Raw genomic sequence first — 72,089 nt, forward strand, 5'->3', positions numbered from 1 at the left:
ACTTTTCACTGCCTCCCAGCTAGCTAGCAAGTCTGCTGCTGTGAAAAGTGATATTAACAAATACACAAATATCACTTTTCACATAAGCAGACTTACTAGCTAGCAAGTCTAAAGAAAAAAGCAATCAAAAAAACAAAAGAAACAACCACAAAAGATAACATGCAAAGCACCTTATTTATGTTTCTATTCTATATAGGTTCAGTAAAGAATAGAGACAACAGTACACTATTTTTATTATTGAGTCTGCAAAAAAACCCTACACAAATAAATTACAATGATTTGGACATGTATCTGTGCATATTTTTTTTTCCGAAAGTTAATTAAGTATTTTAGGAAAAATTATCAGAGTGGCCACCAAAAAACTTGTTGTGAGAACCCCCTAGCATGCCCTCTGCAAGGAATCTGACAGCCAGAGAAAAGTCCCCTCCTAGAAATCTGGTAACCAATGGGGTACAGAGAGATGGGTCCACTTCCGATAAGTAGAAAGCTGGCCTGGGAGGGAAAGGGGAGCATGACTGACCATCCCTGGTCTCTTCTAGTGGGGGGGATTTAGCATTCACACCCAAGCCCAAAAGACCAGAAGCTGGGGTAAGAAATATTCACAGGTAGATTTGCAGCTGGTGAAGAGTTCAAAGACCCTGCAAAAGAAAGGCAGAGGTGGCAGGAGGGATCTCAGCTGTCCACTCATAGCACCCCATTCTGACGGAAAGTCTCTCTGTAAGAAAATGTTGTTTTGCCACATTAAAAGTTTCTGCAGGAACATGTCACTTGGCGTGAAATTTAATAATAATTTAAAAAAAAAACACAGAAAAACCTTCAATTTTGACCTTATTCAAAGTAAAAGATTTTAATTTTTCTCTTTGAAATGACTTTTCATTTCATTTTTTATTTTGTTACATCATAATTTGTAATATAAAATAAGAAAAGTCAAAATTATAACTGTAATTTATATGAAGAAAAATGTTTTGATTAACCCAAAATGAATTTTTTCAAAGAAAATTTTGTTTTGTGGGAAATTAAAGGAAACTACTGGGGGGAGAGGGGTTTCAGCCAGCTCCAGTGCAAATTTGGTCCTGAGCTCTTTTGAAAATTTGGTCTATGGTTCCTGATCCTGCCAACATGTAAATGTGTACTTTGCTTTTGACTTAATTGGGAGCACTCATATTAAGCACGTGGAGAGATGTCGGCATGACTGAGGCTATAGAGAATCCCCAAGTCTCAAAAGTGATATAATATTTAAGAAATCCACAGTTTGGTGGTTTTTACTGATTTTTTTCTGAAAAGTGTCAGTAATTTTCAAAGTTATATCTATTTAGATTTCTTATGCCCTACCCTAATTCCACCATAGCATGTGAGCTTCACATACCAGTACCAATGAATGTACCTTGGCAACACCCCATTGAGGCATGGAAGTGTGCTGTGCCCACATTTAAGAGAGGGTGACTTGCCAAAGGTCACGCTGAAAGTCTGTGGCAGAACCAGGAACTGAACCCAGCTCTCCTGAATTCCAGACCAATATTTTGACCACAAGATCATCCTTCCTCCTTTTGGAAACCCAAAAAGCACATTTTTGCCAAATTTCCTATTTCTAAACACAATAAGCTTTAGAAATTCAGGGCAATGAGCCTCCAAATTTCAAAAAACTTCATGTCTGACACAGACCCCCCCAATCCTTATGCATTAGTTTGCTTCCCATTCCTGCCCTGTGAGTAGAGCTGTGAGAACAGAAGTTTGTTTGTGTTTTTTATTCGGTGGCTAAACCGAAAAATGGACTGTTGGGGGAGGGATTTCAAATTATCCAGTGAAACAAAAAATTAGAAAAAAAATAGTTTTGAGTCAAACAAAACATTTCATTCAATCGGAAATGAAAATTTTGTTTCGTTTTTGGGTTTTTTAACCTTTTTATATATAATATAAATTGCAGTAAAATTCAAAGCAAAAAGATGTTTTGAACTGTAAAATCAAAACAGTTTGTCCTGATAAACCTTTCAATTTTTTTGAAACTTTCTTCTTTTTTTTTTCCTTCCCCGGCTGAAACAATTGGCAGATTCAAGCTGAAGTCACAAATAGGTTTGATCAACCCAAATCTGCATTTTTGGCCCCCCAAAAAAGGTCTTGTGTGAAAAATTTCACATAGCTGTACAGGTGGGAAGCTACCAGTCTCCAGCTACGTACCTCTGATTATGTATATATACACACACCTCTCAACATCCGTATCCTTTTCCTCCCCTGCAACCTCTCCTCTTCCTGCTATTCATTTTATCTTACTCTTTTTTCCTTTCACCTACTACCCTTCCTCTTTTGCTTTCCCCTCCCATCTTAATGTTCCCCTTCCCCACCCTCCTCTCCTTTCAGCCGCTTACTTTCTATCTCTGCTCTCTCCCCTTCCCTAACTGTCTCCTTCCTGGTTATAATTCACGTCCCCTAATTCACGTGGTTCAATACACTTCCTAGTCCCTAGCAGCAATGTTGATGAACATCCCATTTTCACAAAACTCTGGGTTTTTTGTGAAGAAAATAAGTAAGATCAGACAAACTCCCTGTCACAGGGTGGCACTGGCCTTTTAAGGGTACATCTATCCAGCCCATGGCAGTGAGCCTCTCAGCCGAGGTCAACAGACTTGGGCTCACAGGCTCATGTTACCTAGCTAAAAATTGCTGTGTAGACATTGAGGTTCAGGCTGGAACTTGGGCTTTGAAGCCTAGGGAGGGGAGCTGGCCTTGCTGCAACTTAAAATGCTGTCTTCACAGCTATTTTAGTACAGTAGTGTGAGGCCCAGGCTTAGTAGCTCATTGCCGCTGACTGTGTAGATTTACATGAAGAGGAAAGAGGCTTGTGCATCTGTGACTGGTCATTTGATGCCCAATTAGGTTTAAGAGAGGGCACCTGGGCCCTAGAATGAAGCAGACCTGGTGAGACAGAGCCTTGGAGAGTCAGGGAGGGCAGATGAATGTTGCCTGAAGCAAAGAGCTGAAGGAGAGCAGTAACTGTGAACCGCCAGTGAGGAGCTTGGAGGAAGCTGTTGGTGAGCACTGACTAAATCTGTGGACCCCTGATAAGGGGAGGCTTGCGCAGTGGCCCCTAGGAAAAGGGGAAGATCCAACTTGGTCAAGGAAGCCAAGCTCAGAAGCCAGAGGGTTGTTGCAGGAGGGTAGGTCCCCTATGGAGGGATAGAACTCCAGATAGGGAAGCTTGGAGAAGTGGAGCACTGCAGGATGGGGAGCACTTGGGGTAAAAGTGAAGTGTTGTAGGAAGACTGGTCACTCTCAAGTTGGGGGACCTGAAAGGTGGAGACCTGGATCAGGAGCTATAAAGGAACTGAAAACATAGTGCTGCGATTGACTTTTTTGGTGGGTGACTTGGAAGTGATGTTCCCAGAGAGGGCAATGGAAAACCCCTAATATCTTTATATGTTTACTGTGGGAATTGGAGAGTGGTTTTATTACAAGATTTCTGGGGAACTATGAATAAATTATGACCAGAGGTAGACTTTGTATCACACACTGAGTGACTATGTTCCTTTCATGGGCAGATAAAGGGAAACTGAGGCAGATACAGCCTGCCACAGGTCACCCCAGGTGGGGGTTGCCTTATGACACACCATAGTTTTGATGTTTAGTTTTTCTTTGTTGCCATTATCAACTTGTTTCCCTAAATTTATCCACTTCATTAATGATGAGACTACACTTATTATTCAGAAAAATACCTCAAATCAGCTGATTCATTGATCCTTGTTTGCCTTGCTTTAAATAAGTCATATCCATTCCTAGGGCTCTTCACCAGTCTAGTTTATATTCCTGCTTACTCAGGGTCAGCTTTCACCTCATTAGAACATGGCTGCAATTACTATTATAATTAAAGAGCTCAATTAATTGGACTAGATTCAGTTAGTTTTCATCCAGTCTCTTACCTCCTGTTTATTTCAGTGGCAGGTAAGAAGGGGGTAGTGAAACAGCTTTTGCAGCAGTGGCATATATTTGATTTTATCATTAAGTCTTAGTTTTCAGATCTCATCTCATATTGGTGAAACTCAGGAGTAACTCCAATCAAGTAGTGGGGCCAATTTATCCCTGTGTCATAAGTGAGTTCAGTGCAGGGCTTGGAGGCCTGATGCAGATGAGCACCACTCTAACTTTTATGTGGCTGCCAACGGCTCATAGAAACTATTGCAGCAGCCAGGAAGAGCTAGTATGCAACAGCAATCTGGATAGACCTCCTGCGCCAGGGTCTCCTGTGGAGGAAGTCATAGAGTCAGCTAAACTGGCTCTACAACAGACAGGGATGTCCCCTGTGTTGGTGGAAAGAGCCAGCTTGATGGTTCCACCATATCACTAAAGCCAGCACAAATTTATACTGATGTAAAGACAGTGTGTTTTGAAGATTGAAGGTTTATTTCTGCCCCCCCCAGCAGGTACGTGCAGACAGCAGCCACCCCCCTTCCCAGAGTCTTTTTCCAGGCCTAGCAGGCGAGCGGCTGTATCCAAGGGAGAGGACATTAAATAAGAGTAACATGTCATGAGGAGTGGGCTGTACCTGTCTCTCTGTCCAGCTGTGCATACATTCCTGTCCCGGGAGGGGCCGTGCAGCGGCTGGGTGGGCTGGTTTAGTTATGACCTCACATACACAGGTGTAAATTTTGGATAATTCCATTGAAGTCATGGGTGTTGCAATGGTGTAAATCTGCAATGGGAGGTGAATTAGGCCTTTAGTCCGGCTTTGCACCAGCTCGTAGAGTTGAAACTACTCAGTTGCAAATATGCAGATATGCCCTTCCTGCCTCTGGTTACCACAGAGTTATGATGCCATTTACCTGTTCATAAACTTTTTGTAGCTTATAATGCTACTAATCAGTCCTTTCTTTTTCACCTGGGATTTTGGTCTGGTTCATCCAGCTTCGTCTATCTGTTTTCTGTTGTTGTTTGTCTCATTCCATTTATCTGGGGAATTATTATTGCAAACTACCGACTGACATTTGTGGTCCCTTTTTATTTTTCATTTACAGTCTTCCCTTGAGTAAAATCATTGTTTGCGGTGTCATTGGTATGCAGAAAATACTCAAATATACTTTCCAATCCTTACAGATCTTGTGAAGCAGTTGATGTTTTGCATAATTTTCTGTGTGATATTCAATCATAGATGTCTTCAAATTCCCTTAAACCTAGTAGGTAAAATATAATCAGGCTCTTATTGAATGCCTGGGTTTCTATTCAAAGATTTCTAGTGTTGCACCTTGGAAGCGGACCATCCAGGAAAGAAATATCAGCTTTTTGCTTTTTTGTTGTTAAAGATTTTGCTTAACTGTTTTGGCACTGTGGTTATCTTTGGTTTATTTTGGCTTTTTAGCCTTACGTTTGACCATGCAAGAATCTTTTTTTTTTTTTTTAATTGTCTGATCTTTTTGCAAAAAAAAGCTCATGGTTTTAACCTTCATCAACAAGGAAAATGGCCTTCTTGTATGATCAGTGCAGTCTCTTCTGTACCACCCAGGTTTAGCTGTGTACAGTTTGCACGTCAGGGCCGGCCCACAACATTTTGGCACCTGAGGCGGGGAGCTCAAATGACACCCCCATTTCCCCTCGCTTAGGCCAAAACTTTAAAAGGTCTCAATTCTCCCTTCTTCCTGTTTTACTCCTCTCATGATACTGCTCTGCTACCTACCCCAGTAAAGGAGAACTAACAACTTAAAATGCCTTGTTCAAAAATTTTAAGTAACACTTACATTTGCTGTTCAGGCGTTTGAAAGTTAACTTTTCTTGTCTGCATAGTAAACACTGGCATTTTTATCTCTTTGAATAATCAAAGTGGTGCTTTCCCTGCCTTCTTGGTTGCAAAGATTTGAACTGCTTCCTGAGGTCCACGGTCTGGGCCAGCTCACGCTCTATTGAGATGGTTGCAAGGCCGACCAGCCTCTCCTGGGTCATTGTGGAGCGTAGATGTGTTTTTATTAACTTCAGCTTGGAGGAGCTGCATTCTCCACTGGCAACTGTGACAAGGATTGTTAGAAGTATGCGCAGAGCAACAAAAGCATTTGGAAAGAGGGCGGTCATCTTATTTGAGCACATATATTCCAGAAAGCCTTTGGAGTTGACCCTGCTGAAATGTATCTTGAAAGGCTTTTAGTTCATCACCTAAATCACTCGCATCAATATTGCGCATGTCATCAAGTGTCAACACTGTCTCTAGTGCCCTGCATTGCTGGTGTAGGTCTTCTTCAGGTGCAGTGAGGAGTTTTGGAATATCATACAACATCCCAAATATACTGCTGTGTTTCTTGAGCGGCATGAAATGTTCTTCAACTGACTGTATTGCACAATCTAGCACCTGGTTAAAGAATTCAACTTTGAATTGTTGTTTGGGGTCTCTTATGGGATTATCCCGTGCCTTGTAATCAAAATGTCCTCTTCTTCGGTGACTCTTGTATTCTTGAGTGGGTGGGAAAATAGTTTCAGTGTGAAGTTCCTCTGCCAACTTCTGTGCGCTCTTCAGAACGTTTTGAAATCCCTCATCTGACTGGTAAGACTGTAGGTATGACTTTGTTTTGTCCAGTTGTTCCATTGCTCCAGATATATCAAGGTCAACACCTTGGAGTCTCTTGCTTACAACATTTATTTCAAACAGTATGTCATGCCACAACACTAAGTCACACAGAAATGTGAAGTTATGTATGTTTCTGGTGATTCCATTTCCCTCTGCCACTGTTCTCTCACGAACAGTTCCTGTCATAGCATTATCCTCCATAATGGCAACTATGGCGTCATCTATCTTCCCAATCTTGTGTTTCATAGGCTTTATCGCCTCCGTTTGACTTTCCCATCGTGTGGCACTCGGTGGTCTCAGTGTCAGAGAGGATGTTCCCAAATGTTGCTTCAAAATTTGCCATCGATGAGTTGATGCAGAGAAAAATACATAGATGCTTTGAATTACATTTTGAATTTACATTACATTACATAAAAAAAATTCAGCAGCCTTACTAGAAGCTGATACTGCATCACTGACCACCAAGTTCAATGAATGAGAGCTGCATGGGACAAAAAAAGCTCAAGGGTTTACCTCTCGGATCCGTGTCTGCACTCCTCTGTTCTTTCCTCTCATGTTGGCACCATTATCGTAGCCCTGACCTCTTGTGTCAACTATCGCAATTCCCGTATCTTCCAGCTTTTTAAGAAGCACATTTGTCATACCAGCTCCTGTAGTATCTTCAATGTCAATAAATTCTAGAAAATGCTCTCCGACAGTCACCATTGCAGGGACATTTTCACTAGGTTCTGTTGTTGTTGTTACAAAACGCACCATTAAAGTCACTTGTTCCGTGTGGCTGATGTCAGGTGTGCAATCCAGAATAACAGAGTAATATCTTGTTGACTTCAGATCTGCCACAATCTTCTGTTTTGACTTTTGTTGCCAGTAACTGTATGGTCTCATTTTGAATTGTTTTTCCAAGGTAGTGGTGTGTGTACATTTCTTGGGTGGCGACTCTTCTTAGATGCTCCTGGAGTACTGCATCAAACTCAGCCATCAGGTCCACAATTTTAAGGAAGTTTCCATTGTTTGGAACATACAGCTGATCTGAAGTGCCACGCAGTGCTAGGTTTTGGGTAGTAAGCATTCTCACAATGGCAATGAGCCTTTTCAGAACATTTTTCCAGTAAAGGGACTCTGATGCAATCTTCTCTTGATGCTGATCATCTATGGTGGCCGTTAACCTTAGTGTTATCTCAAGCTCTTTCCGCCTGTGGAATGCTCTCTGGTGATTTGCTGCCTTCTCATGGCATGCCAGATTTCTAGCCAGATTTTTCCAGTCCTTTGTTTCTGTGGAACCCAATGTGGCTGGAACATTCGACTGGAAGAGTTTGCAACAAAAACAATATGCAGCATTCTGGATTTTTGAGTACATAAGCCATGGCCTCTCCACTCTGTCACCATTGGGAATTTCACGCCAGTAATGTGTTGGATGGAAACTTCTGTTTTCATTGTCTTTGGGGAACATGAAGTTTTTCACTTGCTGTGGCCCATGCAGTACAAGGAAGTCCCTCAGGCTACTGCTCAAGTGGGTCCACAGTCCTGGATCATCTAGATTTAAGGAACTGAGGTCAGCAGCAGCTGTTTCTTGTGCCTCCACCACACTCTTCTCTGATCTACACTTTTTTCTTCAGGAATATGCATGATTACATCCGTTTGAGATGGAGATATGGATGCTGCAGTAGCTGCCAGCTCACCTGCACTCTAACTAACTGGAAGATCAGGCATCTCCTCACCACTCACATCCTCGCTGGGGCCGGAAGGCTCACTATGAACATTTGTGTCTATGTATCTCAGGAGAGCTCCTTCCTGCTTAGATAGAAAAGCTTCCTTTGCTTTCTTTCTTTTTCTGAATGCTGCCCCAGAGGAGCGTTTTCTTCTTTCACTCATGACTGCTGTTCTGTGCCAGCTGTAGTGACTCTCAACACTCAGTTGAAGGGAACAAATAAGCAGGCTGGTAGCTGGGCCTGAGTGAGGGAAGATATCAGCGTCTTAAAGGCCTAACTGGCTCCAACTACTTCAGTTGACTGCCTGTTCTCCTCAAGTGGGTTCCGGGAAGCAGCAGGAAACAGGAAGCTCCCTGAGAAGCTGGTGTTAATCAATCCAGGTTCCTGGGGGTGCTAGAGAGGTACATAAGAGGCTCCTCCTCCTCTCTCTCCCTGCAGCTCCTGTTGCTTTCTGTTATTCCCTCTCACCTTTTCTCCTGCCTGCCTGTGTCTCTTGTGCCCTCCTTCCTCCAGCACAGCACTCCACCATCTCTGTGCACCTAGAACAGAGAGAATACGTATGCATCAGCAGTAGACACAATTTTCTACACTTTGGGTCCTAGTGGCACACCCCCACAATCTGGCACCTGAGGCGGCCACCTCAGGTTTGCCTCATGGCAAAGGCCTGTTGCAGGTTATGTACAGATCATCTCAAAATTTTTGTTAATGCATGATTCTCGTCCCACTTGAACTGCTTGTATACCAGGATTCCACTGACTAATCAGGGTTACTCCAGTTACACTAGTGTAAGAGGAGAATCAAGCCCTATATGTTCCTAACTTTATAAGGATGAAGACAGCCTCGTTTATATTGTTATAAGCAGCAAAGTTGGGGTGGTGGAGATGGGGGGAGGGGGAGATCCTCGGAGATTCAACTACTTTCCCCTGTTCCTGTTGCACCCCATTTCTAGCCCTTCTCAAACACTCCACTCTCCATCGATCACCCGGAGCCAGATGCACAGAATGAGAATGATCTGGTGTCAAGGGTCATTGCCAATATATTTTAGCACGCATATTAACTGACCTATCTTAGTAGTCACCTCCTTGCTGGTCTTTTTGTGGGGACCTTCACAGCTGGGATCTGATCTCCCAATAGTTTTGGGGTAAACTAATGCAGAGCTGGAATATGACTCTTGTAATGCAAGTATGAAATGTGTGCTCAGTAAAATATGTAACTGACTTTAACACTTTCAGAAGCAAAGATTCTTCCTAACAGCTCGAAATACTGTAATTACATGTAAGGAGGTACCTCTTAATCCAAAATCTATAGGTACATTGCCAGGTATCTTGTAAAATCTGCTTTTGTGCGTGTGTGCTCATACATTGTAAGAGGTTTTTCAGGCTATGCAGGGAGCCATATGGGAGTATCTCAAATTAGCCAAGCCCTTACATTTTAATTATTTTTAGAAAGCTGCTAGATAATTGCATTCATGGTTGAAGTATGTGTAAGGACAGTGAATGATTTACGCTGGTCAGAGTAATAGCACTGAAACATTAGCAAGGATAACGTATGATGCCATAGTTAATTTACTACTTATTTTAAATCTTTTTTTAAAGAAAATCTGCTGCCTATCTCACCACCCCTTCTCCATAATGTCTGTTTCTTCCCTCCTCCCCCCAGTTATTTGATGCTACACCCAGGTCCTTATTTTTATATATTTCATTTAATATTAATATGAGTGTTATTAAAAACCTTGTGTAACAACCCACCATTGTTAACCTTATCACCATCCTATCTGCTGCTTGCTTCTGTTGTTCATGTTATATCCAAAGGAGCAATCTCTGTTTTGGTCAAGTACTGAACAATTACTTCATTTTGCTTTACAAAACGATTTTCTCTATAAATTGTCATCTCCAAGTTGGAACTGAGCAGCTGGGGGAGGGAAGGATGGAGTTAAAAATGGCATGGGCTTAACCTTCAATAAAATACATCTAATGAGAACAGAAAGAAGAACGAACAAAATAAGTGTACATCAGAAAGCTGTGATATTGGCCGAAACCAAACTTATTATCTGAAAGTACCCCTGCCTGGTGTTCCTGATTTTAAAAATACTGAGACATAACTGGGAGCTAGGAGATCTGGATTTTATTTCTGACATAAGGTCTTTATGTGCCTCAGTTTCCTCATCCGTGAAATGGGGATAATATTTCACTTCCACTCAGTGTACTGCAAGTCTTATTTAATATGCTTTGATGGCCTCAAATGTAAAGGGCTGTATGAACCAAATTTGGCTTTGTTCCACTGGTGTAAATCCAGAATCAGAGACTTACTTTTGAAAAGGAGAGCAGGCTCTCTACATACCAAGTATTATTATTATTTATTATTAGCCATAATAATCATAAATCAGTTTAATGTATAGGTTTTAATTTACAAAAATTGAGATTTCTGTGAGATAGTCTCAGAGGGCATGAAACTACAAATATGCAAATATGTAGGAGTGCAAAAATGTAAAACTGTGCGGTTACTGAGCCATTGTCAACTTACAAGTGGAAACTTTCCTTAATAACAAAACATTTGAATGATCTAGAAACCTTAGAAGATAAACTTCAGAATGTTTGTCAGTTACGAAAACACAGGCCTTTGTGGGGTAAAACTGTAGAGTCTTATGCTTGCATTTATAAGAGAAACAAACATTTTATTGAATCCATAAGGACCATGAATTTATTGATATTAAGTCTGCAGTTTCGAGTGCTGCTATGAATCTATTACAGTAAACTGTGGGGATTTTTTTGTATTCATGGCACGTATCCAGTCTTTTTTGCGGGGGAGGGGGGGAAATGCCCTAATTTGGTCTAAGTTGCTATTATTTGACTGAAATATGTCCTATAAACCAGAACACATTGGATATTAAATATTGACTTTTCCCTTGGAAAGACTGGTTCATTATCTAGCAGGAATTACACTATAGTAAACGTTCACACAAAAATAGAATCTTTAGTCCTGTATAATTCCTGTTGAAAACTGAAGTTTACAATAGCAGTTATGCCTTTCAGATCCTGCCTTCTGTTCACTCTGATACCTTCCATTACCTGGTGCTAGATGCTCCCTCTCAGGCATTGTTGTTTAAATAATGTTTGTAATCTAATTTAAACTAGCTGTGAGTGTTAAACTGTTTGAACAATCACTGCTACTAGTTTGCTAAAAGTGGCATCACATTTTCTAATTTTCTGATACCAAGTGCAGCCATCAAACAAGTGCTGGAAATTGGCCTTGGAAACTTTGTTGGGGGTGCTAACAAAAATATACGGAATTGCACAATTTCAAGAATGAAAATGTTGCAGTCTTTTACTTAATCGCCTATATATAGGGCTTTTTTTTTCTTTGCTTTTTTTTTTTTTAATAAAAACTAATGGGATTGGATCCTCATCTGTGCTCGGTTCACAGTTGGTGTAATGGAGCATGACGGGAAAGATGGCTCTAAATAATTTGTATGCCTCCCCAGATCCTGGGCTTCCTGGGGTCTGAATTAGCCCCTGGCATAAGCTAGAGCAACTCTGTGTTTACTCCAATTTATGGCAACAGAAATAATCCAGTAGCCCAGACTGCTGGAGGGCAGGACTCTCTGGCCCTCACCACAACCCAGTCTTCCAAGTATACCGCTGAGCAAAGAGCAGAGGGATCAGGTGACATAAATCAAGTTAAAAGCCACCAGGTGATTTCCTTACATCAGAGCAATTCCATGCGGTACAGTGCAAAGGAGATTTAACAAGGGCCAAGAATCTGGCTCATTACATACATATGTATTTTTATATATATAAAATAAATGGTATATAATGCTAATCATGCAATGTCTAGGTTTGGGCACAAAAATTAAAACAAACAAGACAGCCATAAAATCAACCAAATTATTGGGAGGCAATTTTGGAGACAACCTCTAAAGCTCAGGAACATTCTATCATCAGCATCCAGAACCACATCCAGGAGAAAATAGGAAGGTAATACAATGATGATTATATCAGCCTGTTCCACTTTACGGCTGGGCAGCCACCACATTCAACACGGCTTGTGGCCTCAGAAAGATCTTCGGGGTAGCCCCAAGTACAGTGCACAGCAGTGGTCCAGCCTAGAAGTGACAAAAGCATGGTTAATCATAGAATCTTAGGACAGGAAGGGACCTCGAGAGGCCTTCTACTACAGTCCCCTGCATTCAAAAACAGGGCTAAGTATTCTCTAGATCAGTGGTTCCCAAACTTGTTCCGCCGCTTATGCAGGGAAAGCCCCTGGCGGGCTGGGCCGGTTTGTTTACCTGCCGCTTCTGCAGGTTCGGCCGATCACGGCTCCCAGTGGCCGCGGTTTGCTGCTCCAGGCCAATGGGAGCTGCTGGAAGTGGCGGCCAATACATCCCTCAGCCCGCCCCACTTCCAGCAGTTCCCATTGGCCTGGACCAGTGAACCCCGGCCACTGGGAGCCTCGATCGGCCAAACCTACGGACACGGCAGGTAAACAAACCGGCCCGGCCCGCCCTGCCAGGGGCTTTCACTGCACAAGCGATGGAACAAGTTTGGGAACCACTGGTCTAGACCATCCCTGACAGGTAAAAATCTCCAGTGACAGGGATTCCACAACCTCCATAGGCAATTTATTCCAGTGCTTAACTATCCTGACAAATAGGATTTTTTTTCCTAAAGTCCATCCTAAACCACCCATGCTGCATTTAAATCCATTGCTTCTTGTCCTGTCCTCAGAGGTTAAAGAAAACAATTTTTCTCCTTCCTCCTTGTTAACACCTTTTATGTACTTGAAAACTGTTATCGTTTCCCCCTTCCATCTAGTTCTACTTCAGCTCTACTCTAGACCTACCAGCCCTATCAATGCATGAGAAAAGGCATGAGAAAGGGTGATTTTAAAGCATAGGATCCCATTATTTACATTACTGCAGAAACATATTTGTGGCACTGAACCATATGTGGCATTCTATGTCTTCTGCAGTTTATTAACCACCAAAGAGAGAAACAGATTTGGTGAACCACAAAAAATACTTATTCCAATTTTCCTCCAGTTACATTAATATTATCTCTCATATGACAGAATTAAAAAAAAAATTCTACAGCAAACCTAAAACTGTGAATTAGAGTACCAGCGTTTTCTTGAAATAGCAATGATATTGATCAACATTTCAATAGCATTCTTCTTGAGTGTGGGTCTCAATAAACTGACATTATGAGGACAATAAATAGAGGCTTTTCTAACATGCAAAATCCTTATCAAATGTGCCTCTAAAGACAATACAGCATCCAGAGGTTTTAAATTTGAGGGGGGGGTAATCATTTTATAAAGAAGCACGAGTGCAGATCCAACCAATCTCCCATGTCAATCAATAAACAATATTGCTATGAGTTATCTTAAAACTCCATTCAGTCCAAGCCTCATGCAAACAGATCAATCATAGCTGTAACAGCTCTATCTAAGGTAGAAGGAAGCATGAAATCTTTGTATTATCCATATAAACTTGAAATCTTAAATGCACAGACAGCAGCCTGCACTTTATTGTATATGCTAAAGATCAAGGGCCAAAAATTTCAAACGTGATTAGTCATTGTGGGTGCCTTTTTTTTGTTTGTTTGGTCCAACTTGACACATTAAAGAGACCTGAATTTTAGAGGCTGGGTTTTCAGCACTTTAAAAAAAAAAAAAGAAAAATCAGACCCTTTTAAGTCTTTCAAGTAGGGCACCAAAGAATCACTACTTACTTTTGGCCCAAAATCCTAATATTAAAACATGTGGTACACCCTAAGGAGACTCAGAAGTAAAGGCCTCTAATGATGTCACTATTGATCACTAAGAGGAAGTGAGCCTGTCCTTATTCCAGACAGTACCATAATAGACAGGAAGTAAACTAAAATAACATTGTAATCAGCAGTATCAAAGGCTGCCAAAAGTCTAAAAGGGATATCATGTCTGGTGCAACTCAAAAGAAATCTTTATAAACTTAAATACCATCTTTTAAAGAGACCATTCTCTTTCCCTACATATGTTATTCTGGGCCAAAAATATTATGTTCTGAACTGGAAAATCATCCAGATGTGTGTTTAAATTTATATCCACCTGCTTGTCATCAAGAAATTAAAACAATATTTGACACACACAAATTTGGCTTCCTTTTTAGAGACTCACAACAAGGATTACTTGAAGAGCTGGTTAGAAAATGTTTGGGGTTTTTTGGTTTTTGGTGTGTTTGTTCCCCTGCAAACCTTCAACAAAAACAAAAATGATCATTTTGCATTGATGTTTTTCTTCAAAAGTTAAGGTTTTTGTCATAAAATTGAAAAAACCAAAAAATTCTGTCTGGGGGATCAGTCATTGAAAATAGTTGTAATAAAAAAAAATCATTTTAGGGGGTGGGGTTCAGTTTCTTAACAACCCTCCCAAAACATTTTTGTTGACGCTTCCTGCAGAAATTTCCATTCTGACAAAAAGACCATCATTTTTTAAAAAAAAAATTCGAACAAATTTTAGCCAGTTGCTTTTATATTGTGCTCTCGCTGCTGATTCTGCAACATCACTTACCAGGTTTGCAATAGCCTCTGGGTTGGGTTTACATCAGTAATACTGGTGCATAAAGCAAAGGTGAAAACGAAAAATAGCCATTTTAATATCACTTCCCTTTTAAACACAGGAACAAAATCAGGGCCAAATCTACAACTGGCCTCCAGTAGATGGCTTGCAACATTTTTGTTTGCCCATGTTTCTTCATGCACACACTCAAACTAGTACATGAACGTCCGATAGCTGTATGCCTCGCTACCTAATTTATGCAAGCAAATGTGAGTTCTGCAGAATGCACACAAGTCAGTTGAAAAAGTGATTATCTGATGGAAATGCATTTCCCTACCAACTATGCTTTCTATTTTGAAACTTCTAAAAGGCAATTAAGCCCTGTATTTTTAAAAAAACAGAGAATTTTATATATATTCTTCACTTCATCTTAACTTGACTGCTTCTGTTTTTTTATTTGTGAGTATTCCAGCAACTTCCCTTGAATGTTGCTTTTAAGTACAGAAGTCATCAGGTGCTGAAAATAGCTTCCCAGACTAGGTGAGTCTTTCCATTGTATTACCCCTATTTGAAAAGAACCTAATTGGTCTACAGTAATAATACGTTAGATTTTAAAATCCTGATACCAACTTACAAGGCTTTGCATGTCTTGTTTCTGTCTTTTGGAGACTTAATCAAGGGGCTTTGTTCCGCTTCTTAAATAGCTTTTATCTATTCTATTTGTACAGACAATCTAATGGATCATATCCATTTACTCACTGTACTCCACAGCAATGAAATGTGATTCCTTTATGTTTTATAACTCCAAAATGCTGTCTATTTTTAGGTCAAAATGAAAAATCCATTGTCTTATTTAGCTTTTTAAATATTTATTTTATTGTATTTTACATCTTTGTGCATTTGCCCTAGGGCATTTGTACAAAACGTGCTATTGAAATGTGCATATGGTTGATTTGATTTTTAAGGTTGACACAACAGGACTCAGGTTTCACTCTCTGCAAAACTACAGGAAAATGATCCGGACATAGTAGAGAAAAGAGAATATTGCATTTGCAGTGCAGGAAGAATTAGCATTCCATTAAAAAGGAGAACACAATGAAACATTAAAAGAAAAAAATGGGCCAGATTCTCAGCTGGAGCTATGCTAATTTATGCCAACTGAAAATCTGTCCCAGTATTTTTACTGCGGTATGTAACCTGGGAAGTGAGCGGTATAAAGACAAACCAACAACTGTTTGTTTCCTTTTCAGCTGAATGCCTACATGGCTAAAAATGATGATGATTATAACTGAGATGCAACAACAGACTCCCAAGCTGAAGTCTTCCTAAGACATCCCTCCATAGGCCAGTAGTAAAAACTAACATAGTATTAGGGATGGAAAATTTGGTCTCCAGGACCATGCTAATTGAACACTGTAATCCTGATTCTGCAGTCCTTATTTAGGTGGAATAATACTTACTCACATAAATAGTCCCATTGATGCCTTTATAACCTTTGTATGCCTTTGTAGTGGGCCAGATCTTAGTCATGACACAGTTTTTACTCCGTCAAAATTCCCACTGTAACCTACCTTGTCTCTCTCCTAGTCTGGGACCAACACTGCAAACATTGCAATCAAGGGAGTTTTGTGTGAGTAAGGATTTAGTAAAAACTGAGGGCTGCAGGATTTGAGCCAGTGCAGTTGCTTTGGAGAAGGCTATGCTTCCTGCCCTCTCAGCTAGAACTTGGGTATTGTGAAGGAGCCAGTTATTCCAAGGAAGTTGGCAAGCAAGCATGACAAAAATAATAGAATTAGAAGGGGGGAAGGACTTTTTGCAATTAAAATGGCAAGTACTGGCATTTCTAGTATGTGGCAGAGATCCTGCACATTTTACTCCGGAGTAACAAAGAAAAGAGCTGTGTATGTCACCATGGAAATGTGAATGGAGCTCCTTTTACAAACAGAAATGTATGCCATCCCTTTCTACTCAGAATGTTTTGTAGTGGGGTAGAACAGAAGAGTGGTATGTCTGTAATAGAAAAGATATGAAAATGTTGTTGTATTACTTTGAAGCCATAATATTTTTATTATGTTATATATTAATATTCAGTTTGAGTAATACAAGACAAAAATTCTAATGTGTGTGGACCTTTTAAACTATTCAGTGAAAAAATCCAGTATTAGTAACCAACAACATACAATGGCAGAGATCTAAGTTGAAGCAAACAGCATAGAATGAAACACAAAAAAGGTCAAATGTGTTATCAGTAGGATGTTTCCCCCCTTACCCAAAAACTGCATTTCAGATTTCCAAAGCCTTTTATTTGATATAATCTCCTATTTATTTTCTGTCACATTTTAAAGGGTTTAATTAACTACAGTAAGTATAGAAATGTAATATTTATACAATGCACTATTACAGTAGGAAATTGAATAGATAAGAGTTCATAAATGCAGCTTCCCATACATTATTATCAGCCATTTCATAATAGTGATCCTAAGGAAATGGAAAAATTACCTTATTTTTCCTCTGTCTTCTCCATTGAAAAAGAGGAAGGGTTATTTACTTGTTTCTGCTGTCTCTGGAGAGGAAGTCAAATGGTGTGCAAAGAAGGGATGGAGAGAATTTCCTGTTCTTCTTTATAGCAGTTCTGTGATGTAGTTGCAGGGAGAGACTAGCTAGGAAGCTGCAAAGGCCGTGAAACTCCTGTGCAGTTGGAATTAGGAGGTAATCAAGTGTGGAAATGGGTCCAGAAAGAGAACCGGTATTTTGGGGAGTGGGGAAGAGACTGCTAGAACAGCATATTTTTATCCTGTCCCCCACATCCCCACTCTCAAACCTCAGGAAATCAGTCAACATTTTAATAAGTAGAATAATGTGCTGAGGAGACCCTGCCAAAAGGAGCAGATTCTGATTTCATTACTTGCTTACATGTCTAAGTTCTGGTGAAATGCTATGATGTTTTACAATTGTTCAGGTAATTTAATAGGACTGTTGTCATCAGATTTAGTGGACATCATGGATTTGTAGGCTAGGCTACCTGCCTTGGACAGACTATAGGGAAAAGGCAAGACTGGTAAAGAGACTTCTGTACAGCATGTAGGCAAATTTAACTCTGAAACTTTTCACTGTTTCTCCCTGAACTGGCTTCTCTCTCTACTTGAAAGACAGCAAAATCTTCACTGTGGTTGTACATGGTCTTCCCAGAGAAGGTACCAAACAGCAATATTAATCAAAAGCTCTTAGCTAACGTTACACTTTTAGAATAGATATGTAGGTTTTGTAGTCCTCCTTTCTGGACTGCAGAGCCAGATGAATATCATAAAATATTTTCCATAAGCAGTTGCTTGAATTTAAAAAAGAATTTACATTGGATATTCTTACACAAATGATGTGGGAAGTTCATTTCTAGCTCATAAGCTTGACTATTTGAATCAAAAGTATATAGTAGATGAGCAAAAGGGATGGGGTTCACAAAACCCCTTGCTAGACTCATAGTAGATTTATTTGCTTGGGGTACAATTTAAACTTAATTTTCTCATATCACAGTCACAAAATTTAAGTCTGTGTAAATATGGTCATAGTTGTGACGTTTGTGGTCAGATCCTTTTTTGGTTTAATTGCCCATTTCCACCCCCCCACCCCCAGGAATAAGATTTAGAGACAGTACTGTGGCTCAGAATGGAAAAAGTTTTAATATTCCCTAATCCTGCTTATTTTCTACCTTTCCCAAACACATACAGAGCCCAGTAGCTTCTTCAAAGCATGCTCCTGATTTATTTTCATACACTCAGAGAACAGAAACAGTACAAGGTGACTTACAGATCAACAACACCTAACACACACCACTCAAATTTTGAATATGAAGTTTAAAACATTTTTGGGGAACAGTTTGTGATCAATGCACAGTGTAATTTATTTTAAAAGTTGCAAAAACAATTGAGTAATTTTGATTAACAAAGAAATTAATAGAAATCGTGAGCTGCTTGAGGAACTTCCATTATCAGAAAAAAATCACTAAACGAGTAATTACCTCTCAAGGATAATTATTACGATTGCCTAGCACCTATACTGGCTTATTAAAACTTGTCAGGTGTGACCATTACCGTATTTATTATGCATGTTCATAAGTCTCAAATTTTTGATTTAGGCAAAATTCGGATTAGGAAAAAGGCAGAGTACTAAAAGACAATAATAACCACTTATATTTTATATAATTATTTTTGCCACAATGGTGACAAGGTAATGTTCTATGTTTTAACCCATTATTGAAATGCAGCCAGCTTTGAAATGAAACAGGGCAGCTCTTCAATACCATGTAACAATACTACACAATAGTAAATAGAAAGCATTTACTTTATCTAGCTAAAAATATAGGATCAATTTAGGTAGGCAGAATGTTGGAATTTGGCTAGGACACAACAACTCTTATGAAAAATTCCATGGGAGCTTTAATGATCATGTTATCAGAGACATAAAAATAGATGTCTCTGCTAAAAGTTGGAACTTAAAGTATTGTATTGACCCTTTAGCATTATAATAGGGTATTTGTTCAATCAGTACCTACTCAAAGAGTGCAGTGCTACCTCCTGCATTTGGAACAATATACTTTCTACCTACCGAACCTAGATTTTCATTGACTTCTCCTAGTCAAATAATAAGACTGGTATTGCTTAGCTTATGAGATTGTTATAAGTACATGGACATTCTGTAGTGTCTTGAAGTTACACTGATACACAGATGGGCCAAATATTTGATAGCAACTTTGCAGTGAATAATGTGCCCGATATCTTTATGTGACACCAAAAATCCTAGAATTTTGCTAGGATACAAAAATGACTCTTGGATGAAATATTATTTTGAATTTACAAAATAGGATGTGTCATAAAAACTGGTGGCTGTTATCCATACATAAAGGTCTGGAAGCCAGTTGATTCACAAGTAATTTTCCAATGAATCTGTTCTCTTAGTGGGAGTTACCCACATAAATCATTTGCTCATCAGTGGGAGGATAGACCACATATGGCACATGGCTCATTTCTTAAACTTATTATTGTTTTCTAGTGTAATAAATGGTATGGGTGGAAATGCAGGTGTGGGCACATCTGTGAATGGCAACTGCAGCTACTTTGGCAATGCTAGAAAATTTTCAATGAACTATATAGCTAGAGAGTTTGTCACCAGAATAATTGTATCAAGCGGTTCCAACTCATTGAATCTCTTCTCTCCATATGCTTAAACATCTGGAATATGAAGAAGCTCTATATATCTGTACATATGTTGATAGGAAAAACAGTTGTACTGACTTCTACCTACTACAAACTAGTATCCCATTTACTTACCATTTTCTTTGTTTAAATACCCATGGGATACAGTGGAGCCAAAAAAACTGACAAATCAGTGGTCTACAAAGATTTATGGAGGAAACTAAAATGAAGTCTTTGGAAAATAATGTAAAAAAGAGCATGAAGTTTTTATAAGGACTGATTTTCAACCGTTCAATTGTTCAGTTGAAGTGATGTTGAAAGATGTTGAATATTCATATTTGTAACATTTCTTTCAGCCAAGTAGAGACAATCATTGACACCAATGTAAGTGTGAAGTAAGTCTATTACAGTCAGTGAAATCACTCCAAATTTATGTAGGTGTAACTGAGATCAGAATCTGCCACACTTACCAAAATGAAAGTCCCAAACCGTTCTTACTTCCACTTATTAAAAAAAAAAAAATCTATAGGATTTTGTAGTAGTATTCACATATAAAAGAAGCTAAGCTCCGTATTCATTCACACAACTCATTGCTGATTAAAATCTACAAAGATTAGCACAGTGATTTATAATAAATTAATAGAAAACATAGTGTCATTGCACCATATTGTCAGAAAAGTCTCCATTCATTTTATCGGCACCAGAAATGCTCACAGCACACTTCACAAGAAGGTATTCTCATTTTATGAGATATTGCATAACTAAATTCATTCATAAAGTGAACATGAAACAGTCCCCTTACATCTCTCCTTCTTTCTCTAAGGAGGATGGTGACAGCACTAAGAAAGGATAAGTAGACTGAAGCAGGCTTTGTAGCATAACTGTTGGAGATCTCAGATACATGTAATTCACAGGAGAAAACATTGTAGCATCTACCACATCATGTGTCATGTCAACTGAGAAAAAAATCCATCGCCAGTTCTCAAATGTGATTACAATTAGGGATTACAATTAAGGAAGAAAAAAGAATCCTATTAGGTTTGAAGACTTGATTTGTAACTATCTTTTTCTCTTCTTCTAGTTTATTTATTTTTGGCTTTATTTCCTACACCACTTTTTAAAATAAAATTATATTGATTTCTATATTGAGGTAATTATTGAAATTGAGGCTACAAGTACATGTGGCAGATTCACAAACTAGCCTTTGGTGCTGCATGGCTATGCATGGGGAGAAGGTGCAAGGAGCTTCCCTTTGCTGTGCACAGGATCCAGGTTTAGAGAGGGGGGCCATCTCCAGAGATGGGCAGTAGATGTTAAGGAGAATAAGACTGAGACACAGGAATTTGGGGGAGTCTGAAGAAGTTAGGCTTGCTTAATTACCATTGGAATACTTTAGGTAAAATACACATGTAAACCATTGTTTTAAAAACTTTTTTCTCTTATGGTTTATTCCTACTGCTAAAGGCTTTGGCTTAAGAAGCTACCTGATCAGTGTAGACCACTGGTCACAGACTCCCAAAGGGAAGAACAGCAGGTGGGTAAGCAGGGTGGATACTCAAGGTACTGTAGCCCAGGGACTGATCTCAGAGTGGAAGAATTGTGAAATTCTACCCTAAGATAGGTAAATTCATGAGGTTTGACACCTAAAGAAGTGTGCTCAGTGATCCCAGAAAGGAGACTGAAGTGTAGTTAGCCCTATAACCATGATACAGATGCCTGTACCGTGTGAGCTATCCCTGGGGTGAAGGCCCATCCATGCAGGCCATCCTCAAGCACCTCCCACCCAAAGTGGGCAGTGGCGTAACTAGTTAAGTTCCACTTCACTCTTAAGATTAAAGACCAATATTCTTCCTATCCGTTTTCTGATAAGCAGTAATCCTAGAAGCAGTGAATCCACCCATGGGAGGTGCTGGCTGCTCTCTACCCCCATTCACTAATGGAAGCACAGGGTTCTCACCATCTCACGGGATTAAGTCCATTATCATCACCCTATAGCAAGGATGATATGATATAGATAAAGTGCTCCAGGAAGTGTAGAGATGCCACACTTCCTCTATACTCTAGATATAGCTTTTGGTAGCCTGTTATACTTCCTTTCTGGAGCGAAAACGAAGTTCAGGACAAGGCCATCACCAGCTGCAGCTACACAGAGTAATGGGGAGTTTAGTTGCCTCATTTCTGTACATAGCTCCTGTTCATAATAAAGGGTTTAATCTTGACAGCAGTCATCAGTAAGATACTCTGTGGTACCGGGGTGGAAGGCACAGTGTTCTGAGAGACCCAGTGGGAGGGGTAACAATTGAAATGGCTGCTACAGCCCCTGTGCTACTGCAAGTAAATCCTCCCACTAGCCCTGAGATTCAGGGGAAATGCTGACTATGCCTGGCTCAGACAGAGGTTCAGACAGCAATTTGAACTGTATCTAAAAGCCACTATGGCTGTTATGCAGCTGTGTATGGAACATGAAGAGAACACTCCCACTTGTCCACAAGAAGTGAACTATTGCCTGAAATGGCAGGAGTGAAATTCTTCAGCAAATTAGATGCAGCAGCAGGATTTTGGCAGATCCCCTTAGACACTGGGAGCTACAAGATCAACACCCTCAATACACCATTTGGCAGATACTGCTTCCTAAGACAGCATTTAGGAGTATGTTTGGCTCCAGAAGTATTTCACTGTACAGTAATCCAGATGCTAGAGGGATGAGCAGGCATGACCTTGTACATTGATGATATAATTTGGGGCAGCACTGCCATTGAGGAGCATACTGGAATTTGAGAGAGCTAATAACCGTAAACTGAATAAGGCCAATTTCAAACCACGGAAATAACACATTTGAGAGAGAGAGACTGACCTCAAAAGGTATCTTGCCTGATGAATCAAAGATTCAGGCAATACTGAATACTAGGGAGTAGAGGGAACCCACAACTGGGCATCTTTATTTTTGAAAAAAGAAGATTGAGAGTGGTGCAACCTGATACATCTTCTAATATATTAAGGGCTCTTGTAAAGAGAATGGTGATTGACTGTTCTGCATGTCCACTGAAGGTAGAACAAGAAGTAATTGGCTAACTCTCCAGCAAGGGATATAGAAAAAGCTTTTGAACAATAAGGATAGTTAAATACTGGAACAGGCTTCCAAAGGAGGTTGTAGAATCCCTGTCACTGGAGGTTTTTAAGAACCGGTTAGACAAATATCTATCTGATAAGGTCTAGGTGCACTTGGTCCTGCCTCTGTGCAGAGGGATGAACTAGATGCCCTCTGGAGGTATCTTCCAGCCCTACATTTCTATGAACATGCCAAGACCTGAAGATAAAAAACAAATTCAAAGGCTGGTAGGCATGTTGAATTATATCAGCAAATTCATACTTAACTATACCGCTCATGCAACTCACCTAAGACATCTCCTCCACAAGGTCACAATGGGGAATGGATACCAGAGCATGAAAAGGAGTTCAGTGATTTAAAGCACAGTCTGACATCCGCTTCAGTGCTGCAATTTTTTGACCTCTTTAAAAACACCAAACTCTCCACAGACATCTCGAAAGGAGGGTTGGGAGCAATACTATTAGTGTCATGGAGCTGATTGGTTCCCAGCCTCACATAAATCTAGGGCTATAGTAGACGCAGAGAAGATGTAACTATGAACTGAATAAGAGACATGTACATCATTACACCAGATGTAAATATTTCATGACTTTCTATATGGTCATAGCTTCAAAACAGAGTACAAACCACTGACTGCAGGACACACAAAGGGATAGAGTACCCAAGAATGCAGTGACTACTTTTGAAAATACAGAATTATGTTGTGACCTGAGAGTTCCTGCTGGTACACCACTTAGCAAAGACAGACACATTCCCAAAAGCATATGCTCCATCGGACAGTATTCAGCCTGGTAATGTGGAACAAGCAGTAAACGTACATATGAACATGTAAGTGTCATGTGCTGTATCTCCAGCAGGGCCGGCTCTAGGTTTTTTGCCACCCCAAGCAAAAACAAATTTTGGCCTGCCCCCCCACCCCACCCCCTTTTGTTTTTTTGGCTTTTACACATGTTTGCACTTTGCAATTTTTTTGTTGTTGTTTTGGGTTTTTTTGACTGTTTAAAATTTTTTAAAAAATGAAAACAGAGAATTTGTAGTTAGTGAAATAAAACAGTTTCCTACTAGTGTACTCGTTTAATTTTAACAAAATCACAATTACAAACAATTTGGGTTCAACTATACACTGTAATGAAAAAGTTAGTGTCTTCCAGTGCGCCCAGTTTCTCATAAATTAAAAGAATTTATATTAACTGAATGTTTCTGGTTTTTATACTTGCATAGTCTCTTAATAATTCAGTGAAATCTAAATTTTGTGCAATGGTACTTTCAACTGAAATTAATGCAAGTCCTGACAAACGATTTTGAGACATGATGGACCTCAAATAATTTTTTAGTAATTTTCAGTTTTGAGAAACTGAGCTCACCAGAAGCCACTGATACTGGTAATGTTAAAAGAATGCATAATGCTATAGCAGTGTTTGTAGTGAGGTGCTCGGGGCTGTACATCCTGCCCGTGGGCCCCCAGCCCGATCTCAGACCTGGCTCCACCCCTGCAGAGGGGACAATAACCGACAGAGCAGCTGGGGGGGCGGGTCAGCCGTGGGGAGGGGGACAGACCAGGGTCGCCTGCCCAGCGCCAAGCTGCCCAGGGCAGCAGGTCCCTTACCGGCCGCGGGTCCTGCCCCAATCCTGGGCTCGGCTCTGGCTCCTCCACCACTTGTGACACACGCGGCAGGGGCGGGCAGGTGGGGAGGAGCTGCATCGCCCCACTCCCGAGGTGGCAGGGGGCCAGGGCCGGGACCCCCACGCTGAGCCCACCGCCCCGCCCCACACAGGGGCTCATTGGTTGACTGAGCAGGGCCGGGGGAAAAAAAGGATGGCCGGAATACCACCCCTGGAAATGTGCCACCCCAAGCACGTGTTTGCTTTGCTGGTGCCTAGAGCTGGTCCTGATCTCCAGATATATGGGATAATGGAAGCAGAAACAGCTAAAGATGGAATTCTTTAAGCAGTGATACAAGCAATGTGTAAAGCAGGAGAAAAAAAATCAAGATTTCCCACCTTCTTAGTCCCACTATAAAATGAGCTGTCAGTGATCTCAAGCATGCTCTTCAAGGAGACAGACTGTGATTACCACGGTGATGGGAGGAACTATTGGAATGAATACACACAGGGCACCTGGGAATGACCAAAGCAAAAAGGAGTGTTCAGAGTTATATTTTGGCCACAGATGAACAGTGACATCAAAGAAATGGTGAAAACATATCAGAAGTACAGCAACTCCCAGCAGAAGGAACCAATGATACTGTGCAGTTCCGTGAGACCGAATTAGAATGACATATTCAGCCTGGGGAGATATCACCACCTGGTTACAATGATCTACTTTACCCCTCTCCCAGAAGCAGTCACACTTGAAGATACCACAGCAGCAACAGTTGTCAGGTACATTAAATCTGTATTTGCATGTCATGAAATTCCAACAGGAATATCTGACAGGGGACTATAGTTCAAGAATAGGGAATTCCTGGACTTTTTCTAAAATGTATGATTTTTACCACGAGACATTCGGTCCCAAATATCCTCAAACCAATGAATTTGTGGAATGTGGACTACGTACGGTGACGAATTTGCTCAAAAAAGCCATGGATGCAAGAGAAGATCCATATTTAGTATTACTGAACTACAGAGCTACACCGCTGCAATGTGGAATATCACCTGCTGAATTCCTCTACAAGAAATACCTATAAATACTTGATGACGACAACAATAACAGGATGACTAAGGAGTCTGTAATAGTGAGGAAAAGTCTAGGAAAGCAAAGTCAGTCAAAATATTACACTGAAGGAGCAAGACCTCTTCCACAGGTTAAAAAAATATGAATAAGGCAAAAATATGAAAAAAACTGAGGATATGGCAGGGTGGGCACTGCCCAGGGAAAGCTACAGTGATTAGAAAAGTCACCTCGCTCAAACTCAGTGTTCACAGATGAAGGCAAAATCTTACAAAACAATAGTAGGCATCTGCTCAAGATACCTGAGCAATTGGCTGAGACAAATGAAATGAGAGTAGGCACACAAGGTGAAACAAGTCACAATCTGACCCTGTTATTGATCATGAGACAGAACGGTCTGTTGCAGACAAGGACTTGCCTTGGGGGTTTGCAATACAGCAGATCAGGAAGATTGCTGAATAGGCTGATCGAAATATGTTGTGTTTAGGCAGCCTGAAGGGCTGTTAAGTCAACTATTGTATCTGGTATAGTTTGTTTAATTTAATAGTGTTTTAGTTCAGTAAAGGGATCTTTAAAAAGGGGAAGCTGTGCTATCGGGTAAGTCATCCAGGTAGTGCAGAGATGCCAAACTTCCTGTAGACTCTTTATGTAGACTTTGCTAGCTCACGACACTTTCTGCTGGAGCAGAAACGAAGAAGCCCGCAGAAAGTCAGTTGCAGGCTGCAGCTACACAGAGTATTAGGCAGTTTTGATCCCTCATTTCTGTACACAGTTCCTGTTCCTAATGAAGGGTTTAGCTTCACACTGGTCTGCACACAGTAAGATACTACAGATGATGTCTTTGAAACCAAACTGTGTGTCCTTGATTTTAGGTTTGCTAATCAGGGTATTATTTAAAAAGAAAAACCCTAGCATACTCTTGGGCAAATTATACCATTATTAAAAGTGACCAAATGTGGTCCAAAATAGTGGGCGAGTGTTTATATTAATTGAAGAACCAGTGTATTAGAATGGAGTCTTTTGCCAAGGCTTTGAAGTCTCTGACACACACAGCCACTCAAACAAATCTAATAAAGACTACATTATTTGCATAATTACTTTCTATAGAGACCATGGCTATTGCAGAGCAGTAGGTGTTTTCATAGTTTACAGGAGAAGAGCAGAAAAAGGTCAAAAATTCGCTGTATACTATGAGCTCGTGGCTGTGCTTGCGTGCGCGCTCTCACTCTCTCACACACACACTCACTCACACGTATTGTGAAATGACACTCCTGCTTCCAACGCTGAAGGGACCTTGCACCCTGGTGATCTGTTTCAAAGTCCAGTGTTCCTAATATGAACCCTAGTCCCTTACACCTCACTTTCTCTTGCACTGATTGAAAACCGTGGAACAGCAGAGCCATGGTTCTGCTGCATGGGGAAAGAGAAATTGCAGAGACTGTAAACCCTCTCCAAGCTGCAAACCACTGCTGTTAAGTGGCTTTCTTCACAGCAGTGCAGCCGCTTTCGTGAGGCTGGTTGGGCCAGTATTGAAGTAGGAGCAAGATTGTAGTCTGCAGGTCTGTGAACTGTATGTAGAAGCCACGGAGCAGCTACGGGGTTGTTTTCTTCCTGGTCCCAGGTTGGAAGGAGAGGGCAGGATTTGTAAGTTCAGTATGAAACCTGGTGACTTATACTTTGCACAAAGGATTTGTGGTCTATATGTACAGATGTCCTCAAAGTTCATCCTAATAATTATTTACATAAATCTCATGTACACCGTCTTAAACTGTAGGCATATTACACACAAACCCTAAAGATAATTCCTACAAGTCATAGATCTTTTTCCTTGTGATAAGCAACAAAATCTCCCTAATGGCCTCCTTTGTACTTATTATTTCCCTCTCTTTCCAGGAAAAGGTTGGTAGTACTAGTGAATGGAGCTGCCTGGAGGATGACAATTCCATTCTTACAACTTTTATGGGTTTGAAATTGGTTTTCATTTGGCATTGGAAAAAAGCAGAGCCTTTCAAATATTTTTGTGAAACAAAATTGTATCAAAACATCCATTTTTGGATCCAAAAGGTCATGGTTTTTAATTCAACTCAAATGGCCGTAGAGCCTTGGACCTCAGAAAACATCCCCCCCGTACTTTGGTGAAATCAGGATAATTCTGTGAAATGTTTAGCTTCCAAAAGACAGCATATTTCAACAGAAACATATTTTGTCAAAAAAGTTCCAATCAGCTCTAGTAGTGAGTCCGAGTGAGTAAAATTTTCAAAAGCATCTAAGTGACATCAGAAATTAAGTCCCATTTTCAAAACAAATTTAGACATTTTGGAGCCCAAGTCCCCTTGATTGTCAATGGGATATTGGGACCTAAGCATTCTTGAAAATCCTACTAAGCACCTATTTGGATCTTTAGGGCCCTAAATACCTTTTAAAAATCTGGCCCTAAATGGCTTAAGATTTATTCCCATTTTCAAAAGTTCTTTTTATAAAATTGCTTCTCATTTCTTCTCTTTAGTTGCACTTTTAATTGCATAAAACCCAAGAAATAAATCTTTCTAAGAAAATGCATGGAAACAGTTCACTGTGTATTAATTTTGCTTATATCACTGTTTATATAATCAGTTATTGTAGGGACAAATCCTGAAGCCGTCACTCAGTCAAAACTCTCACTGAAGTCATTAGGCGTTTGCCTGTGTATGAAATTAGTAATGCCTTCATTATTTGGCCCATTGTGTGGTTAATTCTGAGGGTCATATGACACTGCAGTGGAGAAGTCCTGCCAAATATAATCACTGTTCAAGTGATACTACTGTTTCATCGTTATGTACAAGTGGCCTTAAATTCGTCTCTTACTTCTGAAATATCTCCTTGCCATCTCATGTGTTGAGTTGTTTTGGTATGTTTGCTAAGTGATGAGTGTGTTTCTGTTCCTATCATCCATGTGTGCAGCACTACTGGGCAGGAATGCTTCGGGTCTTTATGTACATGTGCTCCACAGAATTCAGGGCTTGACATATGCTGCCCTAGCACCACTCATGGAATGCCCTCTATTTCTGCCTCTGCAGATATCCGTGGAATAATTTGTACTGTAGTTGAAGGCCTGTGGATAATTTTTCAAACCTTGGAGTGTTTATTCTTCTCCTTCCCAGTGGGGCACAAAATGTCAAAGAAGAAACTTGCCTCTCCCTTCCTCCCCCAGCCCCCAAATGTTACAATCACTTTGTGCAATGTTTCAAGGAATGATTTATGGTTGTGAGAGCAGCCTGCAGATATGTAAGTGACCTGTGCCACAGACACCATTTTTACTGCTCTGATTCTTCCCCATATGAGTGTCAAGATAAATGCATTCCTAGTGTTGCTCCATTAAGTTGAATAGAACAACAAGAGGGATGGATTTTGCCCCAAGTATGTTTTAAAAAAAATCCTACAATCAAACATATATATATATATATATATATATATATATATATATATATATATATTCCAATAGAAAATCATAAGTCACTCGAAAAATGTCAAGGAACATAGGCTGCATTAGTTGGCAAAGAATATGTGCAAGAATTAAATTGAGATTGTGGGAACCTTAAGTAAGACATCTGATGGACTTGTGAATGCTGAACAGAGGGAGCTGCAGTAAAACATTGCCAGACATTCTAAAGTCAGCTTTGAATGTAGTTAGACAGATCCTCCAAATGGTGTAAATTATCATAGGACCATTGAAGTAAAGGGAGCTGTGACAATTTGCACCAGCTGAGGTTCTTCCCTAGCATTTTGAGCAATCTTAGATCTATATCCTTCCATCAGATGGATAGGATTGTAACAAATCTATTATGCTCAATGCAGAGGAAGATCAGCTAAATTTGCATAGTGCTTCTAGGACTCAATCCAGCACTTTGCAAGATTGAGCCTTCAGTATATTTATTTTAGTTCATTACAATGACATTTACAAATTTCAGACCTTTTTCTCATCTATGTTAGATGATGGGTTTTGCCTTTCAGTCTTTCTTTCAGTGCTTCATCAGGTGCATTATGTTGCCCAGTATAGTGCCATTTATGCTAATAAAATGCACAGTCATGAATCTGCCTTGAGGAGGTTTTAAATAAACCCTTGCACATTTACAAATTCAGATGAATATATCATTCTTAACGTCCTGTTTAGTTACATGTTAAATATTTGTCATTTAATGCAGTCATTTCAATTTCAAGAAGAAAAAACTTGTAGCTAAAATAATAGAATTGTAAAGGCACTGTAGAATAGAGGTGACTTTCTCTTTTAAAAAAAATCTTTATTAGATGTGGAATATACTTTTTACATTTTGTATAACAGCAGTTCCTCCTGGAATATTCAAGGCTAGAATAAATTATTATTGTATAGCGCATGGAGCACAACTGTACCTCTCCTGAGGGAGTAGCGTGCTGGGGATGTGGACTAGGTATACTGGCCAAACAGCATTGACTGAAGAAACATCCTGAAAAGCAAGATATTATTGTACAGCTGTAGGCACAATCTCCCAGAAGCAGCCCTGCTTGGGTTCAGAAGGCACAAAGCTATGGATTGCCCAGAAAAACCTCAGCAGTTTCTAATACTGCCAGCAGTGCAAGCAAAATGATGATGAGAGGGGAGAGCCATTTGCACCCTCTCTCACAGTGGCGGATTTAGAGTTACTGAGGCCCTGTGCGCAGCTTCATTTTTGGGGGCCCCCTCTCGGGAGCCAGCCAAGAAAAAGAACATTATCTCCCCCCCTCCACCCCGTTTTTCATTCTTTTTTTTCTTCATCCTCCTATATTATAAGTAATAGGAAGTAAATGAAAATAAAGTGAGGTACTTTGATTGGGGCAGGGGGTTGGGGTGCAGGCTCTGGGTGGAAGTTTGGGTGTGGGGTGGGGCAGGGGGTTGGTGTATCAGAGGAGTCAGGGGGGCGGTGCTAACCTTGGGCAGTGCGGCTCCCAAAGCGACCAGCACACCCCTCTGGCAGTGGCTCCTAGGCGGAGGGAGGGCCAGGCGGGTCAATGGGAGCTGCAGAGTCGGCACTCGGGGCGGGGGCAAAGCGCGGAGACACCACCCCGCAGGGACATGCCAGCTGCTTCCAGAAGTGGCACGGCACGGAGTGAGAGTGGCAGCATGGGCAGGGAGCCAGCTTAGCCCTGCTGCGCTGCTGCTGGCATGTCTCTGTGCACCCCTTGGGGTGGGGGCAGCGCGCAGATCCACCTCCCCCTACACAGAGACATGCCAGCAGCCGGCCGCTTTCGGGAGCCATGTGGGGCCACCGGCCACGGAATGCAGGCAGCCTGCCTGCCTGAACCCTGCTGCGCTGCCAGCCAGGACTTGGGGGCAGGTTGTCAGATGAGATTTGTCCTACATTTTGGGGCCCCACCCTGTCATTGGGGACCCCGTGCTACCGCACTGTTTGTTTCATGGTAAATCCGCCTCTGCTTTCTCGCCTAGGGCCTGATACTGCAAGGTACTGAGAATCTCCTGAACAGTGCTGACTGCTTTCAGCTTCTGTTGACTTCCATATAAACTGAGGTGCTCCACACCTTCCAGGGCTAAACCCTTAGGACCGTTTGCACTGGAATGTCCATAATTTGGCCCACAATTAGTATGTTACAGAAAAAATGGGAGGAAGGAGATTATGTAAAGTCACTTTTATGTTTTAAGGCTAAGCATACATTTATTCACTATTTTGTATTATTGGCTGTGTACTGGCTGTAGGCCTTATCCAAAGCCAGTGGGAATCTTTCCATTGATTATAATGGACTTTGGATGAGGCCCTGTGTGACTGCTAGAACTGGCTGGAAAAAAAAATTCTACAGAAAATTTTGACCTTTTTGTTGAGAAAGAGAGAACTGAATTTATTTGTTTATTTATTTATTTAACCAAAACCTGCCAAACACTTAAATATTCTCAGATTTAAAATTGCAGAAACCTGGAAAGTTTCAAGGTGGTTTTTGTTGGTTGGTTGGTTGGTTTTTTGTTTTTGTCCCCCCCACCCCCCACAAAAAAAATTAAAAACTCCAAGAGAGCTGATATCTTCTGCAAAAATTATCGTGTGGTCAAACACAATTTTCTGTTGAAAGAGTTCAATTTAAAAAAATTAATTCGCCCTAGTGACTGTCTATAATGTAATTATTCTGATGATTCTTTTTATTTCAAGTTTTGAGGTATTAAGTTGTGATTGAAGGGTAGGTGAAAACTACTGAGTCTAATGGCTGCTTTGCAAGGAGGAAATAAGGACAGCTTGCTTACAGTGGCAATTTTCTTCTGTTTTCATTCATCTTTACCTATTCAAATGACTTGTAATTTTTCAGTTTGAACCCCAATGGCCCAGTTGTGTGAGGATTCAGCTAATCTCCTCTGAGATGCCAAGTGCGTTCAGCATCCATGGGAGTGAATGAATGAATGGTTTTTTTGTTTTTTTTAATGCAATGGTAGCCCTATGGGCCCCAGCTAAGAATAGGGCCTTATTTGATAGACACAGAAAATCCTTGCCCCAGATAGCTTACAGTCTAAATAAACAAGCCAAATGAAGGGTGGGAGGGGAAACTAAGGCACAGAGCAATTAAGTGACTGGTCTAAAGTCACACAGCAGGTTAGCAGTAGAGTCACCACAAGAACTGCAGTTTCCTGAGTCTCAGTCCAGTATCCTAACCACTAAACCATACTGTCTCCCTTCTAGAATTGATAAGTGGGAACTGAAAAGGACCTTGAACAATTGATGCCCCAATTTCCCAACAAGTGGATGCCAAGTATTCTATCTGAGAGTTATGTGATATGGAACTCCCCTAAAGTAATTCCAATAGGGTAACTGGTTAATTATGTATTTCTAACTAAATACTCATGTAATTGTAAAGGTGTAGTTTTCCCTAGGTGGACATAAATTTGAATGATAGATTGCATTAGGCAATTACCATTTTGAAGAATAGATGTTGTCACCATTCAAAGTGGGTAGTTAGGACATATAATAGCAGTGTCACATTTGTCACAGCATCTAAGAGACAGGATGCTTAAATGCACCGGAAAGGCTATTAATGCAGAAAGGTTTTAAAACTGCCATCAGATCTCTTATAGTCAATACGAGTACTTTACATAAAAATTGGCTGCACGGATGATAAGGTAAGTTGTCTGAGCTCAAATCATTGAAGAACAATCAGATATGATAAATGATTGCCAGGTGCTACCACTTTCAAAGCCCAGACACAAATCTATAATAATGGAGGTAAGACAAATCAGACAGAAACTTTAACTTGAAGTATTGTGTGATTCCTGGCAATTAGGCAATGTAAAAGGGAACCTCATCTTTAGGGATAAAACCGGGTATGTTCTCAGCTATGGATCTCAACAGTATAGTCAGAATCTATCTACCTACAGTGGGCACAATCTACACAGAAAAGCAATACAATTCCCCTACTTTAGCTCTGCTGGTTATTTGAATTCACTGCATTGTCTTTACTGAGGTTCACCAAAAGTTATCAAACCATGTTAGAAGATTTTCACATGTGCTGAGCACCTCCATTTCTCACTGACTTCACTTGGAATTATGGATATATCTAAAAATCAGGCCTAAATGGACCTTGAAGTCAACATGTCAGCATGTTGAGCGAGTTTTAGGCTTTATAACATAAAATTGTTATAAATACTGTATCCTCATTTGTGTTTTATGCTTAGCAGAATTCTTTAGAATCTCATACTTTAAGCACAGGCTGAAAATGTATATAATTTGCGGGGGAGGGAGGAGAGAGAAAAGTAAACACCTGTTTTGGACCAATTATGAACTGCAGAGAATTATTAGTCCTAATTACAAAATAGCTACAGGATTCTCATTTAAGCAAAATCAACTATACTTGAAAACTAAACTTAGAATGTAAATGATGCAATCATTCTTAATTCATTCTGCTACAGTGGAGTCCTAGTCAAAGCTGAACAAGTGGTAGGATTTGCACTTTTTAAGTTTCAGAGTGTGCTTTAACAACTTACCCTAGATTTCAAAAGATGTTAAGGAGAAACCTAACTTTTATGGGCATTATTTCTTACCCATATTTTGAAAACTGAACAACTGATTAAGATCATTCTTTTACCTCTGCTGCTCTTCAAAAAGAAAGGGGTATCTCTAAATTCTCTCTCAGAAAGGAAATACAAATAGTCTATCTTTAAGGAAAAAGATCAATTTCTGCTGCTTAACACAAATACAAGCTGCTCATTAAGGAATTTCTGTTTTACTACTATTTGCATGACAGGTGCCTACTTGTAACTGATAAGTCAGTTCTTATATCCTACAGCAGATATTATGTACTACACATATATTAGTAGAATCAATGATCCAAGGATAATTTCTCAGGCAAAATAACTGAGGGCAAGACCTTAAGATCTGAAATGCAGCTACAGTTCTCTTGGGAAAAGCAAAAGACTCTCCACATTAAATCTTGATTTGCAGGTCTCAGCCTGTTTGCAGCCTAGAACTACTGTACCAGGCTCATGCTGGGTTGATTGCTATTATCCTTACCAATGGCAACTCATTATAGCAACTGGATATTAATTTGTTAAACTTCATTTTTATGTCTTTTGTTTTTTGTTTTTAGTCCAAAAGTATCACCCTCCACACACACACGAACACAATCCCGTGGACAGTTGATTGCTAGTACAATGAATTCAAAAGCAAGTAACTAACTAATCCAGGGTCTGTAGTGATACTCATTTATCAATTGCAAAGTTTTAGCTTTGAGTTCAACGGCTTTATCTATACAGCATTTCTGCGCACTTTTAGGAAAAACTAAGTAGGCCATTGTTAATCCTGTGAACAGCTGGGGAAAGTATTTGAAGTGAACAACTTGTTCAGCAAATTTAGGCCTTTTTTCTATTTGCAAATTGCTTGAACAGATTGTGAGATCTATTTATTTGCTTGCTATTAGCATTTGTTCGCCAAATATTTTGGTGAACAAATTTCAGCCTATTGAATGATCATAAATTGTTTGCTGCTACTGTAACTATTCCTTTAAATATTCTTGATTCAGTATTCAAGCTCTGTGATTGGTCACTGTGAAAGAGTGTACTACTACCTCTTCAAAGGACAGGCTGGAGCCTGAAGATAATCAAGAAGGCCTTGGCCCTGCCTGGAGTTGAGCTATTTAAACAAGAACGGAAAACTGAACATAGAGATCCAGTATGGATACGGTAGAGGGGGATACAGTAAATGAGGTGCTAGAAAATCATTATATAGCTTCTGGAGCTATCCTTTAAAGAGTATACAATAGACAAAAGGTACTTCTGTACTGCAGCTGGAAGCGTGCTTCCCAGCTTGGGTAGATAGACGCAACATGCCTGCTCTATTTAAGCTAGCATGCTAAAAATAGCAGAATAGTCAGAGGTAGAATGGGTGGCAGTTCAGGCTAGCCACTTGATGAGAAACCCACCTGGATCCCCTGGGTATGTGCTGGGGTAGGTAGCCCAAGCAGCCACCTGTGCTACGCTGTGATTTTTAGCACACTAACTCAAACAAAGTTTGTGTGTCTGTCTACCCAGGCTGGGAAGCTTGCTTCCAGCTGCAATGTAGATATACTCAAAGAAAGAAGGATGGCTGATTTTGCCCAATGGAACTACTGCAAAACTGTGTCCTTAAATGGGCTACACATAACTCTATATAGTAAGTAAAATTAGTTAAAACCTACTACTTTTAACATATCAAGAATAAAAATAACCTAATAGGATAAATCACTTACTGTCATCCATTAATGTGTTAGTGAACCCTACAGTGATTACTGTGTATATGCAAAAGGTTTTGCAACGTGTTGCTTGTGGTTTCTCATCGAAACTCAGTATTCTGTGGATGCCAGTTACTTCCATTTAGTATCCGAGTGTATTCAATTTTTTGCTTTGAACCTGTAAAGTCCTATAGGGTTTGAGTCCTGATTGTTAGACACTGCCTTATCTTCTTGCTCTACTCCAGAAGCTGAGCTCATCTGGGGTATTCTTGCACACTGTCCCTATATTAGTACCTCTAGGGATGGAGATAGGGAGTTGAGAGTGGAGGTCCTTTGACTCTGAGATTTGCTTCCATAACTGGTCTGACAGACCCTGAGTTCCTGACCTTAAGGACATGTTATGGGATCTATTTATTCACTCAAGCCTTAGCCTCAATTGGTGTTTGGGATGAGTTGAATTTCTGCGATGGTTTGGCAAGTTTTTTGAGTTTGACGTTGGGTTATTCTAGGTAAAATTAAAGTATGCATATTTATACTTTACATGGACAGAGAGGTGCAGAATTTGACTCTAACAAAATTTCACATCTTGAAAATCTGTAAATGATTTGAATTCTGCTGTTAATCACTTTACATTTCAATGGGAAAGAAGGGTGAGAAAATAATAAAGTCATAACATTGTTTTAGAGTTTGAAAACATAGCCTTACATATAAGCCAATATAACTGTCCACAAGTGATCGAGTATTATTATTACACAATAATTCATGTAACCAAAGTGAAAACCTTACTGTCCACTTAGTGGGGTTAAAGGTGTGAAGTGGGAATATAAAGCAGGCTAAGCAATATAACTCTTGGCATAATTGCATTTGCTATTGTGGATCCCATTCTTAAGAGCAAAAGGGACATAATGAGTGTGTCGTAGGTTTTACTTTAAATCAATCTTTCTACTCCATGTATTAGAAAATGTAAAAAGGAAACATAAAGTTCCACCGTTCAATACATTTAACCATTTATGAGTTATTTTATTAATATTTTATTAACTAACACTTAAGAGAACAGGAAAAATGCTCTTCACCAGTTCAGAGGAAGCAAATGATCATTAGCTTAATGATTAACATATAGGTATTATGAAATGTGCCTGTTGCTATTGTTTACACACATTTTTCTAACAGAGAACATAGAGAACTAGCACACATTCAAATCCCTGCAAGTAGGTTACTGCTATCCGTGGGGCTGCATGCTTTTTTTCCCAAAAACTTTATTTTCCATCTTTATTCTTACTTATTATATACACATTTTTGTTTGAAATCAGAATGCGCCACTTTGATTGACTTTGCCTCCTTTTTGAAAGTGCACATCCTCGTGATGCACATATTAAAAGTAGTTGAAGCACATACAGTACTCAAACTTAAGTTTTGAATGATTCTGTCAGTTTTAAAGATATATCCTATACTTGAAATGAGGCATATTGCTGTTATAGCTCTTAGAAAAGAAAAAACTTTACAAGTCTAAACACTGTACTCAAAAGGAAACAGGGTTCAAATTGGGGTGGTACATGTTAATAAGACACACTGTACTGCTCCTATGGTGCTATCCTGTGCTCCAGAGTCTAACTTTCATTTTTTAAGTGTTTCTCACTATTGTGGTTGTGAAGAAAATTCTGAAAATGTGAAGCAAGTGTAACTGATGTAGTGATGTTAGCCTGAGTTTGCAGAGAGCCTGAAATAGTAACTCAGAAAGGAATGAACAGTGCCATTCATCTAAGAGGTGAAAACTCAGATGCCCAATGATGATACGTTTGTCAGTGTTACTAACTACTCACTGCTGATCAAAGCATATAAGAGAGAAGAGGGAGGATCATATTATGAACATCTATATAATCTACCGTGTCTCTCATAAACCAGTCTCTTATAACTGGCCCAATCATGCAAGTACTCAGCTTTGATTTGCTATGGCACTCATGGGCCCTTCTGAACTAATTCAAACAGGCCAGGATCAATTTGCCTTCACAACTAGGGCCAACAAGAGGATCCCACATGTGGTTGTGGCCAAAGACCGACAAAGTCACACAACTACCCTCTGGCCAGATTTGATGGTGGTCTGAAGGCTCTGCACTTCACTGTTGAGGCTGTTGCAAATTGGCTTGGCAGGTGCTTCACCTGATAAGAAGAAGAAGAAGAAGAATGTGGGTCTTATTTTGTTGCTTCAAGTGCATGGAGGTTGGACAAGTATCAATTAGAGCTGGAAGGGAATTTTTTAATGGGAAATGCTGATTTGTCAAACCCAAAAGGTTTTTTTGGAAACCCATCCAGTCCAATGAACATCTGATGAACCATAGGCAGGGTTCCAACAGAAACCTTCCTGCCAGGTAAGATTCTGCCCAGTTTCCTGTCAGCTCCTCTGGTGGGCTGCTGTGGACTCTAGGCTTCTAAGGTGCATAGTATCAAGGCAGTTCCCCCTCTCCCCCCAACTAAGGATCCCAGGGCTTCCAGACTCCCAGGCAGCCTAGCTCCCTGGGCTGCCAGATACCTGTAGCCTGGTGAGGCAGATACTTTGAAAGTCAGGCAGCACAGTGAGCCAGCTGGCCTGGGAGTCTGGAAGCCCTGGGGCAGTCCACATGCCCCAGAGCTGTAAATGCTGGAAGACCCATCAGCTGCTGCCTGAAATTGATATGATTCTTGTCAGTTTCATGGCTGCCAACCACTGAATAGCAATGGTGAAAGGGCTAGTCAGTGGTGAGGAGCTGTAAAAATGACAAAAATCTTGTCAATTTCAGGCTGCCAGGTCCTCCTGAGCATACTTTGTTTCAGAAACACCATGCAACAGTGTTTTTGAAATGAAAGCTCTCCAGAGTTTCTGGTTTGCAGGTGCCTGTTTTAAAAAAGGGTAGGGTTCACAGAGAGGTGGCAGCTCTCTTGGGACTGGAAGACAAATGACACAGAGTGGGGATGCCTGTCTCCCACCAACATTAACTCTGTCCTAAGTCTGCATCTTTCATGCTAACCCAAAGACTTTCAGATGCTGTGCTCCTGGTGATTAATACTTTTTTTACTGGTTTCAGAGTAGCAGCCGTGTTAGTCTGTATTCGCAAAAAGAAAAGGAGTACTAGTGGCACCTCTGTTATGAAAAGGCTGCCTGGTGTCGTTGCAGATACTTAATCAGAACATTGAGTCCTGAAGTGAGGAGGACGGGAAAGTCTAGCTCGGCTGAACTCACTGCAGTGAGCCACTGCAAGAGACAGGGATTGCTGGAACCTGAAGGCCCAGTTTTGGAGTTGTGGAGGCCATGGGCCTGCCTCTGAGAAACAGTGAGGATTCCTAGAGTCCAGCACACTAGAGGGATACTCACAAGACACTGGTTAATGGCTGGGGCATAGACCAGACCCTGTGAATCTGTGACACAAACATTTTTGGTGTAACTGAGTCATCTCAATGAAAAATGTGAATGATTTTTAAATGACCTAATTAAACTTTTATATATTTGAAGGGCTTACATTTTATTTTGCCTGCCACTTCTCCCATGTGTGTAAGACTGCCTACCAATTCCTCCAAAACATTTCTAAAGCATCTTTAGAGGTCTTACTCTTGCTTCCATCTCTTTTCTCCAATTACTCTACATTCTCTCTAAGGCTACACTCTGATTTTTGTTTTGTTTTGTCAAATATATAGTTGCAGCATTGTGAATCCCAGTTCATTCAAAAATTGTGAATCATGCACCCAGAATCATAAGATTGGCTTAATCATGAGATTTTAATTTGTTTTTTGGTTTTTGAGCATGGAGTGTTCATGTTGTCAAACTCTTTTCAAATATGGGCTAAATGACAGTTGAGATCCTCCGTAATCACATGACTCTAGGAGCTAGGGCTTTAACACCAAATATGAGACTTGTGATAAAGTTATAAGAGTTAGCAACACTGTAGTTGCTCATCTTCTTCTTCATACATGTAAATATAAATATATTGTTTCCATCCTCAGAAATCTTCAGTAGCTTTCTGCCCATTTCAGAATTTAGTACAAAATTATCCCTCTAAATAGTCTAGGTTCTCTGTGTATTTACTGTCCCTTTCTCTGTGTCCTCATCTTTGTTAAACATATAAACCTTGACTCTAATGGCACTCTGTCCAGGCCCAGGGGCACTGATTAAAGTAACTTGTAGAATTGTGGCCTAAATCATTTATTATGATTTCTGAACCTTATGTCCCAATCTCTGAAACTCAGGGTAATATTATTCTTTAGGAATATATTGAGAGTATAATAACTAAAGGCATTAATTTAAAGTTTTAACACCTAAATGGTACATTTATTGAGTCACTAATTTAGAGCTTGATTCATCTAACTTTACTTGTCAAAATACAGCTCCTGCATCTAATATTGAGAATATCTTTGCTTCTGAGATCATAGCTCCCACTTCTTTAATGGTTTTCATAAGAGAATGTTAATGTTTTATGGCTTTATTTAAATCACATGGATCAATGCATATCTATACTTTATTTGGCTTTTCAATTATAACCCTAGAGTAAAGTATTCTGTAAGCTGTTCTACCTTTTAAATATATCCTAGGTTTCCATATTATCAAATTCATTTTTTACTTTATCTGTTAAGGAAAATTGAATTTTTCTTGGTGTCTGCTTCACTAGAGTTACTGATTTGCCTAACTTATTGTAGTGTTCTCTTTTTCAGACATCCTAAGCTTTGGAAAACATCTGAAAAATGTCACATTATATCTGTTTTTTGTGCTATCTGGTGGTATTTGCAGCAAACATCTTTTTTTAACTAACTTCATGTCTAGGCAGTTTTTTTAATCTTAAAACAAGTGCTACATCAGCATTTACTATGTGGAAAGTTATCAAGTGATACTGAATTTTAAAATAAGATAATAGTTTCTTGCCCTTTTACTGCTATTTTCTGTCTTGAATATGAAGCAAGTTCTGCTTTGCACCTCTGTCTTCTCTTATCTGAAGTCATATATATTCTTGGAATGACATTTCATTTTATGCCATTATCCATGTTAAAGGATACAGTTTTGCTACTGATGTTTAGCTGTATTTACCAATCTGCAGTCATTGGACCTGATCCTTGCAGCTTGTGTAATCATTTACCCCATGTGTATGTACACACTACCAAAGCAGAATAGTAGCATTTTACATCTCCTTTGCACAGGGGGCAAATGGAAAAAACAAGATGAAGGTCAGTAAAAAATCAGGCCTATTGAGCCTACAGGTATCTTTGCAAGGAATTTTTAAAGCTTTTTACAAACTCAACTGGGCATCATTTTACAATTTCTTCACATGTTAAAGGTTATCTTTGCAATCATAGGAACTAGAAACTTGATTTTAAAAAAAAAAGAATGTTGAGATTCTGAAGCATGATTCTGCAATGATGGGTGAATTCTGCAGCAAATTTCAGAACTGTAGATTACGCTGGTTTCCCGACGACTTGGTGTTCACTCTGAACTGAGACACTTAGGACACAGATTCTGCAAATGGCTATGTCTCAGGCTGAAGTTAAATCACTTCTCCACAGTGGTCTGTGCCCCTCTTGGTTATTCTGTATTCCACAAAGGAATGGGTTTTTTTGTTTGTTTTTAAAATGGAGTCACATAATTCCCTAAATCATGTTCCAGCTTTAGTGTTTATTTTAGTCACATATTCATCAACTGGCTCATAGTGCAAGGATAAAACAAATGTCTCATAAGTACCATTTTTATGGCGTTACAGTACCTAACAAATATATCTATAATCCCTGACTAATAGTCATTGTTTTCTTTCTTCTCCCATGTCAAAATCACAAGTACCTGTAACATTGCCAAACACAATGTGAAAAAAGTCTGTCTCTTCTGCATCAATGAGATATAGAAAAACGTCAAACTGTTGTTTAAGCAGGTGCAATTTTTCTACTAACTTCCTTTGCAAACCCAGTACATTTGAAGGAAGTAACTGGTTCATTATTTGTTTGAGATGATGTAAGATTTAATATAAAGAGCTGCACATTAGAAACCATTTGCAGTACACAACAAATTTTTATTGTTGTGGCCTAGAGGACAGAGCACTGAACATGAACTCAGGTTGTATTCCTGGCCCTGCCTGCTCAGTGACTTTAAGCAAGTTACTTAGCCTCTCTGTGCTTCAGTTTCTCCATCTGTAAAACAGGGATAAATGATACATGCCATTGCAAATCGCTTTGAGATCTACTGATGAAAAGTGCTATCTACGAGCTAGACGATATTATAAAATTCAGGAACTATATTATGTATTTTAGAGTGCCATCCTCTGGTGCTTATCTATATATAGGTATAAGACATTAACTCCAGATACAATATAATGAGCATGCAGGAGACAAGCTGATTAGAAAGAAAGACTTTTACTAAGTGAACCAGCAACCAGCTCAGACTGACGTTGCTTATTCTTCTGGAAAACATTTAGTTTATACTGGACATGCTCAATGGCTTAACACAGAATGATTTTGACATTACAACATTAGTATTACTTCTCCTTGGCATAACCACTCCTATCTTTATAATGATAAAAATAACTGGGCATGTTTAGTTTTGAGAAAAGAAGACTAAAGTTGGACCCCATAATGGTCTTCAGATGTTAAGGGCTTTTATAAAAGAATGGCGATCAATTATTCTCCATATCTGCTGGAGGTAGGACAAGAAATAATGGATTTAACCTGCAGCAAGAGAGATGTAGGTTAGATATTAGAAATTTTTCCCTAACTATAAAGCACTGGAATAGGCTTCCAACGGAGGTTGCGGATTCCCCATCATTAGAGGTTTTTAAGAACAGGCTGGACAAACACCTGTCACAGATGGTCTAGGTATACTTAGTCCTTCCTCAGATTGGAAGGCTGGTCTTGATGTCTTCTCAAGGTCCCTACCACCTCTAAATTTCTATTGTACCTATCCTTAAGAAGCATTCTGTAATTTGTTTAAATTTAAATAAATAAATAAATAAATAAATGCTGCTATACAAAATAATTTATCTAGTAATATACTTCTGCCTCCATTTATTCACAAAAGCAATCGATCTGAACTCAAATACATATCATACATATACATATCTTTCTAAAAAAAATTCTGAAATAACATTAAAACAAAGAAATTCAGACCAGACATTAATTATACAGTAACTGCAGCCACGTAACTATATTTTAATAATTTTTATAAAGAATTAAAAGGGTCCAAGAACAAGCTCATGTTGCTTTAGCCAGTTACCCTATCTCTGAAATATAACTTGAGTTATTTACTGTGCAAAACTGCCTACACACAAAACATTACTACAAAACTGGTAATGGTGCAAAACCTGTCCTCTTCTCTCTGGCCAAAAATTCAGAACTCAGCCAATGTTTGTGAAGCCTCAATGACTTATGTGCGTGTGAAAACCCTGAGAAAATACATTTTCAATGTGCAACTATTCACCAGTTTGCTCAAACCCTGACCTCTATTGCATAGATAGAAAAGAAAACATCCACACAAACTGGAATCAATTATTTGCCCCCAATTAGAAAACTAGTATTCTTTACTGTTTAGGGTAAACTAAGAGAAGCACTTTGTGTTTAAATTTAAACAGGAAACTTTGCTAGGAAGTAAAGTGAGAAAAGTAAAACAGTGCATTTTGAAGAGAAAAATCTCTGTTTGATATCTTTCCTCACAGCTAAACCAACTCAGTGCTTTATTGATTACCGAAGAGCATTTGTGTGTCAGCAGAGGATGGGGGTGGGGAGCTGGTTCAGTCAGCCAGGCTGTTGAATTCCCTGAGATGTAGGCAATGCAGGCAGTTAATGCACCTTCATTATGGATGTCCCCAACCCTCAGAAGAATTTTTAAAAAAAAGCCCCCTGAATTGGATTGCATTTATGGGAGGGCAGTAGAGATACAGGAGACTAAGAAAGACAAGGAAGGGGAAGAAACTCGGGAACGGGGGCCGGGGGGGGGAGGGGAGAGCACAGAAAATAAACAACTGGAAGGGGAGAGGCAGAGTAAATGGAGAGGCCAAAACCAAGAAAGAGTGGCAGACAGGAAGGAGAGGTAGAAGGACAAGGAAGAGAGTGGGATGAAGGAAGGACAAGCACTGAGAGGAGGCCCTTGATGTACAGAAAAGGAAAGAGCTAAGGAAGAGGTGAAACTGGGCACAGCCTGCCATTGTGGAGCACCCTGAAGAGTGAATAGTTGAAATAGAACTAGGGAGCGGTTGTCGAGGCACTACCTGGGAGACTGCAACTCAGGTGTATTGGCGGGCTCTGTGTGTAGGAGGCAAAACACAGGGGTGGGATCTACATGAGTGGAGGAGACATTTGGTATGAGAAGCTGCAAGACAGGGGTGTGGGTGTGTGAGATGGGGGCTGCTTTGGGGATAAGGGAGAGGGTGTAAAAGTGATGCATGGCTGATGGAGAAGCTGGTGTGGGACTGGGCTGTAAGGTCTTCAGGAAATACTGGGATGAGGGGGAGAAGGCCATACTGAGCCACCCAGTGAAGAGAGGAGGATGGAAGCAGGCAGAGGCGCTGGGGTGGAGGAAGTAAAGGCTCTGTGGTGGGGCGCGGGGTCGGAGGAGGCACAGGCTCGAGGATGGGGTGACCCTGGGCGAAGGGGACACTGAGCATGGCGTCGGGTGGAAGAAGGAGAGGAGGGGCGGTAGGAGGCTCTGGGGTTCACTCCAGAGTAGAGGCTGCGGCCGGAACCCATGTGAGGTGCGGGGGCCGCTCAACGGCAGGGAGGTCGGTACTAGGCGCGCGTGGGGCGCTGAGGCAATGGCCGCGGAGGGGCGTTAGGCGCGGGGAGTGGCGGGAGGCGGGGGGTGGGCGTGGGGTTTGAGGTGGAGTCACCCGGGGCTGGGAGGGAGCCGGCCCGGGAGCTTGCCGTGCCGGGAGCTGAGTCTGCACCGCCTCCCTATAATCGCTGTCAGAGCCCTGCGGAGCCCGGAGCAGGTGGTTTCCTGAGCGAGCCGCAGCCACAAGTAAGTCATCCGCCTCGCTAGCAGACTGCCATGCCGGGGACAGCGCTGCCTGCTCGGCTGCAGCGCTCCTGGGCTCCCCGGGCGCCCTGACCTAGGCAGGGGAAACAGGAGCGCTTCCCAGCGGGGGGCTGCGAGCTGCTGCCCGGAGGCGGCATCCCCTGGAGCCCCCTGGGTGGGTGGGTGGAGGTGAGCATCGCTCGCACGCGGAGCTGCTGCCCCTCAGGATTTGGGGGAGAGGGAAGGAAATCGAGTGAGTTGGCCCGTGTCTTATTTTTGTGCCTGTTGTTTTTTTTAATCTTTATTTTCAAAGAGTAGCTATATGCAGAATGTCTGGAGGTGAGACACACACACACACAGTCCTTCTGGGGTTACATGGGTTCTGGATCATAATGTCAGTGAGTAGAAAGATTTGCTTCATTTGCAAAAAAAAAAAAAAAAAAGTGGGGGGGGGGGGAATCGGTGCGTGGAAAAAGTCCTCTGTGTGTGAGAGAGAAGGAGTGCGTGGCTTTTGTTTTGGTGGGGGGGGGGGGTTCCTTTCTTTCTCTGGGTTTGGTCGGTTTCGTTGCATTTCTCTGGGTGGGTCTCTTTTCTCTTGGCTCATTGTTTTGCAGTGTTATTTCCATCCGTGCCAGTGGCCGAGAGACAGGAACGCTGCTGATGGTCTCTAAGCGTGAGGAGATGGCAGGGTTCTGTATTTTGCTGAGAAGGATTGGTCTGGGGGTAAAACTGACTTCCTCACAACAATCTCAGGATAGATAAGGGATTATGATCATAGTTGTCTGCTTTATTCAGACAGCTACTGACTCTGAGCGTAAAACTTAGAGCCTGTTCCCACCGTACAAAGGAAGCACACGCTTGGAGATGAATGAAAGCCTCTCTGTATAGCCAGTGAAAGCATTTTAGGGGGAGGCAGTTTAATAATGGATTTTTTAAATTTTAAAATATTGCTATACAAGATTCAGTGTATATAGTCTCAGCACAAATATGTACAATACAGTCTATGTGCTTTTCTTTCTATGCATTGTGTATGTGTTTGCACCTATATTACCTTTGGTTTCTCTCGTGGTTTAATTCGTTCAGGATGTTTCCACTTTCCAATTATTCTCTCAGCTGGAGTGCTCAGCAGTTTCTACTTGATGGGCTGAGAAATTCTAATTTTTTTAATGATGTTATCCACTTCTCAGATGTTACCATATATCATAGACATGCTATTAAAAGTCTTCTCTCCCCAAGGTGTCCATATGAACTACTCCTAACACTAATGCATGTGCACCCAGAGCAGAATAGATCGATACAATATTGATGCACATATATCACATATATATGCCTTTCAAATAATGTGTAAGTGTATTCACACATACAGTTTCCCCTTCCTGTTTATAATTCCAACTCCTGGTCACTTTGTTTACTTCCCCCACAGAGGGGGTTTGATTTATCTAAACAAGATGCTAGTGATAAAAAATTGGTAACAACTGGTACAACTCTTAACACTAAATTGTTCATGTGCATCAAGTGATGCTGGGTGTAAATCCCAATGGACTCTAACATATCTAATGCCCTGAATGTATTTTGGTTTGACAGTACTTGACGGACTTGCTAAGTGCTCCAGTCTGCTGAAGCTGAGTTTCTAGCCCCCAGGAGAAACACGTTAGTTATATGAAAACCTCTAACTCAGAGCTTGATTTCAAAGGGAAAATCCATGACATAGAACTGGTGTTATGATTATGGAAAGTGATGACAGCTAAAACAGACATCTAGCTCCTGTAAAATATTTATATTTCATTTTCTAAGTCACTTCTGAATTTCCTCTTTCTTCAAATAAATTACATACCAATGTACCCATTTATTTCTCTTCTTAGTAGCAATCTGTTTTCATTTTTTAGTTTTATTGTCCTTGTCACATTGATTTTTATTGATTAAATGTTTTTGTTTGCCTGTCATCATAGCTTTTTGTCCCTAGTTCAACCTTTAACCGTATTTCTAACTACTGATCAGTTTGTCTCCATCTTTCTATCGTATCTGCATTGTCCTCTTCAGTTTAGAGCACTGAATGTATATTCTTGCACACAGCACTGATCTTTCTATTGTACATTTGTTGTTGTTCTTTTAGAATAACATGGACCATTTCAAGCAGATTTTGATTGAGATAAAGTGAAATATAAATTTGACTACCCTTAATGGCCCTTTTAGATCCTTGCATACTACTTGCATTCTCTGTTCCCCAGACTCCAAATTATAATGCAATGTGAATAGTAAGTCAGTACCTCTATCTTTTTTAATGAATTTATTCATTAATAGTCTTGATCATACTTTTTGTCAACAAAATGTGTGTCTAGCAATCAGCAGATTCATGTTTTGCAAAATTCATATTTGATTAAATGCGGCATTAAAATATGTACAACTTGCATGAATGATTTAAAAATCACGTAGAAGTTCAGAAGTAAATAAGAAAAGGTTTAATAGATTGTTAGAAAACCAGGGTTTTCTTTCTTTTGTAAAAGAACCTTTACCAATGTTTATTGAATTTGCTTGTCTGCATGAAGAAAAGAACTGTTGTTTTGTTATGTAGCAGCTGTAAGAAGATTGACAGCTACAAACTGAATCTATGAAGGGTCTGTCCATGACAATTTTGAGTTTATTTAGATTTTATCATTTGCAAAATTATGTAAACAAAGATACATTTGTGGGGAAGATATATATAGATAGTATACTGTTAAGATTCTGAAGCTTATTGGGATAATTTTCAGAGCGTGGTCTTGTCTGGGATGTGACAATTAATTTAAATCTTATTAAAATATGAATACACAATTTAAAATTAGAATATATACAAGAAATACTTATTTTAACCATGCTGGCTTAACTGGAAGTATATTAAGTGTAATAGCCTATTTGTTGAGATAAAGAGAACATCATTGATGTCATGGCGTGCTTTGCATGTTTAAACAGAATCTAATGAATTACAAACATTCATTACACTACAAGCAATTGCTGAAACTTCTCAGGACCCCAAAATAGAGAGTTATTTGTACACTGATGCTCACATGTTTTCTGATTTTGGATTCACTGTAAAAACAGAAATAAATAAAAAAGCCATTGTTTTGAAATGAATTCTCTGCTAGCTCTAAATCTTTTGTTTGTCTACTCCTGTCTCATAAATTTATGTTTAAATACCTCCAACGTCTTCAGGTTATAGAACTTTCTGTTGAGAAGTGTGGGAAAGCTGCATGGACGGAGCAGCCTTTATTAAATCTTGTAAGAGTAGAGGACATATAACACACTAGGGAAGGTCAGGTTTTACTAACTATCTGAGAATAGAATGAAGATTGTTCCTTTGACCTTTCTAAATTCAAGCTATGTACTAATTTTAAAGGGCATCTTATATAAATATTGGTAATCCATTGCCTAGTGGCACATATCAAGATGCAAAAGAAAGATTAGGTCAGTACTTCTTGGACTGTTATACATAAATATTTATTTTTCGTTTACAATTCACTTCTACTTAAGCTTGAGTATTATTAAAACAGTTATAGTCATACTGTGATTTTTGTTCTCTATGGGCTCGATTGAAAGCCCACTGTAGTCAATGGAAGCGGTCCATATTTTTAGGCCAACATTTTCAACAATGACTTGTGATTTTTTGGGTGCCTCAATCTGTAGATACTAAGGGGTCTGAAGAAGAATTGTCTACAGAGCGAGTTAGTGCGTAGCAAGGCAGGGTGTGAATCTTCAGCACACTAAGTTGCCAAGCACTAATTTGCTGTAGAGAGAAGTCTAGAGTATGGGTTATCAGTACTTTCCAAAAATCAGGCCCCCTTAAAGTCTCAAGTTTGGCACCCAAAAATAGAGCCCCCCCCCCCCCCCCCCCCCCAAGTAACAAGTCACTTTTGAAGATCTTGGCCTGCAGAAATTGGAGGAGAGAGTAAGAGTAAGTAGTATAAGAAGAACCTGCTAGAACTGTTCATTATAAGGATTTTTATTTTGATATTGTGAACAGTAAAGATTTTGTAATGTCAGTTCAGATTTTGGCCAGCAACGCTATATACCTACTTTTGTGTATATATGAGAAAGACTGCATGATGGTGTTCTGTAGTTACAGGATTTTATTGGCATCAATTTATAATGGCCACATTAATCATAAGTAATAAGCCATGTGTGACGTATGCAGGTGATCCAGAAGAAGTGCCAATAAAAACCTCATACCATGCTATCATCCAAAGTATTCTGCATATGCCTTGTATTTTAAACAAAATCTATTTTCAAAATGTCTTAGACAGATATACAAAAATGTCTGTTTTTCATATCCCCTCTTGTAAAGCTGGACAGACTTCATTGCTACTAGTTCACTGCACAGTGCTCAGAAGGCAAAAAAAAGTTATAACTAATCAAACATGTCCTCTGGATGATAAAGGGTAGTAAGGAAGTACGGGGTCCATTGCTGGTGGGAATTGTCAATGTTTCCCTTCAGGTGGTCTCTTAAGGAGGCAACTGTGAAACATTTGCTTCACAACCAACCCTTGATGCTATCAGTCTGATTAATTATTGACCAGTATGACATCTTCTATTATGAGTTAAGAGAAGTTTCTGGTGGTGAGACAACTATTTAAGTACTTAGATTCCTCAGACTTCCTTGATGTTTTGGCTACAGATCTTGGTATATGGGTAGAAATTGTGCTGATGGGATTAGTAAATGATCTGGGGATGAACAAAGACTGGATGTCTATGCTGATATTGTCAGGTGTATCGGCAGCCATTAACACTGATGACCAAAGGGGGGTATTGATTTGTTTGTAGACTGCAGTAGGAGTAGATGGAGCCGCTCTTGAGTGACTCCATTATTTTCTTAAGTGCTCCCAGAAGGTGGGACAATTGCTCTTACTCCATAGGGTGCTATGGCATGGAATTCCACCAGATTGCATCTTGTTTCCTATCTTGTTCAATCTGTATATGGTGCTGATTGAAGAACTAGCATGACAGCCTATAATTACTCACTTTCAATATGCTGACAACACCTCAACTCAGTAGTACTGTCTCACCTGACTGCACCATAACTGTGGAAAGACTACCCTAGTGTTTCGAAGTGGCTGGATCTTGGATGAGAGTTGGTTGAAGCTCAATCCAGATAAAACCAAAGTGATGTTTCCTGCAGGAAACAGCCAAATGCTGTGACAAGGATGATCTATTGAGTGAGTGCATTGGCCATTTGTTACTCAAGTTTGCAGTCTGTGAGTACCTGCAACCGTTTCTCTTGGGTGTGGGTCTGACTGCAGGGGAGTATGTTTTTTTATCTTGAGGCTAGATTCTTGCAATGGAGCTACACTTCAGGTTAACTTGGAAACTTGAGTTGATTCGGAATACAGCAGCCCACTTAGTAAATGGTATACTTTAATTATGGCACAGAACACAAGTATTCCATGATGTGCACTGCCTGCCTATTAGTTTCTGGGTGGATTTTAAGATGTTGGCTTTAATCTGTGAAGCCCCAATTGGTGTGGGGCCTTCCTATGTGAGAGACTGCTGCCCTACTTTGATCAGAGAGACACATGAGCTGTATTCTCTTTTATTTGACATAGAGGGGATTGGTGATAGAGCTTCTTCCATGAGGAGCCTTCAGTTGTGGTAGAAGCACTATCTTTGGTCTGAAGTAGTCTGGGATTCTTGATTGGCAGGCCACTATGCAAGGCCCATCCTTTCCCCTCATGTCTTACTAGGGTGAGTTTGACAGCGGAAATGTGGTTTATGGGTGGTTGAGTTCTAGCGGGGAAAGCCCTACCTTTAGAGGTGTCATGGAAGGGGTTTTGCTGGAGTTTTTGCTGCTGTTTTTCGGCTTTGGTTTATTGTTCAAATAATGTAAACTGCCCTTAGAGAAGCAGAAGGAATGAGAACCTTTTTATTACATTTATAAATTAAAAAATAGCTAGGGAGGGAAGAAATATGTCATAACTTTGAAGTCTGATATCTTGGGATGTTCCACGTTGATATGTCCCATATCATTGGGATGATATCACATTGGAACATTAGGAATCTCCCCTTTTTGGTGGTGTAAAGCTCCTGTTTGTTACCTTGTGGGGTGGAAAGATACTAGATTTCAAAAACAGACTTTAGTTGCTAAGGACAAGCTTCCCTCGAAGGGAAGAGTGTTATTGCTTTCTCAGTATGTTGTATTCCACTTAAGTGAGTGGTCAACATAAAGGATAAATGCCTACTAATGTTATTAATTAGTGCAGTTACTCCTTTAGCTCAAGTAGCAAAGGAGTTTTTCTTGAAGCTGAAGATTCTAAGTTTTATCCACAAAGACAAATTGGCACAGATGTTGTTACCATCAGTTTTGTGGTACCAGTTAATAATCTGCTTCAATCTTAGTCCCTCTCCTCTATTTTATTTATTCTGTCTTTACTCCCAGTCTATTGAGTTTGCATCACCTTTCACTCAATCAAATGTTCACTGTCATTTCCCAGTCTATTATATTCTTAGCTCCCCTTCCCCAATTCAGTTCCAGCCTCACCCAGTTTATCAGTTCCATTCTCAGTTTTCCTCATCCTATGTAGTTCTCAGACCCATTCTAAATTTATCAATTCTCAGCCTCATCAGCTAATAGGTCCTTTCCCCAGTGCATCCAATATAATTCCAATACCCTTTCCTTTAATTCAACAGTTCACCTACCTATTGTTCCTCCCCCCTACTCACTCACTAACCCCAGAGAGTGTTACTATGAGACGACTAACACTTTCTTTCCCCAACTTTACAGCATTAAAGATTTTTAATTTAATATTCTATGAAGACAAGGTTTTGCATTTTAAATTCCATTGGCCAGATTGTGACATCTAATCCTACATGTGGATGGGTCTCTTCAGGGATAGATCTCACTTCTTATACAGAATATTTGGGGAGGAGTTGGGTGCCTCTACAGCACTATTCTCAAAACCCAACAGATGGTGCTCCAAGGTGTTAGATTCTGTATAGGGGAGAAGGAGGAGATTGGGCCTCCAGCCACGCAGATTATCTGGGAAGTGTAATACAATACCAGGCTTTTAGGCTTGTGAAGTTTATTTACAACCTTCAGGAGCTCCACGGAAGCATAGGGATTTCAGTAGAGAATCCTCCTGCTTTCTGATTTTCCTACAGAGAAAGATGTTGAAAACTTACAACCGTGGTTGTTAACTACAGTGCTAATTCAGCAGTGCAGATGATGTTGTAGCTACCATGCATGCACAAAACCAATTTTTAAAAAATGTTTATATCTGTTGTTTGGATGCTCTTTTTTTCCCCTTGGCAAGAAATGACAGTACCCAGTACTGAGTCAGAGCTAGCCAACCTGAAAATGTCAGATCGTACAGATCAGCCATTTTCAAATTGTGTATGTTTTTTTTTTTAAAAAATCACTTTTTTTTTCACCTTTCCATAATTCAAAAACAGGTAAATGGATTTCTCTCAAACTTGGGGAAAAAATAAAAATCATCTCTGGGTGAGGGGAAGTCAAGTATGGAACAAAGCAGAAGATTGATATGGAACATCTCAGCTAGAAATGAGAAAAATCCCAGAATGGTAAGCTTTAGCTTTTGATATTGTAATATATACTACATACAAAAACTGTTAAAAGAACATTAAGGTTGCAAAATCAAGCACTCTAAAGTTAGGAAATGCCGGAATGAAGGTTTCCTGTGCAACCTTAATTTAACCTCTTGTGCATATGCATCACAACACAGTCTTATATTACATTATCACATACTATTTTTCCCCCTGCCTTATTCAGTACACAGGATGGATGGTGCTCACTTAATTAATAGCTATTCAGTATTTTGTTTTATCCCCATTGTTCAGTGTGTTGCCCCATGCCCGCCCCCCCCCCCTCAAACCTCGTCATGGGCTTTTCTCTGGTGCTTCACAAATATTAATTTATTTTATTTTCAAATAATTTGAAATGCCTATGACCTGATTTTTAGAGCACTTAACATTATATGTTCAAATCATTAACTTCACTTGCAGCTATGAGTGCCCAGCAGCTCTGGAAATTCTAGAGTCTTATGTTGATCACCCCAAAAATGAACATACAAATAGTGACCAATTGTGAAAAATTTGGTTTAAATGTCTTGCCTGGCATCGCATAGGAGCTCTGTGGCAGTGGAAGGTACTTCAGGGCAACATTCTACTGCTTTGACCAACCTTTCTTTTCCTGCAGTCTGTCTTTTTCACTACACACCTTTCAACTGCTGCGACAAATGAAGCACAGATACTACAGACAATAACTTCTTTCATTACACAACTCAGATTCATCCCCAGCGCATTGTCTGTCCTTTTGCACTGAAAGAGGCAAGGATCTTGTTTGGAAAAAACAGTATGTGTTCATGTAATTAAAAACTGTATCATAACTCATAATTCCGCCTTTTGAGTTCTTTTTAGCGTTCTTTTAATGTTGATTTTTGTGTGTAATTCACTATGGTTTTAGAAAAACAAAGTGAAAAAAATAGAAATTCCACCATATGGGTCATCAGCAGGGTTGGAACCTTTACATCTGGTTCATAGACCTCTGCCATTTGTTCTAATGGTATAACTGTTAACAGTAGTCGATTATCTACTATGGGGACCAGTACTAGAGGGGAATGAGACATACGCTTTGTCAATGGGATTCACAGATATTTGCTGACGGCAGAGGAATGATCAGTCTTAGAAATCTTGGGTTACATTTGGGCTCTGGAAGGGAATGTTCTATAGTGGGCACAGACTCTTCTACCCCTGTGTCTGCCCACTGCTCTCCCTGGTTTCTCATCCCAGTCTTTCTCCCACATCCTGGCAACTAGTCTCAGCCTCTCTCCCCAGGCTCCTCCTCCCAGACCCAGTCTCATTTCCCAAACAATCCTAGTCTTTTTCTATTCCCCACCTCCTCCCACACCATTTCAAGTTCTCCCCTGCCTCTTTGTATGACTTTCCCCTCCGTGATCATGCTGACTTTAGTACCAGTCTCCTCTTCTTCCAACCCACTTCCCAATGCCTTGTCTCAATTTACTCCCTCTGCTGACACCCCTTCCAGTTTCAGCTTCTTTCCTCTCTGTATATGAATCAGGCTGCCGCCGCCTCCTCCATGTTGTCTGGCCCCAGAAGGGGGACGCTAAGGATATGTCTACACTGCAGTTAGACACCTATGGCTGGCCTGTGCCAGCTGATGCAGGCTCAGGATAGGGGGCTGTTTAATTGCAGTGTAGACATTGAGGCTTGGGTTGCAACCTGGGCTTTAGGACCCTGTGATGTAGCGGGTCCTAGAGCTTGGACTACAGCCTGAGCCCAAACATCTGCACCACAATTAAACAGCCCTTTAGCCCAATCGCGGTGAGCCTCTGTCAACTGGCATGGGCCAACCATGGGTGTCTAATTGCAGTGTAAGCATACCCTAAGAGTACAGAAGAGACAATGTTCTTGCTCTTTGTTCTGGTACCTGGTGACATAGTGGCAGCAGCAACTGAAGAGAAAGCCTGCTCAGCCACTGGGATGGGGTCCTTGCAGACATATTCTGTGAAGATTCTATCTACCAAACACTAACAAGTCTCTACTAAGCATGTGCAATTTCACAGGAATTGCAAAAGGCACATTGTCGACACCAGGGCAATACCCTCCCTGTACTAAATTTCAAGGCCATGCTTCTAGCATGGGAGTACTACAGCTTCTCAATGAAACTGTAATTTTCAATAATTTTTAATATAGGTATAAGTATACTTTCCCTAATCTTGTTCTCCAAAACATCTAAACTGTTTTAGTTGAAACTTTTCTGAAAAGATTTAGTCTGGGGCACACACCCAGCATAGGAAATTTCATACCAAACAGTTAAAGTTTGATAAAGCAACTGGAAACAGCATCTTTATAATGAGAAGTGTTGGGGAACCTTAACTATAGGCATCACTGCCAGTTCTGCCTACAATACTTAGCTACAGTGCTGCAAGTTACTCTGTGCCTGCAGACTCCTGAGCCCATCCAGAGTGTCTTGGAGGTTTGGTGTCATACATTGAAAAGCAGTTTTTTATGTGTGCATCTGTGTGTGTGTATGTATAGATATAGACAGTATGTGAGAGAGAATATATTAAATAAATAAAATGAGACTACGAGATAGGATGGTGGCATGAAGATTTCAGTAGCAATCCAACAAGAGTTTGAGTTGACTGCTTTACTCGCAATTGGGAGATGTACATATGTTGATAGATAGATATGGGAAGAGAAAGAGATTGGTTTGTATGTAGGTATTCATCAGCTTAAGAGAGAGTAAAATGCAGTTGAATTCTATAAACCAGTACAGTTTGGAAAATAACATTGTTATGGAGTTATAATCAATTTACCACATCTAACTTCACATACATGGTTCGTCACTTTTAACAGACAATGAGGAGTTTCTAAAGATTGCAGTTCATTACTAAATTAGGATTTACCTTGCTGGTGTTTAGAATTTTAAAAATTTCTTTCCAGTTAGACTCTTTAGTTTTGTATGTGACAGGAGAAAATACACATTTAATGTTTTTGTTTTATTTTAATTGAAATGGTGGATTTCTTTTTATCCTATGCATTAATTTAATGTGCTGCAAGTCTTTTTAACAGATGTGTATTCACTAGGAGATTGAATGTGTTGTCACTGCTTTACAGGCTGGCAGACGGTTCAACTCTCTAAGCCTGTTTCTGTCAAATGAATTTTCTTGGATTGTCTGTGCATGTGCAAAGCTTCAAAATGTCGTAATTACCTCTTTAAAGGGGAAAAAAAAGAAAAGAAACCAAAGCTAAAATTCAGCCTCCGATTCTCATTTAATATACAAAGAAAATTGTATGGTTTAAAGGAACCACAGAAGACAGAGAGAAATGTTATAACATGAGCAATCAAGATTTTGAAAATGCTGAATAGGAGTTGTCGCTGAAAAATCAGCCTGCAATTTAAGACTTTAAATATGTACAAATAAATGTAAGAAAAACTAACATTAAACTTTCACACAAACTTGCTATATCAATTATCAACATACTCTGAATGTTTGATGGACCAATTTGCAGGAGCTTTGGCCATGGCGTTCTCATTAAAGTCAATGGGCATCTCTCTCCTCATGGTACATCTGCAGGATGAAGCCCACAGTACGTTTTAGTATTAGAAATAGTTAATTTCATTTCAGCACTGTTTTGTTTATCTAAATGGTATCCCTAATCTGTCCACTTAATCTACCTAAAAGTGTTTGTTCTGTATACCAGAGCATTAGCACGTTATACAGAACTCGTCAGTTTTTATAAAGGGGGGGGGGAAGGTTTTGATATCTTGTGCCTTCTGAGACACATTCAGTTTTACAATATTGTTATCTATGTGAATTCCTATTATAATTTAATCCCTCCCAAAAATAGTTGCCAGCTCTATTAGTCAGGAATCCATAGAGGGTACAAATGTAAGATCTTGGTAAATAGACAATATTTCACAGAGAATTGTGAAAAACACTTTGCAAGATTCATGGCATGAATTAAGGTGCTAGCTGATTAAATTTTGCAGCTATCTTTTCAAACACCCAAAGAAAGCAAATCCTTCGTAAAATAAATCTAGAGACCTTCTTAAAGAATGATACTGGAGTATTTTAAACTTAACTCCTGAGATTCTGAAGTGCCAATACTACTTATAAATCAGAACTTTCTTCCTAGTATTCAAGACAATGTGCCTTTGATGCCAAGGTTGGGGACTTCATGGTTGCCTTTTCGCCAAAAAATGCATGAATACCAAAGAAAGTTCTCTAGCACAAGCTGCAAAAGTCTCTTACCAGGAGGTGTCACTGCAGTTCAATATGAACTATTGAAGTATATCTCTCGGGACAAAATAGATTCAAGGTCTCATCAGACATGAATGCTCATGTCATCAGATACAGCGATGTGCTGCCAGTGTTTAAGAAAAGGAGTCCCATAATTTCCTCCTCTGCCTCTTTTAAACCTTGTGTACCATGTGCCTTCAGAAGGGAGAGTGAGTGACTATAGAATTTTTTCCCATTTAAAGAAAAGTGCTTTCTGCTAACCAAGAAAAAAGACATCACTTCGTGAAGAAATGTATATTAAGTGCACTTGCTAGATTGACACTTTGTTCCTCAAAAATATACTTAGTGCAGTGATTGTATAGTGCAACTTTCGAGGTAATATGAAGTGTGTGTGAGAGAGAGAGAAGACCTTGTAGAGATAGTATCTTGGTGTATCCTCTCCTGGGGATTTTTTTTTATATACACCTGACACTTGATGTAATCTGATCCATTCCCTTGACCCTATTCATTCTTTCAGAATAGTGACAGACTTTAATACAGGGCTGCTATGAATCCCCGAAGCAATTCCCAAAGGTTATGTTAGGAGTTACTTTATAGAAAAATCATTGTAGACCTTGGGTGAAATCCCCATGTGCAAAGGGAGTGGAGCTAGGGCCAAGTTCTAGCACTGATTCATCTTATTTCTCAGAACAGTTCTCACAAGCAGTTTTACTCTGAGCTTAATGTATATTTCATGTAGCCTGCTAATGAGGTGAAAATTTCTTAATTATACCAGTCTGTGGAGTTATGTTTATGGCTCTTATTTGTCTATTCTCTGTTTATGGCACACAATAGTTCAGGCTCCTCTGTAGCTGTAATATTTTAGTGTAATCAGGTTATTGGGTTTAGTACAGGAGCAGCTGGGTGGGATGAAGTGGCCTGTGATGTGCAGGAAGTTAGACTACGTGATATGGTGGTCTCTTCTGTCCTTAAACTCTGTGTGTGCAAAAAATAATAATCAGCCTGGCTGGGTTCAAGCAGGTGATCTACAGGTAAAAGGCAAGATTTTTTCCTCTGTCAGTTTAATATGTGATTAAAATGTCTATCAACTCTTTTCATAATTATTGTTTGTATAAAGTCCTGTGTTCCAGATAACCAGTTGTGGGTTTTTTAACCTAGTTTTTTCATAAAGAGCTGAATCCTCCCTTGCTGAGTCAGTGCACAGGGCAGACTAAATGGACCAAGTTGGCTGTCCCTTGGCTGCCTCCACTTGGCTGCCATGTCTGGAAAAGGGAGAGGAAAGTGGCCTATTGTGGGAAAAGAGAGGATGAGCAAGTCTCCCATGCTATCTCCCCAGTGCACCTGAGTGCACCTCAGATAACTCTAATTTTTAATAAAATACATCTTAGGTTCCCTGGATGAAGATTCTCTCCTCTCCCTAAAAAGAAAAGGAGTACTTGTGGCACCTTAGAGACTAACAAATTTCCTCTCCCTGTTGCTGCTCCACAAGATTTTCTTTTGCCCTGGGGCTACACTAACAATGCTGGGAGAGAGGGGCTGCCCAAGATTTATGGATGACTGGGGAAGGGGGGCTTAATTTACATGAAATCCTTGTCCAACCACTTCCAAACAGCTCTGTGTCTTGCTGCAGTGGAGGAGGGTTAGCATGTATCTGTGCCTCTTCTTCACAGTCTTATTGTCCTTACAGCTAGTCAAGCTAATGCAGACACAATGGGAAGTAGGAACTAATTAGCCGCAAACATCTGTGCAACTCAGCTTGATGATTTGGCCCAAAGTAAAGGGAACTGCTGGACCCATGGGAGTTGCACCTGTGAAACAGAGTAGAGTTTGTCTCTCTCATGTTAATTGCATGACATTTCAGCTTGTTTCTTGGAAACAAATTACTTGTATTCAATGGCCATTTGTAGCACTCAGTGTATATGTGAAGGGTCTCAATAGATTCCTGGAGCTATCTATAGAATATTCTCATAGGTGTTAATCTGCAAACTATTAAAAAACTAACAAAGAAAATTGAAAGTGAACATTATGTAATTACTCTTAAGATTCAAGAGGTTTCAATTAACAATTGTTTTGGTGATCAATATTTCATTACACTACTGAACTAGTCTATAATGTTTTTGGAAACAATTAGTATTAATTTCTCATGAAGAACTTTCATTAATTAACTGATCATACTTATTTACTGACTTAATAAAAATTCATGTGACAGGAATTGTCCAGCATATTCAGCAATCATTTTTATTAACATAAGTGTTAAAATACCTTCTTTTACAGCCTTCCTTTGATTGTTTGCAAGTACAAATATAAAGCAGTGTGATAGAATCAGTCTCTTCGCAGGTATCCTTATTAAAATCATATATATGGCTAACCAGGAATTTCTTAATTTTTTTTTTTTTTAAACTTAGATCCAGCTTAGAAAATGACATACATGTTCCTGGCCTTGCAAATTCAGGAGCACAAATAGGCACTGCATTAAATAAATTCTTGCTAGAATTAGCCATATTTGTGTGTTGTGGGGGGAACCCTATAAAGCAGGGGTGGCCAAACTTACTGACCCGCTGAGCCACATACAATAATCTTCAGAAGTTCGAGAGCCACACCTGATGGTGCTCGGGGCTTCAGCCCCACTCCTGCTGAAGCCCCGAGATCCTCCTTCCTGCTGGGCAGAAGCCCCTACTCCACCACCCCACTGCAAAGCAGAGGTCCTGAGCTCTCCCCCCAGTCTGGCAGGTGAAGAATGGGGCGGGAGTGGGGGGTCCGCAAGCCACAGTTTAACAGTAAAAGAGCCGCATCTGGCTTGCGAGCCACAGTTAGGCCTCCCCTGCTATAAACTGATGTAAAATCTGTACTTAAAGTGGACTCCACCTATGTGCAGCTAAAAGAATTCCTGTCTTGCTCGTCTGTTTGGTGGAAAAGTTATGTGACTTTGCATTTCATGAATGCTCGTTTGTTCTAATTTACATCCAGACAGTTTGTTTCTACATTGTAGCTTTGTTTGTTTAGAAGAATATTTCAAGAACCAGAATTAAAAACAAGTATACTCTATAAAGTAAATTTCAAAGTAAGAACCAATAAGGATGTATGACATGGATTGCATAAATCTCCACTATATGCCTGAAGTGTGTATGTTGCAGTGAGGTTATTTATTTTATTCTTATAGACTAATTTGTCTAGTAAAAAGGGTTATAACATTTGCCAGGCTGAGAGGGGGGAAAAAACAGAATGAGAATGTACATCCCGGGCCAGTATGTTTGCAGACTTCACTATGACCTTGGTTTCAGTGCTTCCTCATGGATTATCCAGGCAAAGGTGTCACTCATGAGTTTTATCACAGAGACAGCCAATATTTAAGAAACACAGGAGAAATTTCCTTTGTTTTTCATGCTGTGCCACAGATACACTGCAAGCAGAATGAACAGGAGAACGATTCCTTTAGACTCATACAGACGGTGGGGAAGGGGGGGAGGAGAGTCATATCCCCTTGCTACCCACAATGGAAGAAATGCTTCTGCAACCAAGTTACTGTTTACCCCTGTAGGAGGCCTGAACAAACTGTTCATGTTGTAGTGGGTTTAACTGGCACGAATATTTGCCCAGTACACTATACACTTTGTCAGAGATTGATCTGTTGGAAATAGAGTGGAGGTGTACATTGGCAAGATCGTGTAGGCAACGTGCACTGCCACTGCTTCTGCAGTGCCTGTGTTGTACATAAATGCAGATTTCAGGGCCTGAGTATCCTCTCACTTGGACCTTATCTGCACACAGAAGCACTGATTTAATTAAACATGTTTTAAAAAAAAATTAAACTGGTGCAAACCCCTGTGTGGATTCTCTTATATGGGTTTGAAATTTGTCTTATTGGTTTAGCTTGTACCATTAAATTTACTCATAAAGCTGGGTTTAACCCAATAACAGTGGTCAAACAGGATTTTGTTAAATACATCAGTTTAAAAATGCACATTTTAGCCTGGCCTATACACAGAGTTGTGTGCGCTTGTTCATTTTTGTTACTGGTGCAGAACCCTGTGTGGTTACTCATATTGGTTTAAACCTGGCTTCTATGGGTTTAGCTTGCACCAGTAAACTTACAGGTGCAAGCAAAACTGATGTAGCCTCTCTCAACCCAATATAACTTTGTCCAGTTTGGCTAAATTGGTTTGCACTGATTTTGGTTAAACCAGTGCAGCTTTTGAGTAGAGACAAACTCTGTTCATATCGATACCATTTTGTGTATAGGCAAGACTTTATATTGGTTTTATATCAGAGTAATTCCATTGACTGCAATGGGATTACTCCTGCTTTACAGTGGGAAGACCTTCACATATCCATGCTGTCAATCTCTCAACTTTCACAATCACTCAGTTTACTTCTGCCATCCCCCTCAAAAATGCATTTACAATTCCTGAAGGAGAATTATTGCTGCATTTTCTCCTTTTGCATATGCAGATGCTTTGCTACTCATCTGTCCTGGACACAAATTTAGGACTGCTGCTGGAGTTTCTTATTTTGAGTCAGTCAGTAGTCAAACAATAAAGATACTTAAATAGATTTTAATAAATGCTAAATAAGGGTGTTTCAGAAGTAGTAGTTATCCACTGGGTACCATGATCAGAAAAACAAAAACAAAAACAAAAAACTTTGGGCACTTTAATATTATTATGTATTTGTTTTCTATAGCCAATGTATATTTAAACAATAAAGCATGACAGGGAGTATATTTCAGAGGCATGAATATACACTTCAGGCATATTATGGCTGAAGGGAGAGCTAATTTAACTCCCTGAGTAGTGCAATAATCTTTTTAGAAATGCATTACCTGATATCTTATTGCAATTACTAAATAGTAATTTTAAAAAAATCCTAAAAGAGCTATACTCTGGGATTTACTTGGGATTTTGATACGTTTGGTATCAATGGCAGCTCGTAAGAAAAGATACATTTACATGCTGCATTCTAAAGCTATTTGCTTCATTCATATTGACACTAGCATGCAGTGAGGTAATAGCTAACAGAAGCATCAAACCACAAAATGCATATGCAACCATAGTCAGTAGTCCCAGTGCATTTTTCCTATATACAGTATCCATAAATTACTTCTTCGTTTAGCTTTGCTTAGAGTAAATTATATGTTTGAAGTTGAAAGCCGGCAGAAACCATAATGCACTACAAGCCCAATTTGTTTTTAGCATGACTGAAAAAAGCTTTACTAACAATGTACAAAGAATTTTTTTAAATGTACCTGATTTTTTTTTTCAGTATAAAACATCACATCAAACAATACATTAATATGATATTTAGTGAAATTTTTGGGTATACAAAAAGTGCAGGATCAGTCTGATTGCATCAGGAAAAAAAGTAATAAACCATGTTTTATAGGAGAGTGTTTGTTTTTTAACTAAAAAAACCCCAAAACGATCTATAATCAGAGGTTTTAACATCTGTTCTTCTCCAATTGTTTTCTTACAGACTACTGTAAAATATTACAGAAGAAATCAAAGGCTTATTAAAATTCTAGTAAGAAGGTTTTTGTTTTGTTTCGTTTTCTGGGAATACAAAAAGCTGCCTTAAATAAATGTTAACAAATTACATTATAATATCTTATAATTAATTTGTGTCTTAAAGGAAACCTGCTTGAGATTATTGAGTCTTCTCAACTTTCTTTGGATAAAGTCTAACCTTCCTCTCGAAAATAGACAAATGGGAAAGAACAGTGAACATTAGTCATACTGTTTTTTGTGTGAAATAGAAGTTTGTTTACTTGATATAATGTTTTAGTTGTTCTCTCTTTGGTGACAACCATAGCGGAGACAGAAAACCTTGACAGAAGGGTTAAAGACTGTACTATATGTACAAAATTGGTGGCTACTGTATGTAAACAATTCTCAGTTACACTTCATGCAAGCATACTTTAGCGCTCTAACAAACTGATACAGTAGTAATAGAAGCAATTAGTGGCTGGTACTCGGGCTGTCGTGTGTGTATGTATAAAAAAGTATATGTATGTGTATGTAAGTGTGTGTGTGTGTATGTGTGTGTGTGTGTGTGTATATATATATAATACATGTATAAAAAGGTTTGTGTGTGTGTGTGTTTATATATATATACACATCTGTGATCATACAAATTGCTATAGATCAGACTAGTATCCAGTCTCTGATTGTGGCCATTACCAGAGGCTTCTGGGTAAGTTTCAAGGAAACCCATAGTGGGCAATAATAGAATAACCTGTTCTAAGGGAAAGTTTCATCCTAATCCACATCACTTAGTGGTTAGTTTAGGTCCTGGACCTTGAGGGAATACATACTTTCATATATTAAATATATATATATTTTAAACCAGACCTGGGTATCTGTGGGTACACTCCTTTATTTATTTAAATGTCTAATGCTTTTCTGAATCTGTGACCATAGGCACCCTGGTATTCACACACTACACACTATTGCAATAATATTTGTACAAAATATGTCTTATGAATTATTGTATGTAAGCTAATAACATGCTGGTTATTAATATTGCAAAATGTGTGTGTGTTAATGGTATATGTAAAGTCATGAATTCCCTCTAGATGTTACTAGAACATGTTTGACTAGACAGCTTTGCCTAAGTAAAGGTGATAAATAAGTCTGTCCTAGATTAAGGAATGTGGGTTTACCTCAATTTACGTATTGGCAGAAAACAAAGCTATCAAGCTAAACCAGTAGGGGTAATCCTGCTCCTGAACTCGGGATGTTAGATGGGGCGGGATCTGAGTTACTACAGAGAATTCTTTCCTGGGTATCTGGCTGGTGAATCTTGCCCACATGGTCAGGGTTCAGCTGATTGCCACATTTGGGGTCGGGAAGGCATTTTCCTCCATGGGAGATTGGAAGAGGCCCTGGGGGTTTTTCGCCTTCCTCTGCAGCATGGGCCACTGGTCACTTGCTGGAGGATTCTCTGCACCTTGAAGTCTTTAAACCATGATTTGAGGACTTCACTAGCTCAGACACAGGTGAGAGCTTTATTGCAGGAGTGGGTGGGTGAGATTCTGTGGCCTGCATTGTGCAGGAGGTCAGACTAGATAATCATAATGGTCCCTTCTGACCTTAATATCTATGAGTCTATGAGACGCCGAGAATTAACATGACTCCTGCATCCCAAAGAGATGCAGGAGACTGAGTCCCCAGGAGGTCTTCCTGACTTGTAAGACAAAGACATCCTTTTGGGAATATACAGAACAGAGGGAGAAATCTTATGAGACAAAGATACCAAACAATTTGATCTTCGTGATTTGATCTTTTACAGACTGGCCAGTAAAAAAGCTGGAAAGGAGACTAGGGTAAAGAAACTATCTTGAACAAAGACTGTATCTTGCTAGATTAAGTTTTAGACTTTTAGATGCTTCTTTTCAGTTTTATTTGCTTGTAACAATCTCTACCTTTTATCTCTTTCACATGGTATCACTAATGCTCTCATTAATAAACTTGTTTTATGTTTACTATAAACCAATTCAGTGCTGTGTTTGAAGGGAAGGGTGGAAAGTGAAATTAATAACCTGTGATGTACTGAATCTTTAATGAGTGGCAAACTTAATATCTTCTGAGAATGCACAGTAGGGTAGGGGCTGTGCATTGCAGAGAAACATCTCAGAGGCTGGAGTTGAGTGACTTTTACCTGCTAGGTGAGGTTTGGATGGGGAGAGTCTTGAGGAGTTTGCTGGTGAGGAAGACAGATTGCTATGGTAAGGAATTGACACACAATCCAGTTGTCGGCAAAACTCACGCTTGCTGAGGCAGAGTGGTAAGAGAGTCGGTCACAGCTCTGGATATCTTGGCCTCAGTTATGTCTTGTGATGATACGTTCCACAAGTTAGTTGTGCACTATGCAAAAAATACATTTCCTTATGTCTGTTTTAACTTTTTTGCCTTCCAATTTAGTTGAATCTCCCCTTTTTCTTGTATTATAAATAGGAATACCTGATTTGCCTTATATGAATTCATTATTCTGTATAATTTGATCATGTTCCCTCAAACTCTTCATCTCCTCATAAATATTCCCAGTCTTTTAAATACTTCTTCCATGCCTCTGATCACTTTTATCACCTATCTCTAGAACTTGTTTCTACTTTTTTATATTGTTGACTTGTGGAATGACATTATAGTATGTTAAATATTGATTTAATCTCATTCATTTTACATCCTAATATTTTATTTGCTTAAAAAATGTTTTCCCTAAACATTGAGCGAAGGCTTTCATTGAGCTGTCGAAAATGATACTCAGGGTCTTTTTCCTGTGTGGCTGCAGTTCAATTAGAACACCAGAAATATGTAATAGTCGTCCATGTTATTCTTCCAGAGTGAATTACCTTGCATTTATCTACTCTGAAGTATTTATTTTCCATATTATCTTGTGCTCTGATTCCATCATATCTTCTAATCTAAGCAGGGCTACATCAGCATTTGGATAGGAGACTTCTGAAGAACATATACATGCTGCAAAAGTGGTACAGATGATTCAACAGAGACAGTGAAGACTGAATCATATCTTGAATCAATGCCTCAGCATAAAGTTAAGGAGCACTGTGCTGCCAAAGGTGCTCTGTTTTGGATATGTAAAAATAAGGTCCTGACCACCTGTAGCCATTAAAGATCTTGTGGCACCTTTAGCAAGTAGTGGGATATTAAGACCAGTGACCAGGCCAAATATTAGTTTGGGTTATCTGTCTACATTCCCCTACAGTTTCAATTGGATTCAATATTCTTTATCCCTTTTCCAAACAGCTGTATAATGTGTGTCCTGCCTCCTTTATGTAATTTGGGCCTTTCATCTCTCTGTTGCATATGCACCGGGGAGTATATAGTTCTGTGTTTGTAAAATATTTCAGGATCTTTGGGGATGAAAGACAGCATATAAATGGAGGAATATTATTATATACTCTGAGACCCGATTAAAGCCAGCAGAAATTGGTGGCTGCAGAAATTCTTATTCAAAGAGGGTTAAACAATCAAATCAGCTCCATCTAAATCCTATAAACTATATTTTGGTAAAAATATTAAATCAGAAGGCTTTTTTTGTACTCTATGTGAAGTCTGAGCAGAATTTAATTACTAAAAATGAGGCTACTATAGCAAATATACGGATGCATATCAAATTCATTCTCTAAACTGGGTGAGGACTATTAAAATTGTTCTACAATTTCAAAATCAGATCTTTCTTTTGGGAAAAAAAATCATAAAGGGTTGAAATTTATCAAATGTAATTAGCTATAGCCTGGAGTGTTGATTATTTCCTTTTCTTTGGCCAGCTGTAATTCATTTACTGAATACCTGATGATATTACAGTTGCTGAAGGAGCTTATGAGGAACTCGCATATTGCTAAACGCTTGAGTGCTAAGAGATTTTTTGGAGCATTTAAAATAAAAGGAGTGGAAGAGAAAAATAAGTCCCTGGGAATTATGAAAAAATTGTGGGCACAGGCATCCCACATAATCCATCCTAAAATGCTTCTATATTGTACTTTTAACTATGGAATGAATATTGTGGCAATTTTCCCAAAGGCTATTAGTTTGTCTGTAAGAGGTAATTCTTCTTCTGGCATGATGCTGCCCGTCCTAAAATTAGTTTTAATGTTTTCAATACTTTACACACACATTAATTATTCTGTGTCTACACATATATGCATAATTAATTGTTTACGTTTCTCTCATATATACACGCGCACGCATAATTATATACAAAAGAAAAATACAAATTTGGGTAATAATTCTCAATGTGGATCCAGAGATTCCAAAGCCAGAAGAGACCATTGTGATCATCTAGTCCAGGGATCCCCAACCTTTGGCACACGGCCCGCCAGGGAATGCTCCTGGTGGGCCAGACCAGTTTGTTTACCTGCTGCCTCTGCAGGTTCGGCTGATCGCAGCTCCCACTGGCTGCGGTTCGCCGTCCCAGGCCAGTAGGGGCTGCGGGAAGGGCGTCTAGCAGATCCCTCGGCCTGCGCCTCTTCCCGCAGCCCCCATTGGCCTGGAAGGGCGAACCGCAGCCAGTGGCAGCTGCGATCGGCCGAACCTGTATATGCTGCAGGTAAACAAACTGGCCTGGCCCGCCAGGGGTGTTCCCTGGCAGGCCACAGGCCAAAGGTTGCCGATCCCTGATATAGTCTGACCACCTAAATAACATAGGCCGTAGAACTTCCCCAAAATAATTCCTCAAGCATGTCTTTTAGAATAACATCCAATCTTGATTTTAAAATTGTCAGTGTCATAGAGTCCACCACCACTCTGGGTAAATTGTTCCAATGGTTAATTATCCTAACTGTTAAATGTTTTTGCCTGATTTCCAGTCCATATCTATGGGTTTTCTCAAGTGTAGGTCATTGTAAAGTCTAAGCAGAGGATATACAATTGACAGCTGAAAGCATTTGTATAGCTTTGAATTTTTCAAATTTCAGACCTGTCCCGCAAATAATGTGGATAGTTGGGGTTTACTTTATATATGCATCCACGTATATTTGAGGTTGAAGGAACCTGGCCCATTTTTTTTTTCACATTGCTGGAGTTGCACTGGTGTAAATCCACCCCTTGAGAACAATAACTCCCACAGGGAGGTAGAGGGAGGATTGAGGTACATAGGGGGCTGCTGAGCAGAAAGGGAGTAGGCATCTGTGGTGTAGGGATGAGGCTCCTTTTCCTCCACATCTGCACATTTATCCAAACTTCCTCAAGATTTTATCAGCCCAGTACGCAACCAATTTACGTAGTCTTCTGGGGCTTACATGACCATACTTTGTAGTAACCTGGGACCAAGATTGGCACTATGGATTGTTTAGCAATACACAAGTAATTTTTATATGTGCGAGTCTTCTGAATTTTTAGTAAGGTTGTCACAGTATTTATTGATTTATAAAAAGAGCTCATAAGAATTTAGATCAGACTAAAATATCAAAATTATCGTCCTATACTCTACATGTAATCAACAGGTGCCTTTTAACGTTTTGTCCACTGCGGAGACCCAGTGAGCAAAACAGCAGAGTTCTAACTTCTCTGTTTAGAGATTGTTTGATATGAGCTAGTGAAGAAGCACATTTATAGAAGAACGGAGGTGAATAAAGAGGTAACAGTTGCTGTTATAAAGCCAGTAATTGTCAGTGCCAGGAGCTACAGCTCAGCTGTTATATAACACATTTCTTAGCCTACTAGGAAGGAAATTATACAGCAAATATTTAAGTAATTCCCAAAGGAAGTAGGTGCAAGTCCATAAATGGGTGCACATCCATTGACAGGAGTCAGTGGAGGTGCACATGCTGATACCAGTGCTTAGTGTTATCTGTGAAAGGGTTTTTTTTTATTATTATTATTTAGGGCTGGATTGTGACATTGTGATCTACTCAGTAAAAAAGATTTTGGTGCATTGCTCTGGAGGGAAATTGTGACTTGGAGGACCACAATCTCTCTCCCAGCTGCTCCAGAGGAGTAAATTGCTCTGGGTCTATACCAGCACAGCATATGCATACACTGCCTGACATGCCTGTACAGTTATGCTGCTGTGTGCATTGGGAGAGTTAGAATTTAAAGGCTCCACTGACTCCCATCTCTTTCCACCCACCTGGTGTAAATAAAGAATGTAACAATTCTCTGCATCCTCTCCCACACTGTGACACGAGGAGCCAGCATAAGGAGTGGCATAAGGAGGTACTAACTGGGCTGCAGTTCATCCCCTAATCTGTTCCTTTAATTTGGCTTTACAATAATGTGGTTCTGAGTGAAAGAAATATAGATTAAGTTGCTAATAAATTAATTGTTGACAAATGCACCCTGGAAAGAACTATATGAAATTCTCCTACTTATTGCCTATTTCTCTGCAGCCACCTGGAGCAAAGTCTTACACTGCAGAACTCTTCCAGAGAGCAAACAATTTTTGATCCTCACTCAGCTGGAATAGTATCTTGCTCCACAGGAAATCCTTTTGAAGTCAGTGGAGGAAGGTGGTTGTAAAGAGTGTCAAAATCTTGGTAAACTAGATTTATTTAATTCAACCACAAGGAAGTGTCTTTCTCTTACTGTAAGGAATCCTCTCTTCTTTGTCCCAGAAAAGATCACCTACATCTGAGGCAACCCTATGAATTCCCAGAAACAATAAATTGAACCCACATCTGGAAATATAGTGCCTCTATTGCAAGAATTTGGCCTCTTTACACAAGAAGTGATCTATGCTCTCAAGCATACTACTTGTGAATCTGATTCTTGACCTTTCTTGCTGTGAAAGTGAGTAGGGAACAATGTCTAGGCCTTTGATTAACAAAGACTGTTAGTACTTCCTTGGACAAATGAAATCTAATTCTAAAGAAGTCATCAGTACACATACTGAGTTTCCTGCAATTCATAATAGTTGGAAAAACAACATACCATAACATTCAATAACTTAACCAAGAGTGGCTTGTCTGGCATCATAAGTGCTTCTGATCCCATGTAAAACGTTCCAAACGTTTGCCCATATGTGATGAGGTTAACAGATGTGATGTTTGCATTATTTAATACTTTCTAGAACTTTAGATACTCTGAAGGACATAATAAGCACAAGAGGTTGCAAATATTCTTTTGTGCTTTGCAGGATACAGAATTTACCATCTCTCTCAATATTCTTGAAGCAGTTTTACCTGAAATAATGTGTCATCAGTGACTTTACTGCACTGCAGGTAGCGTGCTGGTAGCCAATTGCCATACCGAAATGGTGCAATGGTGCTTCCAGAACTGGTATCAAAATAAGGCCCAGACCTGAAGAAAAGCAATATGTAGCTTATAATCTTGTATCTATTACCAACACAAGTCGGTCCAATAAAAGATATTACCGCACCCACTTTGTCTCATCAAAATGAGGGTGAATTCAACAAACTGTGAAAAAGCAAAATAAATGGAAAAGTGTTGTTGGCTTAGAATATTTAGTACTCTGCATTGTCAAGGAACAACAACATCCATAATATTCTATAAAGCAATATTATAGACTTCACTATTTCTTCCCATTTATGGACACTTTATTCACACAGCTAAATGACAGATTTGTAGCTTTGTTTTCCAGCAAATACAGCTACAGTGAACTTGCACAATCCATTCAATGCTACTTTCCAAATTTACCTGAAGTTAAGCATTAGTTGTGAAATCCTGGCTGAAGTGAAGTGAATGGCAAAACTCTGACATCAGTGGGGCTGGTATTTCACCCCAGGTCTCTGTTGGGTCTGAGGGATAGAGTTCAGTACTGGCAAGGAAAGAAGCCTGTACCACCCAATACCATTACTGAAACTCTGACTGAACATGACCTGGTATTCTTTTGCCATTGCAAAAAGATATTTGATATTTTTCCTGTGACTACATCTACTGGAGGATGTGGGGTTTTTCCCCCCACTTCTGTTCACCTTTAGAACTATCGATGGACTGCTGGAATTCTGTAACTTTAATGCTTGTTTATTGAAACCCAAGTCACTAAAAATCTGAGATAAAATACAGTTTACTAATTTACAACACAGCCAGCATATTGAAGATTGATTGTATAGGGCATTGTTGGCATACCTTTCTTTCACTTTCTTTCATCAAGATGTCGCTAACACTTTTTTTGGGGGGGGGGGGGGGGGTTCAGTGTCATTTATCTGCATACTAGCTCCACCCACCCTCCGCTACACAATCCTAAACCGACTTCTCATAAAGCAGAGTATTGTATTTATAAGGTAAAACAAACCAGTTAATATTGTCAAAACATTTATCAACCTTTCACCTATTAGTCAAATGCAAATTAGCAGAAATGTTTTTGCTAACCACAGCTACCATCAGGAACTGTATTAATAATAATAATAAAAGATAATTTAACCGTACAATTGTGTGAATACAACAGCTCTTTCAAACAGCTCATGCTCGTGACTTTGACTGAACCATTCTATTAGTTCCTTACACATTTCCACTCTTATTTAAAACATAATCAAAATAATGAAATAATAAGCCTTTATAATAGAAAGGAAGATCCTATATGTTTGTAACATCATTGCATTTATATGCTGGTCTATTAAAACTCAAAGCTCCCTTTCTACATGGCATGTTTTTTGTAACTCAGAAAAAACCTATAATGGGTTTTTCACATGGGAAGTTATGTACAAAGCTTCCATTAGTGATGACGTGTGTTGTGTGAATTACTCCATGTGCATCATGCTGAAAATGGGGTTTAACAAATCAGTGTAAGCAATTAAAAATGAAGCAACAACAAGGCCCAGGCTGCCTCCTTTTTCATGTTCAATGAAGAAAGAAAATGCAGAAAAAGAAAGTTTAGTGCTCTAGTGCAGTTTTTCTTCTCTTCTGGTTGGTAAAACTATTTTTGCATGCCTTTAAATGAGCAAATATAACATTTGAAGGAGTAACTATAGCAGATATGCACATAGATGCTGCTGTGGTGTACTGAGAAATATTTGTTTTAAAACTCCATATAAATAAGTACTGCATTTATCCAGCAGACCAGAAGAGTTCCTACTGATGCACGTTATTTAAAACTACAGGAACTGCCTAAATCCTTGAGGATAGATTCTTCAGGGGAAAAGGGTGTTATAGGGAGCCAGCTGTACAGCTTCCTGATCTTCACTGTCCATCTTCATGATAGGCATTGTGGAGCTCTGCTCTGCCATTTCCTCTCGCCCCTACCACACCCCATTACAATGGTGGTTTGGCAAGCATCTGGCACAGGAGGTGACTCTGGCATTTCCATTTTCTTTTCAGCAGCATAGTTCATCTATGCAAGGGAAACGCTCCACTGGCCTTCCTCAGCAAGAATATGACCACTCTATGGTGCTTGAATGCTCCAAAGCAGCTATATACTATCAAAGAATCCAGTTTTCCAAAAAAAAAAAAAAAAAATTCAAAGTTGCCTGAATGCTCCGTGGACATGAATAAAGGTGGGCTGACAGACAAATATGAGGTAAGAAAATGTAGGATGAAGGCAAAGGACTATGTTGAGAGGAGAAGTGAAGGAGACAGTGAGGAAAGAAGGAGGAGGAAAAGAAGTGAAAAGGTTAAGGATGGGAAAGAGAAAGTTGTGGAGTGGGAAAGAATGTGACAATAGGAAAGGAGGAGAGGTAAAGGAAAGACTTTGAAGTGAAACCTGTGAGAAAGAGAACAACAAAGAGCAAAAGAGGAAATTGAAGGGGAATGGTTATTTCAATCTCTTGAGTTAATAATTCGCGTTCGTTATTTTTTCCTTGAAAGCTTCTTTTTTTAAATCAAAGAAATTAAACTGAAAATGTATCTAAAAGATTTAGCACGATTAAAGTGGCCAATAAAAATCAGGAAATTCAGAGTTAACACTGACACTGTCATCTTTACGTATGCTATTGTTGGTGATTTTTTGCATTATTTTCCTTATCAGTATAACACAGTTTGTGTCTCCTATCAAAAATAGGACATGGTTCCCAAATTGATACAGCAATTACTTCCTTTATCACTCTGTGTTAGACTTTGCTTCAGGTACTTTTAAATGAGAATTCCTGAAATCTTGAAATTAAACCACTGGTTATTAGACATGATATTTCAAATCTCACACCGGGAGCAACTCCTTTTCATATTACATTTATGATAGGCAGTTCCTTGCATGAATAATAGAATGGCCTTGAATGAATTCATAGAGGCTTTTGCCTTGGGGAGAAACACTAGGTTAGGCAGATGACTCCGAGTATGATCCTTTGTCTGTTGACATCACTTTTAAACTTTTCTTCTGCAGTCTGTGGCAATGTGTATTAAATAAATTATAAACACTGTTTCTCACAAAGAGCCTGCTAACCATTTGAGCCACAAAGGACACTTTTCAGGTAGTTGAGAGGTTAATATCTATGAATTATTTATTTGTTCTGGGTGGTGATTTTCTCCCCTCTTCTTCCCCTCCTCATTTTCTCCAACGACTGGTATTCTATGGAGGAAATAGATAGAATCCAGCATCTTTAACTCAA

The 72,089-nt window shown here is 39.7% G+C and overlaps 1 protein-coding gene and 1 long non-coding RNA gene across 8 annotated transcripts in view; both read left to right on the plus strand.

The window, feature by feature from the left end:
* The first annotated feature begins 2,913 nt into the window (after positions 1-2,913).
* Positions 2,914-38,889, plus strand: LOC122462200. The gene is made up of 3 exons (XR_006284615.1): positions 2,914-3,026; positions 32,419-32,543; positions 38,566-38,889. It is a non-coding gene; the product is annotated as an uncharacterized LOC122462200 (long non-coding RNA).
* Positions 38,890-44,135: 5,246 nt separating this feature from the next.
* SEMA6D (semaphorin 6D) overlaps positions 44,136-72,089 on the plus strand; it is a 274,558-nt gene continuing 246,604 nt past the window's right edge. For 6 of the 7 annotated variants that reach the window (XM_037911092.2, XM_037911094.2, XM_037911096.2 and 3 more), the window contains exon 1: positions 44,256-44,390. The gene's annotated coding sequence lies outside the window, so the exon portion shown is untranslated. Of the gene's footprint in view, positions 44,391-72,089 lie in introns of all 7 variants that reach the window. The other variant, XM_037911097.2, reaches the window with a different exon arrangement.

Source organism: Chelonia mydas, chromosome 10, assembly GCF_015237465.2.
Source record: "Chelonia mydas isolate rCheMyd1 chromosome 10, rCheMyd1.pri.v2, whole genome shotgun sequence".
Lineage (NCBI taxonomy): Eukaryota > Metazoa > Chordata > Testudines > Cheloniidae > Chelonia > Chelonia mydas.